General features: G+C 39.6%; 1 protein-coding gene across 1 annotated transcript; it reads right to left on the reverse strand.

Annotated features, from left to right (window-relative positions):
* Nucleotides 1-22177: 22177 nt before the first annotated feature.
* On the reverse strand, nt 22178-57404 carry ZNF217 (zinc finger protein 217). Its single transcript, XM_014066621.2, has 6 exons — nt 57308-57404; nt 36766-38531; nt 32775-32900; nt 29880-31364; nt 29326-29452; nt 22178-25495 (listed from the first exon to the last, which is right to left on the reverse strand). The coding sequence occupies exons 2-5, from the start codon at nt 38198-38200 to the stop codon at nt 29343-29345; spliced, it is 3156 nt and encodes a 1051-aa protein (XP_013922096.2). The 5' UTR covers nt 38201-38531; nt 57308-57404; the 3' UTR covers nt 22178-25495; nt 29326-29342.
* Nucleotides 57405-72089: the final 14685 nt, after the last annotated feature.

Raw genomic sequence — 72089 nt, forward strand, 5'->3', positions numbered from 1 at the left:
GTCTTTTCTTTTAGGATAAATGCCTCTGTTGACAGGTGGCCCTCAACTTATAACCATAATTGGTATTGAAATTTCCATTCCAACTCACTGTGGTCATACGTCAAATTAGATCCAATTTTATTTTTAGCAAAATCTATCTATCTAACAGGAATGGGGTGGCTCAGTGGCTAAGATGCTGAGCTTGTCGATCAGAAAAGTCAGCAGTTCGGCAGTTCGAATCCCTAGCACCGCGTAATGGAGTGAGCTCCCGTTACTTGTCCCAGCTTCTGCCAACCTAGCAATTCAAAAGCATGTAAAAATGCAAGTAGAAAAAATAAGGAACACCTTTTGTGGGAAAGTAACAGTGTTCCATGCGCCTTTGGCATTTAGTCATGCTAGCCACATGACCACTGAGATGTCTTCAGACAGTGCTGGCTCTTCGGCTTTGAAACAGAAATGAACACCCCCCCCCCTAGTGTTGGGAACAACTAGCACATATATGCGAGAGGAACCTTTACCTTTATCTTTTAATCTATCTATCTATCTATCTATCTATCTATCTATCTATCTATCTATCTATCTATCTATCTATCTATCTATCACTCTGGATAGCTAGTTAGCTAGCTTACACAAACAAAACTCTAACATCATATTGCTGTTTGACATTTCTAAAAGATGTCCCGATAGATAACCCAACTATCCCAATCTTCAGTACAAGTGAAATACATCAAAGCTTTCTCCAACCAAAAATACATGATAGCAGTGTTCCAATATGGGAGGTGAAGCACCAAAAGAGATGCCTAGAGTGACGCTGGAGGGCCAGTAAATCCGAATCTACCCGCAGAGATCCGGACCCTTCCCACTCTCTCGGCCTTCCGCAAAGCCATTAAAACCTGGCTGTTCCGGCAGGCCTGGGGCTGTTGACCCCAAATACGGTCCAGCCCCATTCAGAATGGAGTGCATGATGTGTTGTATTTTATATCTATCTTTCTTTCTTGTATCTTACTTTTTTTCTTTTTTGATTATTTTTGTACTGTTAGCCGCCCGGAGTCCTACGGGATTGAGCGGCATATAAATGTTATTAAACTTAAACTTATTTGAGGGGCTGTCACAGAGAGGAGGGGGTCAACTTATTTTCCAAAGTACCTGAAGGCCAGACAAGGAATGATGGATGGAAACTGACCAAGGAGAGATTCAACCTAGGAATAAGGAGAAATTTTCTGACAGTGAGATCAATCAACCTATGGAACAGTTTAACTTCAGAAGTTGTAGGAGCTTCATCACTGGAAGTTTTCAAGAAGAGATTGGACTGCCATCCATCAGAAATGGTGTAGGGTTTCCTGCTTAGGCGGAGGGTGGGTGGGTTTCCGACTAGATGACTTACAAGTTCCCTTCCAACTCTTGTTATTCTGTTAAGGAGAAATTTCCTAACAGTGAGAACAATCAATTCTGTTGAAGGACTTGTCTTCAAACCCTCCATCATTGAGGTTTTTAAGAAGAGATTGGACAACCATTTGTCTGAAATGGTATAGGATTTCCTGCTTGAGCAGGAAATCCTATACCATTTCCTGGTTGAATTCCTGGTTGAATTAGAAGATCTCCAAAGTCCCTTCCAATTCTGTTATTTTGTTATTCAGTCTGATTCCACCACATCAGGAGGGGTGTCAAACTTGTGTTGTCATGGTGGTGTCATGTGATTTTTTTGCAACTTTTCCCCTCTTCGCATAACCAGGCATGGGTGTAGCCAGTGCATGACACATCCAGCTCGTGGATCGCAAGTTTGACAGCCCTGCACTAGATACATATTTCATCTCCCATCATCTCCAGCCTAAAACTCAGAGCCTGATCTACTAGGAGGGCATCAGAAAAGCCTGTTGTAAAATATAAGAAAATATGACAAAAAAGATCAGCCTGTGCTGCACCATTAGGGATCAAATAGGTCTAGTGATAATCTTCTTTTCGATCTTTTCTTCCATCTTCATTAGGTTGCTAATCAGCTGAGCTGGTTTTGTGAAAAAGCATCACTAATAGTCCTAGAGTAAATGAATCCTTTACCTCAAGGCTAACTGCAATGGACAAACAAGTGAAAATATCTTTAAGAGTATTGTTTTTTCACGTAGGATAATCTTCCTTGGGACCTCTCTATCCAATGACAAGAGTGAATAAAGTACAACAAAATGCAAAGTCCTGAGAAGCTACCTTTCTCATCAAAACATGATTTAACTTACACACTACAAACAGGTGATGACATGCTACTGTGGTGGTGATACCTGTGGCTGAATATTCAGGATATTTGACATTTGCTGTAAACAATGACATGTATCGGTCCTGTTTATTGTTTTATTACAACTATGTACCTCACTGTTTGGGGTCTAAACAACTAGCACTACATTAGACTACAAAATCTCTCTTTATATAAAATGGCTCTGTGTGTGTGTGTGTGTGTGTGTGTGTGTGTGTGTGTGTGTGTATGTTCCAGCATAACTCTAGAACACCTCAAGCAATTTCAACCAAACTTGGTACACAGATGACTTATTCTCTGGAAACAAATACTGTGGGGGGTAAGACACCCCTAACACCCCTTGGGATGTGTGTTCTGTTAAGATACAGCCTGTTGTGCCTTTAAATGGCTTCTACTGTACTGCTGTAAAATGGCTTCTACTGTACAGTGCAGTGGAGTTGCCATGGTAACAGCTTCACAGTACTCCAGGGGCTCCCTCTGGTAAGGGGTAAATCCAACATTAGAAATTACATTTGGCCCTGACATTTTCCCCCTATAAATAAATACCTGGAGAATGCCGGGCTATCAGGTAGTCAGTTATAAAACCAAAATCAAGTAATCCAGGCTACAGTAACGCCAATGCAGTCATCGAATTATCCTGTAAACACCTGAAGTTTGTACCATTGTAGCATGAGATAAACTTTATCCTATGGAAAAGAAACATTCTCATGACCTTCTGGAACACTAATGAGAAGTGGGGCATTCTGATTTTATGAAGCAAACTGTGCTTTATGGGGCTCTACTCACCCCCATCATCTCCCTCAGAATCTGCAGGCATGCTTATCTCCCTGTGCCCATTGGGATATCTTTCAAAGTCTGTTAAGTTGAGAGAAAATGGTTCTACTCAGAGACCAAGATCAGTTGGCTGGTGATGAAACCTGAGAATAAACCCAGAAATAAAGAATGGGAAGCCATGGGGAGGCCATTCCAGCATCCATTCTTTATGCCTGTGCAGACCTAAGGCATTATGGAATTGGGTATGTCTAGTTTGATGAACAGAAGGGCTAGGGATGACATGATAGCAGTCTTCCAATATCTCAGGAGCTGCCACAAAGAAGAGGGAGTCAAACTATTCTCCAGGGCACCTGAGGGTAGAACAAGAAGCAATGGGTGGAAACTAATCAAGGAGAGAAGCAACTTAGAACCAAGGAGAAATTTCCTGACAGAACAATTAATCAGTGGAAAAACTTGCCTCCAGAAGTTGTAATTGCTCCAACGCTGGAAGTTTTTAAGAAGAGATTGGATAGCTATTTGTCTGAAGTGGTGTAGGGTTTCCTGCCTAAGCAGGGGGTTGGACTGGAAGACCTCCAAAGTCCCTTCCAACTCTGTTGTTCTGTTCTATTCTATCTATTCTTTCTTTCAATCCTTTGCACTAGACGATTGATATGTTTCTTCAGCATCTTGTCTTCACTTTGTTTAATCTCCATACTGTTCTGTCTGCCTGATTTGTAATTACAGCTAGACACTGGAGTATGGCATGTATTATATTAATTACACACAAATGACAAATGGTTTTCATACATCACTTCCAGGCCCTGGGAGCTAAACCCAGTTTTTTTTTTCTGTGCAGATGAGAGACCAGAGGCTTAATTCATTTACTCATACCTTTCTGGGGTTGGCCTGTACGTTAACAGGAGGCCTGAAAAGTCAATTTTGCTTCTTACTAGAAAAGTTGAGGTCCAGCAAATGGAGCCAGGGGCGAAAAGCAAACTGTGAAGTTAAAGAATGCTAAGAATGCTGGATTTGTTTTAACTGTGAAAATGGTGTGGTTCCCAATTCTTCTTCACAAAAGCTATACTAGTCAAGGTTGGACAAGCATTCTTCTGTTCACAGCAGTTTTCCAGATGGGAAGGCATGATATCTGTGTGGTTGTATTTGAAGTAGGTACTGAACGCCTTACCAGTAGATCAAAATTTGCTTTTGACCTCTGCTGCTGCCAATATATACGATATATACCGTATCAGCAGCTGTGAATTCTCCTACTGTAGGGGTGTCAAACTCAATTTCATTGAGGGCTGTGCATTGGGTTTGTGGTTGACCTTAGAACGATGAGTGGGCATGGCCGGCTGGGTGGGTGTGGCTGAGTGGGAGGGCGTGTCCAGCTTGACGCCACTCCCCAAACTGCTGACATGTTTCCTCTTCGCATTGGGGAGACTGGCCAAAGCAACATGGGCCGGCACCTTTCATTTTCCAGGCTGGCCCCACCCGCCAGAGTTTCACACCCCTGCACGACTGTATCCCTCTAATCACCTACCTTTTTCCTATTGTGATGTGGCTCTTGCAGTGGTGGGATTCTCTTACTACCAGTTCTGTGGGCGTGGCTTTGTGGGCCTGGTGTGGCTTTGTGGGCGCGGCAGGGGAAGGATATTGCAAAATCCCCGTTCCTTCCCCACCCCACTAACCTACTTTCCAGCTCCGTTCTCCTATTCAGGACAACAAAAGAAGCTCAGCTGGGAGACTAGGAGGCAGTGGGGACAGGTACAGCCTATTTGCCGGTTCTCCGAACTACTCAAAATTTACGCTACTGGTTCTCCAGAACCTGTCAGAACTGGCTGAGTACTACTTCTGGGCTCTTGGCCTGTCCTTTGCTGTCAAAGCCATTCAACTCTCACCCTTGCACATAGACAATATCACCAGCAAGAGAGTTTTGCAGCTCTTTAAGAGAGCAGATCTTACAATGTAGGACACAACTCTAGCCTTCTTCAGAAGAACTGATCATGCACGGAATTAACATGGAGAGGGGATGCGGTGATGATCTGTCAGGGTGAATGCAAGCTTGCTCCATCCGCCTCATCCATCTCCAACCCCGAAGCCATTGTCATGTACACAGGCTTCCCTGTTGGAGACGTTTTGGCTGTAAACATGGATGATTGAGGTGGGAGATGTTGGTGTGCACTTCAACCACTCATGTATCGATTCCTGCATTGTCAGAGGTGGCCCCCAGACCCCTGCAATAATTCTTCCTCTGGAATTCAGTGCTCTCATGGGAAATCAAGGGCTTGGCTTGAGTAGATAGGATACTTTATTGCACGTACAAGCAACCTTTGTTATGACGAAGGGCAGCTTCTACTGAGGCTAAGCATCTGCTTGAATGCACAACGACACAAGTTCACATCCTGGTCTTTTCTTCTGCCCATTTCTGCAGACCACTTGCAGTCCAGTTCTCATGCGGGCCAGTCGGTTGTATCAGGCCTGGGTTTTATAAGGTGGTCGCTGGTTCGAGGCTCCTCCTGCCTCACCTTGACTGGAGGTGTTTGTTTTAAATATTCTGAAGTACCATCTACACTAATTAAGCCTCAATATTTCCCTCAAGGCTTGCAGTATATTTCAGCCCTTGGACCTCCTCATCTGGAAAAGTGGTCTATTTTCCCTCCCCTACAAATCCTTGGTCTTGGAAGAGGTGGAGTCTTTAGAATGTCCTTCTAGTGGAGGAAGGAACATGTTGCATGCTTGAAGGCAACCAAGGAAAAAGAATAAAATCCAGATATTAAACAAAAAGAAAAAAAAACACACCCCAATCCCCAGCATTTATTTAGATGATTTTACTAGCTGATCAATGCATCTCCAAGGTATGTACTTTAAAAGGCCATATTTTCTCTACTCTACATCATGCTTCTCTCTCTCTCGCTCTCTCTCTCTCTGTGTGTGTTTCTCTCTCTTTCTGTTTCTCTCTGTTTCTCTCTCTCTCTGTGTTTCTCTCTCTCTCTGTTTCTCTCCCTGTATGTCTGTGTCTCTGTCTCTCTCTCTCTGTCTCTGTTTCCCTCTCTCTCTGTGTATCTCTGACTCTCTGTGTCTCTCTCTGTCTCTCTCTGTATGTCTCTGTCCCTCTCTCTGTGTGTCTGTCTGTCTCTCTATCTCTGTCTGTCTGTCTCTGTTTCTCTCTGTCTCTCTCTCTCTGTCTCTGTATGTCTTTGTCCTTCTCTGTGTCTCTCTCTGCCTCTCTCTGTTTCTTTCTGTGTGTGTGTCTCTGTCTCTTTCTGTGTCTCTCTCTGTCTCTCTGTCTCTCTTTCTCTCTGTCTCTGTCTGTCTCTCTGTCTCTCTCTCTCTCTGTTTTACTAAGACTGCTCTGCTGTTGCCATCAACAATGACTCAGAGAAGCTTACATTTCTCACATAATCCATATTATCAAAACTAACAAAATAATGACACTCTTCATAATCCAGTTAGATGGTGCTATTTCTACTCAAATCTGTTCACAGTTTGCCCATCTACAAAGGCCCTTTAGAAAAGCTGATCTTAATTGATTTTCAAGCTGCTACATGGAATCAGCCAACTTTATCTACAGCAACTCGTGGTGTCACATTGTCATCATGAGACGTATTGAGACTCCCCCTCCCTTCGGTAAAAATGTGGTGGGTGTGGCCACGTGATGCATCCGATCTGCGAGCTGCAAGTTTGACACCCCTGATCTTCAGGGTTACTGTATGCTCTGCCAGCAAAATGATCTACTACAGAGAATGTTCACACTCAAAGTCCTTGATGGTTAAATTCCCTGGGATCAAACCTTTTGCATGGATCTCCACTGAGTCTACCTCAAGAAGGCAGTTTCACCGATATTCAGATGCTGAGCCCTAATATGGTTTAAAGCTGGTAACCAAGAGACTGAAATTGCCTGAAGTCATCTGGAAACCAACTGGCAAAAATTGTAGCCCCAGAGGTAGTGGGGTTACATGGGGAAATGGATAGTCCTCAAATAACCACAATTGGGATTGGAGCTGCTGTCACCAAGTGGGGAGGTTATTATGTGTTATTCACCTGACCTTTTCCAACTTTTTTGCCATGATCATTAAATGGATCATCATGATCATTAGCTCAATTTAAGTCTTTAAATAACTTAAAGGCTAATGCATCAGACTTCTCCCATTGACTGTTGCAGGGAAGCTTGCAAATGGCTGTCACATGGCCCCAGAATATCACAACCATAAAAAAATACACGCCAGTTGCCAAAATGTCCAAATTTTGATCATATGACTGCAGGAATGTTGCAACAGTCATTAAGTGTGAGAACTAGTTGTAAGTGACTTTTTTTCTGCACCACTGTAATTTCAAATGGTAACTAAGCAAATGATTGTAAGTTAATGTTTTGACCTAGGCTTCCCAAGAGCATGAAGCAAACTCCTGGTCCCGACAAAACCCCCTTTTGTTAATTTATTGTGAATTCTGCTCATTCACATCCAGCAATGTCTTTCAAGGGAGGATTTACAGTCACAGACCTTATCTGGCTTGGAGAACTTCAAGGCCAATATCTGCAAAACCGGGCAAGGAGTCTCAGAGAGTCACAAACAATTAAGCAAACTAATTGTCTCCTGCAAACTCCACTCCCCTTTCGCTCCTCTTTGATTTCCCCTGGGAGGGGCCATTCATCGTCCACCTGTGGCCTTACTCCCAAGTCGACCCCTGTTCCTCAGTTGTTTTCTTAATCTGGCAACTCTGCGCATGTGCACACTGGGAACAGGCTGTTTGTCTGCCTCACTGATATCTGCCTCTGAAGGCAGCTGATAACTGGCATACGGCTCTGGCTCCCTCTCTGCCTCTGACACAGAGCCCTCATCAGAGCCTTCCCCAGACTCCAGGACTGGCTCATGTTCCTCCCCAACCTCCTCACTGTTCGAATCTAATGCCAGCTCCACTGCCTGCTGGCCACTGGCAGGCCACAACACTTAAGGACTACCTGTACATCCATCTTTCAAAAGTAAGCTTGTTTTTACTCAGTTCTTCACTTGTAATGCATATCTTCCAAGTTTCTATTATTTATTCAGATTCCATTAAAGTTCTTGTAAAGGATTTTTTCCCCAATACAGGTTTTGTTTATGCAGGACTGGGTTGAGCATAGAATGTGGAGCACTTTTAAGTCATTGGTGCCGTCTCCCATCTGCTACAATCCAACCATTTTTATAACCCGTAAAAAAAAACACTAATGCAACATTTTGTACCATCTCAATACTAGATAATGTTCAAAGATGCCTGAACTAATGGGAATTAAAATCCAATGCATTTGCAGATTGAGGTGGGCTAATTAATATTCCCAATTTATGTTATGGAAAGAGTGCAGAGAAGAGCAACAAGGATAATTAGGGGCCTGGAGGCTAAAACATACGAAGAATGGCTACAGGAATTGAGCATGTCTAGTCTAGGGAAAATAGACAAGAAATAATGGATGGAAACTAATCAAAGAGAGAAGCAAACTAGATCTAAGGAGACATTTCCTTACAACAATCAATTTGCTTTCAGAAATTGTGGGTTCTCCATCACTGGAGGTTTTTAAAAAGAGATTAGATAGCCACTTGACTGGAATGGTATAGGGCAGTGGTTCCCAACCTTTTTTTTGGCCATGTCCCCCCCCCTAAGCATCTCTAAAATCCTGATGCCCATTCCCCCATGACATATAATTCTTACTTTACTCAAAAAGTGAACTCAACTCATGCAGAGGAAGCCTAAAAAGCCATTAACGTGATTTAAACAAGGTTCAAATTGCCCCATTAAAAATCAAATTGCCCCCCTGTGGGGCGTGGGCCCCACGCTGAGGACCACTGGTATAGATTCTCCTGCTCGAGCAGCGGGTTGGACTAAAAGACCTCCAAGGTCCCTTCCAACTCAATTATTCTATGTATGTTCTACATACAAAGCATATGTTCCACCCCTGGAAAACCAACTCTCATCCAAAATCAACACCTACCCCCTTTAAAAAAAAACAACATCAAGATGCTGTCTTCAACATTAACATGAATAAAACAAATCTGGCTAGAAAGATATCTACAATATTCTATTAGGCATTGGTAAATCAGTATCCTGACAGTTGAAAGGTCCTGGTATTTATATGACACTTGAGTTTTGAAGTGATCATTTTTAGAGGACTTTGACAATGTGTATTTCACAAGGTCCCTCCTGGGCAAAATAAAACATTTGGATACGGAGAGATGGCTAAGAACAGCCAATGAATCATGGAAAGCTTGAGAGAAAAGAAATTGAACACACAGTTCAACTCTGGAGCAGGATGGTTCCAAAAAAAAATGTATCCCAAAGCATTGCTAAGTTCACTTGAATTAACTCTAGGAATCAGGATCTGTTGATTGTCCAGAGGAAATCATGAAAGCTGGAGAATGATACGAATAAATGCAAAACCAACTTAGAAAACCAAGTAGGACTCCTCTGGAAGCCTGGAGAAATTGAAAAAAAGTTTAGGCACATTTAATTTCTCTTCATGCATTATTCACAAAAAGGGCATTTCAGCACTAAAGAAAAAGCAGGGTTGCACTTAGAGACTTCTTGAGGACATCTCTCCATCATTCTGAATTTAGTTATAATACACCAGAGACTGTTCAGGGCTGTTTTGGAATAAATTCAAATTGATTTGGACATCACGACCCTCCAGATAAGGGCATGTTCACCTGTTCTGAGCTTGCAGGGAATGCCACATTGAAATATTTTTTTTCCTGGCCAATAAGCTAAATACAGAGAACTCTCAGTAACTGGGACTCACTTGCCAACTAGAAATGGAGAAATTTGTTCCTAAGCACCGAAACAGAATAACAGTATTGGAAGGGACCTGGGAGGTCGTCTATTCCGGGTGTCTGCAACCTGCAGCTCCGGAGCCACATGCGGCTCTTTGGGTCTTCTGTTGTGGCTCCCTGTTGGGTGATCTCACCACTGGCTGGCCCAGCCCCTCTCCCTCTCCTCCCAGTCACACCTTGCCTGACCTGAGAAGGTAAGGGCAACAGCAGGGGATGGAGAAGCAGCCAGGGCTGATTATCTGGCACCTCACTCTTGCTGGAGCTTCTTCCGGCCCTTGTTGGTGCTGGGTATGTGAGAGGGGGGGGGAGAGGGAGGGAGATATGTCAAAAGGGTTATGACAGCTGGGTAGGCGTGGCTAGGGTTGTCATGTGACTGGTGGGAGTAAATGACTTCGAGTTGGCCATGCCCACTCAGGTTTTGTGGCTCCCAGTGTTTTCTTTTCTGTGGCAAATGGGTCCAAATGACTCTTTGTGTGCTTAAGGTTGCACTTGGTCCAGTCCAATCCCCTGCTGCAGCAGAAGACTTTACATCATGTCAACAAATGGCTGTCTAACGTCTTCTTAAAAGCCTCCATTGATGGAGCATTTCTTCCTCCATTTCTTCTTCATAAAAACAAATGAATATGTTTCTGGGTATTAAAATCACAAGTCCTTTAACAATTCTAAAGCTCTTGGCTTAGCAGTTCTGTATTTTGGCTCCTGTACCTAGCCATGCAAATTAGAAGGTAGGAGCAAGGGGAAGCCAAGTATATCTTTCCAGAGTACACAGATCACTTTTTGAAGCAGAAGCCAGAAATACATCGCTTCTTTCACACTTCCTGTGAATAAAAAAGCCTCTGGCACAAGACATATACAGAAATTGCTCACAGTTGCAAGACCCTGATTATGATCAACAGAGAACTGGCTCTGCACTTCCCTTTGGAAGATCCTTAAATTACTAAGTTTTTTTTTTTTAAACCCAACCACCTAACTTCATGCTGCCAGTTGCTGCTTTTAATTGTTTTTTTAAAACATTCCTTTTCCAAATGTGTTTGCCCTCTCCAAGAAACTGGATGAAAATTACATGCTGCAGACCATTCTGAGTGGAATTTAAAAAAGAGAGAGAGGGGGAAAGAGAGCAAACATTGTTTCCAGCCAATAGGCTGGGATTATATATTATGAAACCATGTTGTAATTTTGTTATACAGAAATCGGATCCAGTGCCTTGTTTTGTATACTTTGTATAATATACTACTTGGCTGATTCACAGTAAGTTGTTTATATTCAGGAGGTTTGGACTGATTCACCCGAACCCATAGTGGAAATCGCAGGTGGGCCTGCCCACCCGCCTGACTCTATGCCATTTTATATAGGCATGTTTTTAAGCCGCATGCATGCGTGCAAGTTGCATGTGCAATCAAAACACATGGAGCATTGAGCAAAGAAGAATTGTCTTGAGTCATTTATAGAATATATAACATACCGTATTTTTCAGAGTATAAGATGCACTGGGGTATAAGATGCACGAAGATTTTGAAGAGGCAAATAAAAAAAAAGTTTTTGCACTCTCCCCAAAACAACCTATTTTTTGTGAAAAGGGGCCTGTTTTTTGTCAAAAAAGGGGCATGTATGGCCTTTAGGAGGCCTGTAGACTGCTCCTAGGGGCTAGTGGGGGCAAAAACCAGCAAGAAGTGGCCCATTTTTTTGCTCATTTCTGCCCTCCCCAGCCCCCAGGAGCACTCTGAAAAACTCCTAAAAGCTATGCACGGCCATTTTTCAAAGGGGGCGGGGTTTCTGGAGGCCAAAAATGCTGTATTCAGTGTATAAGATGCACTCAGCTTTTTACCCTCTTTTTTGAGGGAAAAGGGTGCGTCTTATATTCTGAAAAATATGGTAGTTAATGTATATAAATGATATAATAATGAATATCTCAGGAACTGCCACAAAGAAGAGGAGGGTCGATCTATTCTACAAAGTATCTGAACGCATGACAAGAAGCAATGGATGGAAACTAATCAAAGAGAGAAGCAACCTAGAACTAAGGAGAAATTTCCTCAGAGAACAATTAATTGGTGGGACAACTTGCCTCCAGAAGTTGGGATGCTCCAACACGGGAAGTTTGTAAGAAGTGAGTTGAAGCCACTTATCTGGAATGATAAAGGGATTCCTGCTTGAGTAGGGGGTTGGATTAGAGACATCCAAGGTCCCTTCCAACTCTATTTTTTCTGTTATTCTGTTAAATAGCAAACTTCTTTTATTAAGAGCCATGGTGGTGCAGTGGTTAAGTGCAGTACTGCAGGCTATGTCTGCTGACTGCCGGCTTCCTGCAATTTGGCAGTTCTAATCTCACCAGGCTCAAGGTTGACTCAGCCTTCCATCCTTCTGAGGTGGGTAAAAGGAGGACTCAGATTGTTGGGGGCAATATATGTTGACTCTGTAAACCGCTTAGAGAGAAAGCAGTATATAAATCTAAGTGCCATTGTTATTGCTATTTTTAAAATATTGCATTACAATTGTCCAGATTCACGCACGGCTCGCTAATGGTTAAATGATTGCAGAGTTCACTTTGCGGCCATTGTGTTCATTTAATGATTGCACCAAACATCGTAAAATTGGGTTTATTTATTTATATTTATATTTCATATATCTTGACTGCCCATCTCCCTGGGTTGGTCATGAGGGTGCCTTAACTTATGACAATCATGCTTTACGATGACAATTTGGGGTTCATTGCAGTCGTATTACTGTATGTCAGGCCTGCAATTATATTCCTTTTAGAATTTTGGCCTGCCACACTTTCTCTTATATCATTATGCTGTTTCTTTAGTATAGTTGATGGGAGGGGGGAATAGACAGGAGTGAGATTGTGGAATGTATTGTTTTCATTCTTTACTAGAAGCCAAGGTCATCCTTTGTCTCCTCACCAGTACACCTGACCAGAAGAAGCTGGGTGTGGATGCCAGTGTGGAAGAAGAAGATTGGACCATGTGATGGATTGTGGGTGTGGGGACAAGATCATGAACTTTTAACTGGGTGGAATTCTGATGTCATTTCCAGTATTGGGATTCCATAGCACGATGCCAACATGTCTGTCTTATTAAATTGGAACTTTAAGGATCGTTTTGCCTTGGTCTCTGATTTAATTCTGCATGATATTTGGAACGGTGACACTGTAACATATTTCTCCCTATGAACAAACTCATTCCATCCTTAGGGAAGGATTGCTGCTGTGTTTAAAATGGACTAGTTCCCAGTGCTTTTCACAGGAGGGGGGAAAAACAAAAAGTTTCACAAACCAGTTTCTTAGTGCCTTTTGACCCAAAGGTGCTTTTTTTCAAGAGGCAACTTATTGTTGCCTCTTGGACCAAAGCACCTTTGGGACAACCATGACCTGGATGACTGAGAATCTCCATAGACATAGTGCCTTTTGAGTTTGCCATTCTATAATTAAACACATTTGAAAGCAGTTGCCCATAAGCATCTCATCATCAGAAGACACTATTACTGCTGAGATCACTCTCATTCTCCTTTTTTTAAAAAAACACAAATGAGCAACTTTTACCTCCTAGCACCATTATGTTATCGGGCAGATGAAATGCTTTTCGGAAGAGCTGGATAATTAAGAGGAACAAAAGAGGAAATACGCTATAAAGTCACTTTAGAGCACTGGAACTCACTTCACTTACACTAAAATATTCAATTTATGGGCCATTTTGAATCCATTGGTAATTTACTGCCCTAAGTGCAGAGGAGATTTTAATACAAGCCTATTTTCCCTCTTGCTTTTGCTAGCTTTCTCTCACCCACCCACCCCTTTGTTCTTCATTCTGCAAGGAAGGTGAGCAAATATTTCATATATGAAACCAAGCCTACCTTTTTTTAACAGCTGCAACAGTTTTTGGACAGCTGCAATAAAGTGGGAAGCTCCCTGTATTCCTCTTTGGCAGAAACCCCATTTAAGTGAGTTAAGCAAGTTCATAATATTTAAAATTAGAGCTTGTGAACATGGGAACTTCCCATCTAGGAATTCTTGAACCAGGTTTCTTCCATCAAAAAAATCACTACAATATCCCAGCAGTGACAAGCCCTTACTATATGTTCCTGGGTGTTGGTCCAGCAACATCTGGCAGGCCACAAAGTTTGCCAAACTTTGCTCTGGTGCTTGCCCTAAGAGCAACTGTGCCAGTGGTGGGTTCTGGATCCCGTTCCAACCAGTATGGTTGGAACGGGCCCGGCATCATCCACATGGACACGCGCAGTGTGCGCATGCGTTGTCCGTCTAGCAACGCCTCCGCGAGCCTCTGCGATGCTCCAGCTGCTCAGCAGAGCATCGCGCAGGTGCTGTATGCGCCGTGCATGTGTGCGGAAGAGCCAAAGACTTTAAAGCCAGGTAAGGAGCGTGGGTGGGCAGGTAGGCCCTTCGGAGCACCGTACTGGAACAGTGCCAAAGTCCATTTATTTCAGTAATGCAATTTAAAAGGTGAAACTAATATATGAGACTCATTATATGCAAAGCAAGATAGTTCAAGCCATGATTTGTCATAATTGTGATGATTGTGCTTTACAACTCATGAAAACCCCAAATCCACAATCTCAGAAAATTAGAATATTGTGAAAAGGTGCAATATTCTATGCTCAAAGTATCCCACTCTAAGTAGCCAATTAAGCCATAACACCTGCAAAGGGTTCCTGAGCCTTTAAATGGTCTCTCAGTCTGGTTCAGTAGGAATCACAATCATGGGAAAGACTGCTGACCTGACAGTTGTGCAGAAAACCATCATTGACACCCTCCATAAGGAGGGAAAGCCTCAAAAGGTAATTGCCAAAGAAGTTGGATGTTCCCAAAGTGCTGTATCAAAGCACATTAATAGAAAGTTATGTGGAGGGTAAAAATATGGAAGAAAAAGGTGCACAAGAAGCATGGATGACCACAGCCTGGAGAGGATTGTCAGGAAAAGGCCATTCAAAAGTTTGGGGAGAGCCAAGGTGGCGCAGTGGTTAAATGCAGCACTGCAGGCTACTGCTAGATCAGCAGGTCAGCGGTTCAAATCTCACCGGCTCAGGGTTGACTCAGCCTTCCATCCTTCCGAGGTGGGTAAAATGAGGACCCAGATTGTTGGGGGCAATATGCTGACTCTCTGTAAACCGCTTAGAGAGGCCTGAAAGGCCTATGAAGCAGTATATAAGTCTACTGCTATTGCTAAGTCTACTGCTATTGCTATTGGGGACTTTCACAAGGAGTGGACTGAGGCTGGAGTCAGTGCATCAAGAGCCACCACACACAGATGGATCCTGGACATTGGCTTCAAATGTCGTATTCCTCTTGTCAAGCCGCTCCTGAACAACAAACAATGTCAGAAGCATCTTGCCTGGACTAAAAAAAACCAGCCTGGTCTGTTGTTCGGTGGTCCAAAGTCCTCTTTTCTGATGAGAACAACTTTTGCATCTCATTTGGAAACCAAGGACCCAGAGTATGGAGGAAGAATGGAGAGGCACACACTGCAAGATGCTTGAAGTCCAGTGTGAAGTTTCCACAGTCTGTGTTGATTTGGGGAGCCATGTCATCTGCTGGTGTTGGTCCATTGTGCTTCATTAAGACCAGGGTCAATGCAGCCGTCAACCAGGAGATTTTGGAGCACTTCATGCTTCCTTCCGCAGACGAGCTTTATGAGGATGCCGACTTCATTTTCCAGCTGCCCACACTGCCAAAAGCACCAAAACCTGGTTCAATGACCATGGGATTACTGTGTTTGATTGGCCAGCAAACTCGCCTGACCTGGACCCCATTGAAAATCTATGGGGCATTGCCAAGAGAAAGATGAGAGACATGCAACCAAACAATGCAGAAGAGCTAAAGGCTGCTATTGAAGCATCCTGGTCTTCCATAACACCTCAGCAGTGCTGATAGCTTCTATGCCATGCCTCATTGAGTCAGTAATTGCTGCAAAAGGGGCCCAAACCAAGTACTGAGTATATATGCATGCTTATACTTTTCAGAGGTCCGATATTGTTCTATGTACAATCCTTGTTTTATTGATTGCATGTAATATTCTAATTTTCTGAGATTGTGGATTTGGGGTTTTCATGAGCTGTAAGCCATAATCATCACAATTATGACAAATCACAGCTTGGACTATCTTGCTTTGCATGTACTGAGTCTATCTCATGTATTAGTTTCAGCTTTTAAGTTGCATTACTGAAATAAATGGACTTTTGCATGATATTCTAATTTTTTGAGTTTCACCTGTAAGATTTATTCATTTATCATCATAAACTTAGAATGCAGTGTTGCAGGCTAATTCAGTTCACTGCCAGGAGTTCGACCCTCACTTGTTCAAGGTTGACTCAGCCTTCCATCCCAGCCTTCCATCCTTCCATGATCAGCAAAATGAAGACATAGATTGTTAGGGGGCAATATGCTGACTTTGTAAACTGCTTAGAGGGGCTGTAAAGCACTATGGAGTAGTATATGTCTTAAGTGCTATTGCTATCATTATTATGTATAATCTTGAGAGGCAGAAGCTATTATTTGTGCTTGTAGAGACCAACTACAAAGTATCTTGTGTAAACAACTTTAACTTTCCTTTCCAGATTTGTGGCTCATGTAGGAATATTCTAGGTCCCATCTATTAGTTCATACTGTCCCCCTGTGGTCACAAGACTTACAAATTATTCTAAAATAGGATTTCCTAAATGCTGCTGATTTTAGGAATATCTAATCAGCCTAACATGGCAATTAGCTGAAGTGGATGGGTTGGAAATTGCAATTCCATTACAGCTACATGGCATGGGATACAGGAAAACTGAACCAATGCAATTAAAAGCCATTTAATTCCATTTAGCTATTTTGAAGAAGCTGTAGTTTGATAAGGCATGTAAGCCCATTCTCTATTCAGCCAGGAATCCAAATAGAGCATTCTGCTAACTCCTATTGTATTGCATTGGGAAAGACTCTGATGTTGGAATAGATTGAAGGCAAAAGGAGAAAGAACAGCTGATAGTTAGTGCCACTGATGCAATGAACATGAATTTGGTCAGACTCTGGGAGACAGTGGAGGACAGGGGTGGTGGGATGTTGTGGTCCATAGGGTTGCAAAGAATCAGACATAACTTAGCAACCGGATAACAATTGTGTTGCAAGATATCCCATGAAGGCCGTCCCAAGGTGCTTTTTCAGGAGGCAACTGGACTTATTTTTCTTTGAAGACATTTCACTTCTTATGCAAAAAGCTTCTTTAGCTCTGGCTGGATGATGGGGAATCAGAGGATTTATATTTCTTGCAGACAGCTGGTCATTTGCATTCTTTTAGAGTCCTTGAGGCCACTTGGAGGTTTATCTGTCTCCTTGGGGTTATCTGAGGATGATCTTAAACTGAAGGAATATAAATCCTTCCATTCCTCACCATCAAGAGCTGAAGAAGCTTCTTGGATGAGAAGCAAAACATCTTCAAAGAAAAACTAGAAAATATGGTTGACTCTTGAAAAAAAAAGCACCTTTGGGACAACCATGACCTGGATGACTAGAGAATCTCCATAGCATCCCATGAAGAAACATCCAACACCTTCCCAAACTAGTTTTACCATTAGGTAGTTGTGTTTTAACATTTAACCAATGTTTCCCCGTGAGTTAAAACCATTGTTTTTTTGTGATTTCAACCCAGGAACAATAGAGAATAGGTCATGCTATCTTCTGGGACTTCCTTCCAGGTTCCATACATAACAAGAACGATGAGCTCCCACTTTAGTTTCCCTTTATAAGTCTTATGACATAATCTCCAGTTCCCTGACCATCTAAATTTTCCTTCTTGGAATCTATTTCACTTGGTCTTAATCTTTTAAAAAGCAGAATTTAAGACCGGGCCCAGTACTTAAGTGGAGACTGACCAACACAAAAAGGAAGAGAACTTTTACTTCCTACCATTTAGAAAATAATTCAGAAAATATTCCTATTGATGCAGCCTCCATTTATCTCTGTGTTTTTTTAATCATGTCACACTGCTGACCTATATTCAGTTTGGGATCAAGTGCAATTGCAAAGTCACTTCATAAGTATGATTTATAGAAAGAGAATTAAGTATTTGTTGAATGGTATTATTTTCAGTACGTCAAGATGCCTTAAGAGACACTTCCATCCTGTTGTCCTCCAGTTCACAGAAGTGTTCTGTCAACTTGTGGAGCTTCCCTGACCTGCTCCCAGTTGCCATAGGTAGGGGGATGGGAAATTATGCCTCACAGCTGCACCAAGGAATTTACTCCTCAGTCATAACAAGATGCATTCTGGCTGACCCAAGTCAAGGCCATCTCCGTGGATACCAGCAATGCCTGGAAGGGAGTGATTGTAACCAGAGTGACACACTTTGGTGGGAGGGGGAAACAGGGTCAGAGGCAAAGCACGAAGGGTGTGAAGTCAGAGTTGATTTCACCTAGGTAATGCTGACCTGGTGCTCCTAATAAAAGATTGGATTTTTATTGCCGGATAGCTTGAGACTCTTTAATTGTGTTAGGGCACTGGTTGGATCAGAATGCTTGTCTATTAGAAGGGTCGGCAGTTCGGTGGTTCGAATCCCTAGCGCCACGTAACGAGTGAGCTCCCATTACTTGTCCCAGCTTTTGCCAACCTAGCAGTTCGAAAGCACATAAAACGCAAGTAGAAAAATAGGAGCCACCTTTGGTGGGAAGGTAACAGAGTTCCATGCGCCTTCGGCATTTAGTCATACTGGCCACATGACCACGGAGTCGTCTTCAGACAGTTCTGGCTCTTCGGCTTTGAAACGGAGATGAGCACTACCCCCTAGAGTCGGGAACGACTAGCACATATGGTCAAGGGGAACCTTTACTTTTATCTTACTTCTGTTGTTAAGTAAGACATTTACTGGTCAGAAGCCTGACACCCTTTTCTGCTGGCCTAATTATCTAAATTAGAATATTCATTTCATTTCAAACACACACGCACACACCTTTATTACACAGAATCAACACTGATGTAACAGCTCTATTCAGTTGATGGGTTGGTGCAGCAACATGAAATGCTTCTGATAGAAGATAAAGATTATGAAGTAGTGTTGCACAGATTTGAATGGGACACGGGATGGACAACTTTTAAATGTCCAGACATTGTTGGGCCCCAAATTCCAACCACTTGGAAGAATGATTTAAAATGGAATTCAGTTGCAAACATTCCTTGAGCTGGCATTTGTAAGAATAAAATCAAATTGCTTATTTTCAGTGTTCACTAGCAAGCATTTGTACAAAAAGGATTTACAGCTATTGGGAAATTAATGTCAACTAGCCTTGGGGTGCCCCCTTGTGGAATATATGAGACAGAGAGAAATGTCTAACATGAAATGATTCTGAAAAGCGAAATAGAACAACCTCCAAGGAACAAAATCTTTACTCAAAAAGAAATAACTTTTTCCAAAGTTCTTCCTATTATTTAATGGGAAAATAATTTTACAAAAGCCCAGGCCTTGGTGGCCCATTTTTCATCAAAAAAGGGGCATGGATATCCTTATGAAGGTTTATAGAATACTCCTGGGGGCGGGGACCAAAATTGAGCAAACACCAGGCCATTTTTTGCTCATTTCTGCCATCCCCAGCCCCAGAAGCTCTCTAAAAGCCTCCTAAAGGCTATGCATGGCCATTTTGGTGAAGGGGGCGGTTTCAGGAGGCAAAAAATGCTGTATTCAGCATATAAGCATCCAGATTTTCAACCTGTTTTGGGGGGAAAGGTGTGTCTCATACTCTGAAAAATACAGTAACTATTCAGAGAATTGGATATAAATCACAGAAAGAAACTGAAAGTTTCTGCCATGAAATCCACCTGAAGGAATAGAACCTCTTCAATTATTTTTATTTATTTATCTTTATTCTGGCTTATTTTTATAAAAAATATCTAGGTAGTAAACATATCAAATATTCCTTTTTCCTATGTTCCCCACAACCACCCTGAGGCAGTGGTGGGCTCTGGATCCCGTTGCAACCAGTAGGGTGCAACGGGGCCCAGGGTCCACCACATGAATGTGTGCAGTGCGCACGCACATGCATCCTTATCTCTTGCGACATCTCCGCAAGCTTCCGTGATCCTCCAGCTCCTTGGCGGAGTGTCACGCAGGCACCGTGCCCGGAAGAGCTCAAATACAGATAAGGCAGGCGGATGGGCCCTCTGGAGCACCGTACTGGAATAGTATCTGGTGCTCCAGACAGGCACCGGTACCCCCGTACCGGGGCGTATCACCTGCAACCCACAACTACTGAGGTGGGTTGGGCTGAGAGACAGCGACTGGCCCGAAATCACCCAGCTGGCTTTCATGCCTAAGGCAAGGCTAGAATTCACAGTATCCTGGTTTCTAGGCCAGCTACACCAAACTGAGTCTACTGTATCAAATAGTATTTCAAGGTAGCCATCCAATGCTTTCATTTAAATCTGAATCTAGCAAAACTGCAATGGAAATTTATGTTTCAAAAATCTTGAACATCTTTGAAAACAAGATCTTTAGCTAGAAATACAAAAAAGTTCTCCTATAATCAGTGGTGAAATTCAATTTTTTTACTATGGTTCTGTGGGTGTGGCTTGGTGGGCGTGGCAGGGGAAGGATACTGCAAAATCTCCATTCCCACCTCACTCTGGGGCCAGCCAGAGGTGGCATTTGCCGGTTCTCTGAACTACACAAAATCTCCACTACGGGTTCTCTAAAATATTCAAAATTTCCGCTATCGGTTCTCCAGAACCTGTCAGAACCTACTCCCTCCAGGCCAGCATCAAATCTAATTTACAAAAGCACATATAATTTGCACATAAGTTATTTAATGTGTTTTTCAAACTTGCATAGTTTTCAAACTCAGGTAGCATGGTTGAGAATTTGGGGAGTTGAAGTCCACTCAACTTAAAAGTGGACGAGTTTGAAAAACACTGTTATTAAACCACAGAGTACCTGAACATGGGGGAACTAACATGCAAGCCAAAATGCAGCATGCTGTGTTTCTGTTAGTGACCTGGCTGAACTAAGGCAAAATCTACAAGTTCTTTTTATATGATTGCTTCTTGAGAAAACACACATAGTTCCTAGTAGACCAGAGGAAAGACTTCCATTTCCAGTGGTGTCCATAGAATCTTGTTTCTTTTGTTAAATGAATGTAGCATCACAGCATAAACCAAACCTGGGCATTTTATGGCCCTGAGGCCACCTCTGCATTGTCTCGCTCATGTGAGGTCAATTGGAAGTTAGAAAATAAAATGTAAGTGCACCATGGGGGCGGGAGAAGAATGCACTCCTTTAGATCTGTGGTGGCGTAGTGGTTAGAATGCAGTATTGCAGGTTAATTCTGCTGATTGCCAACAGTTCGATTCTCACTGGCTCAAGATTGACTCTATCTTCCGAGATGGGTAAAATGATGACCCAGATTGTTGGGGGCAATAGGCCAACTCTGTAAATCGCTTAGAGAGGGCTGTATATAAGTCTAAGTGCCATTGCTATTTCGTCAGCTAGCAAGGCAACGTTTTGGCATCTATGACAGAAAAGTGGTGGTTGGGCTGAAGTGAGACTGTGCGCTCCCTTTTCCCTCAACATGTGGGTGCTATTCAGTGTATTGCTTCAGCCCTCCACAACAATCCCAATTTATCATGTGGTCCCTTGGAAATATTAATTGCTCACCCTTCGTGTAAAGTCTGCCTCTTCTGGACATAACTGACATCTTGCAATGCTCCAAAGTTGCCTTCATCAATGTGACTCCCCTTGCCTTCCACCACGAGCCACTGTTGATTTTTTTTCCACTCCCAATACATACACACAACCACAAAGTAAATATTCTTTGTAACCATGTGAAATACCGTATCTTTTGGAGTATAAGACATACCTTTTTCCCTCAAAAAGTGTGAAAATCTAGGTGCGTCTTATACACTGAATACAGCATTTTTGGCCTCCCAATACCCTGCCCCGTCACCAAAATGGCCGTGCATAGCCTTTAGGCGGCTTTCAGAATGCTCCTGGGGGCTGGGGAGGGGAAAAATGAGTGAAAAATGGGCTGGGTTTTTTGCTTGTTTTTGTCCCCCTCCCAGCTCCCAGGAGCTCTCTATAAGCCTCCAAAAGGCTATGCATGCCCTATTTTTTTGACAAAAAATGGGCCTGTTTTTGTGAAAAACAGGCCATTTTGGGGAGGTCTGCAGAGTGCAAAACCTTTTTTTAAAAATTTGCCTCTTCAAAATCTTGGTGTGTCTTATACTCCGGTGCGTCTTATACTCCAAAAAATATAACAGGAAACCATCTCTCTCAACTCGTAACTATGAATCAACATTCTCCCTATATGGTGCTTTTCAAATATATTCCGAAGACCAAAACAATAAAGGACCACAAAAGTATTTTCAAAACAAAAACCCAACCCTTCACATTTGTATTTATGAAACAAATTGCACTAAATTGAAAACACAGCATAAATTAAATGATTTTTATGGTGTCTACAGTTCAATAATGTAAGAATTTAACAATTATAAATCATGGTAGAAAGAAATAAATATAACAATTGTACCAGCATTCTCATCACTATTACCAAAAAGAAGAAAAGAAACACATAGTAGTATCCCATAGTTAATACTGATGGGCAAACCTATTTTGGAGACCAATGTTGTAATTTACAAATAACTACAAATAAGCAGCATCTTTTCCTTTTGACCTGGTTGGTACATCTTTGTCCAGAAAGGTTTAGTGGACTATGATTAAGGACTCTTTTGCAATATCCCATCAACAGCTTTCCTCTATCTGGACATCCTCCAGATGTATAGATCAGCTCAAAGAAGAACCAGACCATTGTGAGACCCTGAAGAAGTTGCTGCAAATATAACATCAGAAGTGTGAAGGAAAGGACTATTACTCCCTCCTGCAACCCGATCTAACTCTGATATAGACTAGAACAGTGTTGGCGAAACTTTTCGGCACCCAGAGCCAAAACGAGCAAACAAGCGCATACGCCACAAACCAGATCAGCAACCCGGTGCGCATGTGCATGCTGGGAAGATGATCTTCCGATTTCCGGCGGACCGTCCATTTGGTCTTCCGATTTCTGGCCCACATATGTGCACAAAGAGCAGCTGGCCGGTGCCGGAAACTGGAAGAGCAGCCACTTGAAACGTATGCATGTGCCGGGAAGATGATCTTCTGGTTTCTGGAACGTGAATGTGCAACGGCCACCCGGTCTTCCAGTTGCTGGTGCGCATGCACATGCGAAGACCAGCTGGCTCATGCGCATGTGCATTTCAGAAATCAGATCATCATCTTCCTGTGGCCGCTTTTCCAGTTTCCGGTGCTCCCGCACACGTGAAGACCAGCTGGTCAGTATGCTGGAACCTGGAAGAGCAATAGGCAGTAGTTCACATGCCCAGAGAGATGGCTCTGTGTGCCACTTCCAGCATGTGTGCCAAAGGTTCGCCATCACTGGACTAGAACAAGAGTCAGCCAGGGCCTTTCACAGAGACTTACAGTAGGACAGGAAAAAAAGCTTGTGCTGCACTAATTCCCGTGCTTAAAAGGGAAATGGGACTGGGAACCCTGACTAAGGTCTCTGTTCTTAATTTTATCTCCAATTCCGAAGCTTCCAAATGGCTGCACCAACAAAAAGAAAGATATGCTTTTAAAACCTGTAATTAAATGCAGTCCTGATCTGTTTTTTTTAAATTATTATTTCATTAAGCTCCATTACTTAAAAACAGAAAAAAAAAAAAGAGAGACAAGACTCATTGAAGGTTCAGGCAAAAATAGATCAGCCATCTTCCAAATGTATTCATCTTCAAAAATAGGCTATAAAAGTGCAAAACTAGGAAAAGAAATCTAGATTTTATGTACATATGGCTCAGCTTATGAACAGGAAAAGGGTAAATTTTGTACAATTTCCTGATACACAGCACTTCATTCCATTGCCAGTTTTATAGAGATGCATTTTTTTTTCACGCACAGAAAGTCAGAAAATTAAAACGCTTCCAAAGTTGCTTGCTGGGTGTGAAGAAAATTTCCAAGAATGTCTACCTAGCTTTTGCATATTTACATCTGATAGGAAACACATTCTCAACAGTGCAAAAAAGTATTTTTGAAACCATTTTTGTTCTGGAAACATGGGTATGTCAAACAGAAAATAACATTTAAGCTATTGTTATAAAAGCTTTTACAAAATGCTTGGAACATCCAGCTTCAACATGTACAATTCATTTTTTTCAGCCAGCAAATCATTTCTCCTATTCAATTTTCAGTTGTGTGCAGTTGGAAACAAACCAAAAAAAACCTTCTAGGGTTTTGAAAACAAAACAAAAATAGCAAACCATCTTTCCCCGTTAAATTTATCACTCAACTTTGGGCTGAACTACTTACGAAGTGTGGACAGACAAAAATTACCTCACAAGTCCCCTTTATACACACAATTTTGATTTTGGCAAACCGTGCTGGGCATATGCCTAAATTTTTCAAATGAGACCCAAATTGCACACGTAGCGTATATGGGAGAAGTGTGGCTGCAGAATCTCTTTAAGGAACCACAAGCCTCCAATTCAAGGCAACTCCTGTGTGCATCACAGTGTATCTAAAATTTTATCCTGACCCAAAGCAAACAATCTTTGAGATGGGGGCAAGGAGAGGAGAAAAGCAGAGCAACCTGTGAGAATCTTCATCTATGAAGCCATGTGAGGGAGGCAGATTGAACCTTCAGTTTGTCAAGTATATATATGTGTATGTATGTGTGTAGTGTATGTATGTATGTATGTGTGTATGTATACACATATACATACATACATACATACATACATACATACATACATACATACATGGTATTTGAGAGGAATCTTACCTTCCCTCTTAGGCATATGTACACAAGCTATTTACATCTATACATTTTTGCAAAATGATGCATGTGTAGAGGTGAAAATGGCATTTAATATAAGAAAAAGGGGTAAACTGAAATACCCTGAAGGCATACAGTTAGAAACATTCTGTGTCCATTGTAAGAGAGGAATTATCTTCATGTCAAAGGTCTGAGTAACTTTAATCCCTATACCAGAGGTCTCCAATCTTGTGAACTTCAATTCTCGAGAATTCTGGGAGTTGAAGTCCATAAGTCTTAAAGTTGCAAAGTTGGAGACCCATATCTTACACTGCCCAAGAGTGCAATCAATTAATCCCATTCCCTTATGGAAGTGAAAAATAAAAACAAGGTTCAATTTCAGGGAAAAAAAAAACATGTTTCCAAAGACAGCATGGTCTTTTTTGGTGCAGAATGTTCCTGATACAATCTGACAAGGCAATGATTGTGCTTAAAATGAACCTAAGTTTCATTTTGAAAATTATCTTTTTAAAGAAAAAAAAACAAAACCTGAAAATATTTAGAGAAAAAAAATAAAAACCTCTCTGTATTTCAACGAGGGAAACAGAATGTACAGCTTTACCTGAGATGCAAGGACTGCACATAACATCAGCAGCACTCACTTATGCAAAATATATATTTAAGTCGGATATTTGGTCTACAGTAATTCTAAGAAAAAAAATATTATTCAAGATTGGGAAAAGATACACGCACACACTTAGACAACACTGTCTTGGACAACAACGTTTTACATTGCGCTTCATCCAAACAGGATCAAATCTTCCATTACACAACTGTAGTGTTTTTCCTCTGTGCACAGTAAAATCACAGCTTAGTTTGTTAGCTTCCGTCATTCTATCAATTCTCAAGAGACGAACTGTAAGGGAATTCAAAGTCTGCGTCTTCATACCTGGAACACAGGAAAAAAAAAATATTTTCAAACGACTCACAACAGATGCAAAAACAAGTACTTTTTAGCATCGTTTCTAGACATTGTAAAGGGATTGATCTTCCTAAAGATTTACTACAAAAAGCAGGAAATATGGTATTGAGGTTTAGGTAAAAATATGACTCTTTGGGGTCGGATTTCATTTTACGTTACTGAAGGTTGCAACGGAAACTGGCCTGTGGAAACTATGATGTGTCGGTTGTAAAGTTACAGTATTTTCCAACAGTTACCTGCTGAGGCCCTGAAATCAAATCTAACAAGTTCTAGTTACAAACCTTAACCTCAAAACCATCTTAGGAAGAAATATCATTACTTTATGGTAAAACAAAAGACACAAATCATACATACTCTGGAAACTTAAATACATAACATTTCTGGGAAGCAAACAAAAAACAAAAAACACCAAACCCCACTCCAATTTTCAGATCATATTATCACATCACCATCGCTATAGGGTGTACATGTAGAGAAGTCCCACTAAGAACATTTACCTATCAGAACAGTTAATATGGCACACTTCCGCCTTAAACACTACCATCCAATAGGATCTTCCTGTTGAAGTCCGCCGGCAGCCTATGGAGCTGGCAGCAGAGTTGGACAGTGAGGAGGTTGGGGAGGAACATGGGCCAGTTCTGGAGTTTGGGGAAGGCTCGGGTGAGGACTCTGCGTCGGAGGCAGGGGGTGGGTGGGTGGGCAGGGCCATCTGGTAGGTATATGCTGCCTCCGGAGTCTGACATCAGCAGAGGAACATGGGGAGCCTGTTCCCAGTACGCGCATGCGCAGACTGCCAGAAGGCAAGAACCATTAAGACAATAGGGGCAATTCGGGAGTAAGGCTTGGAGGTGATTGGCCTCTCCCATAAGACATAAAAGAGGAGCAAACAGACGTGAGACTTTGCAGGTAGCAATTTTGTTCGTTCTGGTCGGTTTAAACTCTGAAGCTCCGTTTGACTCTATGCTCTGTTTGGCCTTGCAAAACTAATTGGCAATTAGGTCTCCGGCAGTGTTTCAGGGGAGATAAAGAGGGTCTTCAGTGTTAAGGGAGAAGTCTGCCTGATTTCAAAGGGAAGCGTTCTGACCTAGGCTTCCTGAGACAGTAAAAGAATCCTACGCTTAGTTCCAAAGCCCCTCTTTTTATTTAAACCGCTGTGACTTATGTTCATTCACAGCCCATAATGATTACAACCAGTCTGTGAAGAGTCCGACAGAAGTCTGCCAAAGTCTTTCAGGCAAGGCTGATAAGAACCCACTTTTCTCCAAGTGCTGGGATAGGGCGAGATGGACGAAAAGATTTAACGATGGACTTGGCTTTGGTGCCAGGCTTGTGATGTTTGTGGTTTTAATAGATAGGTATGATGTTGTTTTATTCCTAGTGTGGTTTCAACTGTTGGTTGGGAGCTGACAAGAGTTTGATATCAGATGGGCAAGCCATATAAATGTTTTAAATAAATCAGCATCGTGGTTCTTTCTTTTACTATAGCTGTATCTTGCCTGTAGAAGATTGTACTGCAATCAAACGCTGTTTGATACGTTAAAACAATCTTTGCCAGGATTTATCAAAGTATGGCCTCTAATTTGGGGGGGGGGGGGAGCAAACCAGTAAAGGCAGGGACAAATGACAGGCCTCATCCCTGTAAAATCTAAGCCAGCAGCCTGAAACTAATCAGTCTCAAAAGAGTCCAGCTCTCTAAAGTCCAGAACAGTATATTATGCGTCAAACTCTGTTCTCTGTCAGACCTGGTAGCCATCTTTTACCTTTGGGCCTTTTAGACCTGCCATTTTCTACTGTGGGAAAATGGGAGGTGGGGATTATATAGAGCCGTGATGGCTAACCTTTTTGTCATCGCGTGCCGAAAGCGTACTTATGTGCCCACACCCCTAATGCAATGTGTGTGCACCCATGCGCTCCGCCCCCCTGCACATGCATGTATCCCCCCCCATGCACACAACCCCGCACCCCATTTTGGGCCTAGCAGGACTCCCTGCAGCCTCCTGGGACCAAAAGGGGGTGCAGGGGGCACACCGTGCGGTTGATCTGAGCTAGGGCAACGGCTCACGTGCCCGCAGAGGGCTCCCTTCGCGTGAGACCTGTGGCATGCGTGCCGTAGGTTCGCCATCATGGATATAGAGTGTGGATGATATATATATATAGATATATATATATAGTCAAAATAGCATTCTTTCTCAGAAAGTCAAGGCCACCTTGCCCTGCAGCTGCGATGAGGTGGCTGGGAGGCATCTCCAGTTTTGGATGGTGCATTGATTGGATCATGTGATGGACATATGGGTGCTAGGTAGGGACTTGAACTTTCACTTGGGTGGGGGAAACCTGGAAACTTTTCAGATTCGGGTTTTCCCAGATGTGCCGATATGACATCTCTAATAAAATGGAACTTCGAGGAAACTCAGGCCTCTGAGTCTTCTTTCGTTAGAGGGGTGTTACTTGGAACCTTGACATTCTTTCCTACATGTTTCCTTATTCTTAAAGATAGCAATCGCATTAGCCCAGAATTACACTTTGTCTTCTTGAGCAACTCCTGTTATCCTTTTTGGCTATTTGGCAGCAGAACAACAACCGTGGGAGAAAAGATTTTAGTTGAATGCTCTTAAGACTGCTCTTTAAGTGAAGCAAAGATCTGAATAGAAGCCTAATTTAGATTCCGTCTCTCTCTCCCAGGAAGATATACTGAGAAACAAGCCTCTTAGGAACTATAGCAAGCATTGGGCAGTGATGTGTACTTGGAATTTTGGTTCAGCCAATATTTTCTTACCTAACAGAAAGTGAAAGCACAATAATTTTCTGGACAGGTTATTTTAATGCTATTTTAATCATTTGAGCCCCGCTTAACACATATTCCAGTTATTCCTCTTAACATTTTGCAAACTGGAGGCATAGAAATTGGGTCCTCCAATCTTAAAAATGGCTATTTGGGATATTTCAAAGGTTACTGCCAAAATCTAATTTTTAAAATATCAGTATAGGAAAATGTGTTAAATGTATGATCTTATTAGCTACATTTAATTGATTATTTCATTAACTTTCAAGTAAAGTCAAATATAATTTTGTTTTGGCTCGCCCGTACTTTGGAATACAGTTCTAGGATACTACTTGGGATCTAGGGTAACTTCATGATCTCCCCAAAATTACACACACTTTAAAATGGACAATTTACCTAAACCTTTAATCCCTCACCAGCTCAGTTTTCGCTGGCAGAGGGTTGCAGGAGGTTGTACCGCCCAAAAACAGAGATTGGAAGCCTGTTTTTGCTGGCAAAGCACTCAGGCCACCACAGGTGCCCCTTACATCAGTGATGTCGAGCTGGCCACGCCCCCCCTCTCCGGTTTCCCAGGTCCAACACAACCCTGATGCAGCCCTCAATGAAACAGTTTGACACCCTATAACTCCTGGAGAACCCAGTCAGCACAGCTATAGTAGAAACTGATGGAGCTGCAATTCAGCAAGACACAGTGACCAGAGGTGGTATTCACTTACTTTCCCTACCGGTTCACAAATGTGAGAGCTCGCTACGCATGCACATGCCCCATCGACACATGCGCATGGCTGTCCATGCACGCAGTTTGCTCTCATGTGTGGCTTGCACGCATGCGCATGGCTTAAACATGCCTAAAAAGACCGTCATAAATCTGGCGCGGGTGGGGCCACCTGCGATTTCAACTACTGGTTTGGGCGAACCAGTCCAAACCAGCTGAATACCTGATAGTGGCTCACGGGTCTTTCAGATAGCACTAAAAATGTAAAATATGTCCATTTGTGTATGAAATGTGCCTTACCATCTGTTGCAGCCAAATCATGTTTTCTTATCATTCAGGCGGCTGTGGGTATTGCCAATGAAGGACTCATAACTTCGCTTTTGCAGCAAGGTGTTAGATAGGTGTTGATATGACACCGGTCTTTTTCCTAGTAAGAAACATTACAACACATGAACAAAGGAATACAAATTAAGACAGGACCTATTCAGTGCAAGATACCTATATCCCAGCAACCTTAAACACTCAAAGAGCCACAAAGTTCACAACCGGAAGTTCCCCTGTTCAATTCTGGAGCCGAACCGGAAGTCCAGTTCCCCCACCACAGAATCTCCTCCTAGCATGCCATCCATTTTCCCCTACCTGTCCTAATTGAAAGGCCTATCAATTGTGGAGCCGATGGGAAACAGAGCCGCAGCAGAGGACCACATGCGGCTCCAGAGCTGCATGGGTTGCTGACCCCTGCTATATCCCATGGCTACATGGGATTACAATTCCGTTTGGCAAGTACTCTTTATTTTAAAGAATGTCTTAATTTCTCCATCATTCATTTGCTGAAAAGCTAACAAAGCACATACCTTCTTTTGAAGAGCTGGGGACGTGGCTGGCACTTGATCCACAGGAACTGGCAAACGGTCCTGGGTTGTATGTTTCATATGGTTTTACAACAGTCATTGGATTCACAGCGTCTCTGTCGGAGCTCATGAGCCCTTGTTTGAAAAGGAGAGAGGCATGCTTGGTGTGAGGGAGCAGACCTGAATATTTGCCTGAAAGAGATAATCTAGCAGTTTCACTCTCTGTCCGATGTCGAGCAGAGTCCATCTGTTCCAGAGCGAAGAGATTAGGCCGAAGTCTTTTTGCAGGCAGTCCATCAAATCCCATATATCTATTCCCGGCGGATCTGTTACTCAAAAACTCTACTTCTCGGCTAGCTTTGTTCAAAGGGTTCTCCAAAGAGCTGTTGATGTCGCTATTGCCCGTCCCTGACAGAGAGGCCAAAAGTCTTGATTTCCCTTTATCTTGCACTGAAGAGCAACCAGGGCTCTGGTGCATTTCCTGCCTACAGTTATTAATCGGGATGCCGATCATTTGAGGTTTGCATGATTTCAAGTTGCTCGGGGACCAGCTGCTGGCGTTTTGTCCTGAGAGAATGGGCCCTTTGCTCTGTGGGGTGGGGCACTGCCTCGCCTTCTCCACAGGCAAAGATTTTGACTGAGCGAGCGAGGAAGATTTGGTTTTCCTGGAATTAAGAGGCAGGGGCAACACGTCCTTGCCCAAAAGGCAAGGTGGGCAGCCTGTACGCCTGGCTTTATGAGCAGCCCTGTTTCTAATGCTATTTTTAGTCATTGCATTGAGGTTATTAGCAGACTTATGCATCAACCGTTGGTGCATGATGAGAACTTCTGGATACAAAGTCCTGAAAGTACAAAAGGGACAGGTGCTGGTTGCTAAGGAACACCGAGAATGAAGAATTACTGGAGCATCCTGAGAAGAGGCGGTAGATAAATTTAAGGGGTTTTCTTGAACTGTTAATATGCATTTTGAGTTTTCGGTAATGTCACTTAAATCCGCCTTCGTCCTGCCAGCATAAAACACATTTTTTGTTAACTCAGAGTTCTTTTTTGCACTTCTATTAACAAGGCTGTTTGCCTGATGTTCCACTGTGTTTTTTGCACCACGTTTTAAAAAACCTGAAACAGATGCACCGCCACCCTCTTTCAAGCCATCACAGTCTAAGGCTTTGCTCGTGTCCTGAGTTAGATTATTGGGCGCACCGTGAAAAGGGTAAAACTCTTCTCTCTGTTGTTTTACAGGTGGGACTACTCCTTTGGCATCTTTGGCGTCTTCAAGGAGCCTTTTCAGATTTTTGGTTTCTGGAGCATGACCGGCACTTACTGACAAGAAGCCCGTCTCCTGGGAAGGAAATAACCCTTTACTGTCACTCTTCAGATCTGCTGAAGCTTCTGTGTGTTTGTCCTTGTGATGTCTCTCTAAATGGTAGCGCAGGGAGGTTTTCTGTGCTGCTGCATACTCACAGAATTCACATTTGTATGGCTTTTCGCCTGCAAAAATAATGAGCCAAGTCAGAAAGCTTCCTTTCTTTTGATTCACCAGAAAACAGAAATGAATTCTGTCCGTTTTCTTTACTGCAACTAAACATCTTAGAACAAGTAATATTTTGCCAGAATAATGGTTTCATTAATTGCACTAATTGGTATTTGGCTTTGATTTCATTTTTAGAAATTAAAAGGGATGGTTTGCTTAGCGCAGACAGGGAAAGGGTAAGGACAAAGTAATATTGCGTGTGGTGCCTAAAGCCTTTAATTCTTCTTCTGTCTTTATGCTCATGTAGGACTCATTTGTTAGCCTGCCTGAGGCTTTTTCCAACATTGAACTGCAAATCCTTAATATTTACCTTGCTCAGTCTCCTGGAGATACAAGGCATGTTTCAAGACCTTTAGGCCTCCCAACTGCTAATCACAGCAATTTGCAAAGTAATTCATTTATTTGTCGAATTCATAGCCTCATTTTACTCCAGAAGATAAAGTTGGCCTGAACAGTACTCACTCTTTTCTCCACTCCCACCCTCCCCCATATCATCCAACCAGTAAGACAGGTTTGGTTGAAACAAACAAAAAAATTGACTGGTGTGTGTGTGGGGGGGTTGAGAAATATGCCAACATTCTTGGTATCAGAAGTAATGGAAGTCTTTCCTCCCAACACCAGATTAAAATCCTAACAACTGCAGATCAACTGTGGGCTATAAAGTGAGTTTAGCAAATAGCAGGAACCTTAATATTGCTGTTTTAAAATCTCTCTTAGAAAGCAAACTCTCTTATTTGTTTGTTTGTTTGTTTGTTTGTTTGTTTGTATGTATGTATGTATGTATGTATGTATGTATGTATGTATGTATATGGTAAAGGTTTCCCTTGCACATGCATGCTAGTCATTCATGACTCTAAGGGGCAGTGCTCATCTCCTTTTCAAAGCCGAAGAACCAGGGCTGTGCGAAGACGTCTCCGTGGTCATGTGGCCGGCATGACTAAACGCCGAAGGTGCATGGAGCGCCATTACGTTCCCACCAAAAGGTGGTTCCTATTTTTCTACTTGCATTTTTACATGCTTTCGAGATGCTAGGTTGGCAAAAGCTGGAACAAGTAATGAGAGCTCACTCCATTACGCGGCACTAGGGATTCTAACAGCCAACAACGGCTAGCCATTTTTGTCACATTATCCAGAAATCTACACGAACAGTTGTCTGATCTCCTCAATAACTCTAGCAAAGTTTAGCTTTTTTACCGTCTCCTTAGATTTGGTGGTCTCTACTGTCAAGGGAAACTTACCCTATTTTCTCAGCATGCAGCAAACTATTTTTCCAATGAGTGTCAAATTTGAATCACATTTGTTTTTTACTTATTTAAAATGTTCCCCTTTTGATTCTTCACCAAAGGCGTAATCCAAGTTTCCTTTACCTGTATGAGTTCTGAGATGAATATTGAGGTAATAGTTTGAACGAAAAAACTTTCCACAGTAGCTGCATTCTCTAGTAGCTCCAAGATTTTTTACTTTTGATCTTTCCAACCCGTCTTCATTTTTATCTTTAGATGGGGAAAAAAATAAAGAAAAGTAAGCAACACATTTCTGTACATTGTTACAAAAAAGACATATTGTGCAATAATTGGGCAACCTCTGTAATTATTTGTTCATTCGTAGTTATCTTTTTTGAAAATATTCTTTTGTTTTAAACAAAAGTAAGTGAACAGGTTACTGTTAATGTACTTCGTAAAAGGGGAAAATGAACATGTATCTCTATTTATATCTGTATATCCTTATGCCGCAAAATTGTTAAATAAAAAAATTGAATAGGAAAAATAAGACATGATAACAGGATTTGGTTTGTTTTGCAACGATATCTCCCAAGAATACAGTGCTCCTGACCCTCTGGAGTAAAATTAAATTTTACTCTAATTGAGGCCTACTGAATTGATATTTCTGGGAGGGAGGGAAAGAAGAAGGGAGGAAAGAAGGAAGGAAGGAACAGAGGAAGGGAGGGAGGGAGGAAGGAAGAGTTTTTCTCTCTCTCAACACAGTGTCAGTATTTTATTCACATCACTCACAGTATATCTTGTATATCTAATCCACCATCTTCCTCCAACCCTTTAGAACGTCTCAATTCAATGCTATCACACAAAAAGATTCCACCATGGAACAGATTTTAACCATGACAGTGGGATACAAAGGTGTGCAAAAGTTTAGTCATCTATGGTCAAACTGTTTCAAAGGATTGCAGAAAGACCGTAAGATGCACAGCTTCTACAAGGCACATTATTAAAGGTCTTTGTTGAAACACATATGCCAATTATACACAGTTGTTTACATTTTTTTTTTTTAAGAATTATGAATACGCCAAGTTCAAAAGTTTGGAGACTCCCAGTCAGTTCCAACAATCTCTTGCTAGAAAGAGCAGCTTCCAAATCTTTTCTCTGGCTAACTAAGAATCTTTCTATCCCACTTTTTGGATGTTTTCCCCGGTTTTCCTTGCAAGGTTCAAAAATATTCTTAGGTCTCTTTTGCAGGTCTCTTCATCATACAAAAGTCCACAGTGCAAGTAATCCTCAACTTACAACAATTCATTTAGTGACTGTTCAAAGTTAGAATGGCACTGAAAAGTGACTTATGACCATTTTTCACATTTATGACCATTGCTGCATCCCCATGGTCATGGGATCAAAATTCAGATGCTTGGCTATTGACTCATATTTATGACGGTTGCAGTGTCCTAAGGTCATGTGATCCCTTTTGTGATCTTCTGAGAAGCCAAGTCAATGGAGGAGACACATTCACTTAACAACCATGTCACTAATTTAATAACTGAATTGATTCACTTAACAAATGTGGCAAGAAAGGTTGTAAAATGAGTCAAAATTCACTTAAGAAATGTTTCGCTTAGCAACAGAAATTTTGGGCTCATTTGCAGTCGTAAATCGAGGACTATTACATCCAACTCTGGGTCTTGTGAAGTAGTTTTGAGTTTAAAGACTGCAACAGCAAGCAAAAAAACTATTCCCATGCCTTCAATTAGTTCTTTTTCTTTGATACTTATTAAAGATTTATTAATTTCCCCCAATACATCAATTGCTTTTAAAACTAGAAAGCTAAGATTGCAAAGCAAATTTTAATTTTACTATGGAATGATATTTTTTCGTTTTAAAAAATTTCTTTCCATCTGAAATATTTTTAAAGACCCGGATATCCAGATAGTACAACTAGCATTTTATATTATAAATGCCCTCTAGGAAGCAAAAAAGACATTGGTGGGCTGAGAGATTTTCACTCCTACACAGAACCATTGCATTTAAAACAGTTGGGGCATAAAAACAATTGACATCTGGGCACAAGAGACAGATATATTTTTTTTTGCAAATTCTTTTTCTCACATGGACGCACAGGTACGCAACACCTTAAAAAATATGCAGTGGCATTTGGCAGGCAGACTTCAGAAACAACTCAGGGAAGTACAGCCCTTCAACGCAACTGTTAAGTAGTGATTGGATTACTTTTTCAGGTTGCATAGCCGCCCGTCCAGAGAACACAATTTGTGAGTTTACACTCTGCAGGATTTAATCTGAAATGCAGATATCAGGATAACAACAGATAACATATGTACTAGGAAGAATTCTAAGCAGGATGGGATAGATGGATAGCTGTTTTAATTACAAGTGGGAAAATGAAGTTTTGAAGAGCCATTGTTCAAGATGAAGCAAGCACAATGATAAAGTCATTTTTAAAACCATTCCGCAGCCGTTACAAAACATCATGGCAAAACATCTTGTTTAATTTTTATAACTGGCAACCTCACATCTCGCTGCCTTATGTAAATCCTGCATTATTTAAAAGAGAATTAATTCTACTTAATTTTAGGGAAGAATCCTTCTAAACTAGAATGATTTCCCAAGCTGAACACTGGAGACAAGTATTTGTTTCTTCAATTACCCTTACCACATTTTTATTTATCTTATAGTATTTGTGCTTTGTTCTCTACTCTGTGAGCTGCCCGAATCTCAATATAGAATCACCAAATCATCAAATATTGACGAATTAATTAGCATGCATTGCTCAAGGTTTATCACTAGAGGGCAGCAGGCACCGTATTATGCTCATTTGAACTTGTTTCAAGCTGTAACTGCATTGAAGGTTTGATTAACAGAAGTGATTATAGAGGTGAGGCAAGAAAAATAATGGTTGTTTTATAAAAAAGGACCTATGTGGCTATCTCAAAATTTCTGCCAATCTGTCCAAAGTACAAAGCAGGATATACATAGTTTTCGACTTACATTCATTTAGTGACCATTTGAAATTAAAATGGCACTCAAAAAAGTAACGTATGACCATTTTGCACTTATAACCACACTGCGGCATTCCATAGTCATTTGATCAGAATTTGGATAACTGGCATGGATTTAAAACGGTTGCAGAGTCCTGGAGTCATGTTTTTGCAACCTTCTGACAAGCAAAGTCAATGGGGAAGCCAGATTCACTTAACAACTGTGTTACCAACTTAATAAATGTGGCAAGAAAGGTCATAAAACTGAGCAAAAATTTACTTTAAAAATGTCTCAATTAGCAACAGAAAATTCTGGCTCAATTGTGGTTATAAATTGAGGATTACCTGTATTGCTTAACAACGGGATTTATTGGTATCTTTAGGTGAGTAGTCTCACCTGTGATGGGGAAAATAACCCTAAAAGGTCTAGCATTAAAGGAATGAAAATATCCACCTGTCTAATCCTCCATTACACTATATTTTTATACAATTCTACACACCAGTGTCATACCTATATGAAATGTGCTATGCGTTTCAAGATTAGGCAAGCATCTTTCCATTTGGTGTAGATGCAAATTATGCCATGACTTAAAACTAGCGTAAGATGATGGTGTGATAATATTCCTTGGAAAGCAGTTAACAAAACATGCCTCCCTCCAGATTATCTTTGACACAGATACTCTCTTATGCTGGGGTGAAATCCACTTACCTTCACTACAGGTTCGCAAATGTGAGCGCTCTCTCTCACTCTAGTTGCACGCACCACCTCCACGCATGCACAGGAACTTCTGTGCATGCGCAGAGCATAAAAAAATGGACACGATGACATCCGGGCAGGTGGGTGGAGCCTGCTACTGAGTGCCCCTGGGAAGCTAAGTAGAATAGCTGGGGGGGGGGGGAGGATTTGCGCTGTGCCACACGATTTAGATTAGCTAGAAAGCAGGAAAGCTTGCTTTCTAGCTAATATAAATTGCACACCACAGCTGATCGGCGAAGCATTTTTTTACTACTGGTTCGGACGAACCGGTAGCTTCTTTTACTATCGGTTCGGGCGAACCAGTCCGAATCGGTAGCATTTCACCACTGCGCTAAATGAAAAAAATACATTTTTATTGTGAACAGTTCTTAAATTGTCTTACCTGGAGTCTCTATTATCCCATCCTCGGAGCCGTCTTCAGACCCTCCCTCCAGTCGTTCAGCTCCGTTCTCATCCAGGGTCCCAGGGTCGGAAAGGCAGGTTCTCGGCTGCTTCCCTTCCCCACAACCGCTTTCTAGATCATTCTTCCGCTCTTTCTTATTATGGACTCGCGAGTGAAGGACAAGCTGGTGGTACGTCCGAAAGGCTTTGCCACAGTCTGAACAATGGGTAGGCTTGTCTTTGTTCTGGGACAGTTTAGAATCCATATGCAATGAAGGCACTTCGCGGCAACGATATTTATTAAATTTGTCCTGTGGCATGTTTCCAATCCCTGCGTAACTTCCACCTCTGCTTCCCTTGGTCTTTCCGGTGCTTTCAGTCTGGTTTGCTTTGCTCCCGTTCCAAATCTCCCCAAGTTCTTCTTTGTCCGAAGACGAGTCATCGTTGTCCGTGCTTCCCTCTTGACCTGCCTCTTTTGTTTGCCCGTGGCCAATAGCCACTTTACCTTTAGTAGCCAGCTGCCATGCCTGATAGGTACTGAACGGATCCAACTCGGCAATCCATTTCACGGGCTTTTTCTGTTTGCTGTTATTAGAAGTTGAAAGTGGCTTTAGGTTTAAAAACTGCAGAAATTCGTCTCTGGGTGTCGTCCTTTCTTCACCGTCCCCTTCCGAAGGAGAGCCATTGCCGTTGGCTAGAGAATCTTTGGTATGTACTTTGCTGTGCTCGATTAAACTTTCCTTATTCTGAAATAGAAAGCCACACACCATGCAGATTTTATAAGGGGATGTTATGCTTTCTGCCACTTGGTCCTGAACGACCTCATTTATCGTTATGGGGCTCTCGGATCCTTGCAGCGCCTTGCTGCGAGACCCAGGTTTGCTGTTGTGAGTCCTCATGTGATTTTTCAGGAACCAGGGCTCCTTAAATCTCCTTCCACACACACTGCACCAGTAAGTGAAAGAATCCTTGTGCTTCCTCATGTGGGCCTCAACATCAAAAGCCTCATCAAATGTTTGCCCGCAAACCACACAGCTGAAGTCTTGGCTATCCTTTTCATTTACCTCCAGGGATGGCAAATCAATTCTCCCTTGTCCTTTATCAAGATGGCTAACATACTCCGCTTCCACGCACAAAACCGCCGGTTCACAGAGTGTGGGCCTATGCTGGGTCAATACATGCTTACCGAGATCTTCTGGATGCTTGAAAGTCTGCTCACAAAACATGCAGTCTAAAGACACACATCCTTCGCCTTGCATCAAGAACTTATCTTGCAAGTTCTTATAGGAGATTGTGTTGGCTCCTTTCACTGGCATGGTGGCATCATTATTGTCCATTCGTGAACCAACAGTACTGGCTATACTTTCTGGGCCATCCATGTACACCAAAAGAGGCTGAGTTGGCATGTTTCCTTTGGCAGTTTCAAGAAGAAGCATCAAGTTGTTTTCATGCAAGAAATAGAGCCACTTCGGAAACTTCCCAGTTGTTTGATGGCAGATGTTTGAGTCTTGAGGACTCCTTCACGAGAGGGTTGTTGGGTATTCTGCTCATCAGTAGAAGTAGCTAACCTCTGCCAGGAATAAATAATTTCATAAAAATTGTTGCTAGCTCCTGTATGAAAGAGGTGGAATTGCTTATGTTGTTCTGCAGTTTATGTAACTTGCTTTCAGCAAAACCGGTCTGTTCACATCTCCGAGTTTAATACTTAAGAGCTTTTTAAGCTTGAAGAAAATTGCTGTAGTTCAGAATCACCAAAAATGTCACCATCTATGTGAAGAGAATTTGAAAACAAATTGATGTTAGCTTAGGAATAGAAAAGAATCAATAAAATCATTTGAAACAAAAGGACTAATATATTTTTATGATACAAAGTATTCTTTCTTCCACAATGCTTTTATACAGTGCAATTTAGTCAGAAGGCAATTCCTGTGTTCTTTTGACAGTAATATACAATGTATGATTAACAGTTTCCCAACACACTTTTAACAAGCGCTCCAATGTAATCTAAGTTTAAAGATGTGCAATCCAGCTACACATTCAGATTTTACTAAATATTTATCTTTAAAATGATGCAATTATCAAAGGAAGTTACTAATCTCTGCAAGGAAACTGCCTTAGGGAGTTACTGTAGAACATTATCTCCAGCACTCAGTCATAAAGAAGAAACTGCCTCAGTGAAAAAAAACAGGACAATTATTCAGCCATTACATTTGCAGAATCCTAGAAGTCCACATTATTATCCTACAAAAAAAATGTAGGAAATCCCATTTTTTTTTGGAATAATATTCTCTTATTACAAAACCATTTAAGAAGTTATTTTATGCGAGCCTTTCTGTCCCAGAGCACACTGAACCATTTGTAAGGGCTTAAATGTTTCTTTATAAAATAAAATGTGTTAGTTTTTAACAAGTTTAAAAGAAATCTATCTTAAAAAGAAAAGAAAAAAGTATTTCCTCATGACAGTTATCAGCTGCCATTTTGAAATCATGTGGCCACTTCAAATGCCAGCCATTTGGAAAGCTTGTTTATGCCCCTTTGAATACTTCTAAACTAACCCTTAGCTTTAAAACAATTTGTTTTATACAATTAAATATGAATTTGGATGCCAATTAAAAATAGTAACTTGAATATGAAACTTATGTGGGAGATAAACAAGCACAGGGGAAATACTTGATATTTATTGTCTCTCAATAAATAGATCAACTACTGAAACACACATTTACTGCAGGAAAGATGGATAACAGCTAAACAATATGCAATGTATAAATACTCTAAATTAGTGTAACAGCATTTAGCATAATCCTAAATAATTTAGTATAATAAAAGTCATCAACACATGACTTCAAATTTTCAAAAGTTACTTTTTCTTCTTTTTTACTGTCCAGACGCCTTAAGTAAAAAGAGATTTATTTTGGGAAAAAGAATGTTTTTCTAAAGGCTAATAAATCTGATCCAATTACAAGTATTATATGCATCTTTCCTTTGATTTTAATCTACATATCATTTGGCATAAATCAAAATAGGACTACAAAAACAGATGCAAATATTCACATAAAAATATTCATTAGCACACACATATTTCGAAATACCAACCAAGTGAAAAGTATTACTGAATCTGAACCATATTAAATATTCTACTTTGATGTTACCTATTATTTTGGCACAATCAATACATAGATGTAGATAAGAGATATTGACCTATAGATACCCATTCAATACACATGTCACTTAAATCTATTGGTCTCAGGATACCTTCCTACTTTAACAAATTATGGAGGACCCCTTCCCACATTTAAAAATAGAGAAGTTTTGCTTGTATGGGCTTTGTTTTTACCGTATTAAAATTAAAATGGATGCATTCATAGAATATTTATTGAATCCTGTAAAAAGAACAATATTAAATTCATAATTTTCATGAAAAAACTATTGTCAGATTTTTTTTAAAAAAAGTGTGACACTCTTAAGAAACACTGTCCTAAACAATTTAAAGTGGCTTTCGTAGAATGCCAGAATAACACATGTCTCATCTTATATCCCTGAAGGAAAGAAAGATTATACTATGTATTACTTGCTTCTGATCATAATCCACTTTTGCAACATTGTAAATTAGAAGGTACTATTTATTATAAAAGAAGATGGTTTAATAAGTGAATTGCAATATTTGGGCAATTTTCCAAAAAGGAACTACTATTTAGTTCCCCAAATCCATCTTAAGAAGATAGGTTGGTTTACTGAAGTAAATTACCAGCATCAGCTAATGTGGCAGATGAACAAAAGTATCTGCTATCAACATCTTGACCCAGGTATAGCCTTCTCAGATCTTGCCATCTTCCCAATAGGGGAAGATGGCATATTGGAGTTACTGAGACTTGACTCCAAGTCTCAGTAACTCCAATATTGGCTGGAAATTCTAGGAGCTGAAATCCCAAGATCTGGAAAATTCTCAAATACATTTTCCCCTCCTTTTCTATAGCACAGATACATTCTATATCATTCCCTTCTTACCAAAGGTGCTTTTTCAAGAGGCAACTGGACTTTCTGGTTTTTCTCTGAAGACATTTCAAGTTCCACTTCTCATCCAAGAAGCTTCTTCAGCTCTGGCTAGATGGTGGGGAATGGAAGGATTTATACTCTTGGTAGACAGCTGGTCATTTGCATTCTTTTAGAGAGTCCTCAAGGCTAATCTGTGTTATCAGGATCACCTGAGTAGTGCAAATGGATGTAACTGTTGAAAGGACTGTATTGTACAATGGAGATAGGTGATGCCTTATCCCTCCCCCTCAGTTGAGAGGGGGCTGTTCAATAGATACCTCTTTGATCCCTCTTTCAAACTAGTTGTCCTTTCTGTCCAAAATGTGGACTTTGCTGTCCTCAAAAGATCGCCCTTTATCTTTTAAATGCAGATGGACTCTGAATCTTGTCCTGATGGGTTTGTTCTCATATTCCACTTCCCATTATCCAGCCACAGCTGAAGAAGCTTCTTGGATGAGAAGAGAAATGCCTTCAAAGAAAACCAGAAAGTCCAGTTGCCCTTGACAAAGCATCTTTGGGACAACCATGACCTGAATGACTAAGAATTTCCATAAATAGCAGTAGACTTATATACCGCTTCATAGGCCTTTCAGCCCTAAGCGGTTTACAGAGTCAGCATATTGCCCCCAACAATCTGGGTCCTTTTTTACCCACCTCGGAAGGATGGAAGGCTGAGTCAACCCTGAGCCGGTGAGATTTGAACCGCTGAACTGCTGATCTAGCAGTAGCCTGCAGTGCTGCATTTAACCACTGCGCCACCTTGGCTCCTAAACCCTTCTCATCAGAGATAACCAACATTATTTGACCCTTTATTACTTTCAAACCATGAGACCTTTCTTCCAAGGGCCTCAAAGTAGAATTCATTTAATATTCCCACTCTATGCCATCATTTTACCTTTAATAGTAGTACATAGTACAAATACAAACTGATACAAAATTGTTGAGTCAACCTTAAAGCTGATGTAAGATAGTTTGGTTTCTCTATACCTAATCCTTAGAGATGCACAGTAGTTTGATTCATTTAAATTTATATTCAATTAGAACAGTGTATGAACCCAGCCTTTTATCACTTGTAAACCAGTTTATTATGTACTGCAGTACAAACTATTAACCAACTATGGTTTATTCAATAACATCATGGTAAAAGCAGTTATGTAAATACAGTAAAGAGACCTGATCCTTTGATCACTAGACTAATTCTTCAACAATCTGCATTATCAACAGCATTGTCTGTTAAATATTAGGAATCTATTATATTTTGAGGTCTACAATTTTCTTAGCTCTGTTTGTGTGTGTGTGTGTGTTACACAATTAGAAATTTTTGTGACAGACAGGTTAATGGGTACTGTGACGGTTTAAAGTTATTCTTCTGCAATCCAAAATAATCCTACCAAATGTATAAATCACATCACGAAATTTGAGTGGATTGAAATTTAAAGCTTCTAATTACTACTGAATTAGCAGCCAAAGTACTCAATGTGTATTTTATTCTAATATACAATTTCACTACAGCCCTTTACAAATAAATAGCCCAGATTTTCCAAATGCAGTACAAGTAAACTTCAGGAAGTTTAGGAAGTATGTATTATGTGGGGTTGTTTTTCCCCCCCAAAATCAATGTAACATTAAGCCCCTTAAAAATCACATCAAGGCTTTCATAATAAATATCATCTCAATCTTAAGACTGAAACATTTTAACAAGGACAGATGATAATTATATTAAAAAGGCATATTTGTAAAGTCCAAAAAATAAGTAGCCTTAGTGCCTCTCACACACACTTCTCACAAATCGTTTAGAAGCAGGAGCTAAGCTTTTTATGTAGAGGTAAAAACAGTATATTAAATCAGAATAGAGCTGGAAGGGACCTTGGAGGTCTTCCAATCCAACCCTCTGCTCAAGCAGGAGATCCTATCCCAGTGATGGCGAATCTTTTCGGCACTAAAAGCCCAAACTGGAATGCATGCACATCTGCGTGCTGGGCCACCTGGTCTTCGGGTTTCCGGTGCACATGCCGGTCTTCGTGCGCAGACCAGCTAGCCGGTGTGCATACATGCCCTGGAAACCAGAAGAGCAGCTGGCGATGGCGCACATGCCCACAGAGAGCGCTCTGTGCGCCACCTATGCCACATGTGCCATCATGGCCCTATACCATTTCAGACACATGACTGTCCAGTCTCTTCTTAAAAATCTCAAGTGATGAAGCACCCACAACTTCTGAAAGCAAGCTTTATCACAGACTATATTGACAACTGAGACTATGCTGTAATTCAGTATATTTTTGCACTTTCAGGAGTCAACTTTGTATTTAGAACATTTATATTCTATGATCTGCATGAGTTCAGCAGATTTTTAAAATATGCGTAATATATTTTAGTGCTCAGAGAAATAAAGATAGTGCAGTCTCTCTCAGCCATAGCAGCCATCAATCTCTCTTCCGAAAGGGCAAGCAAATTACACGTCTTTTTAAAAATACAACGGCCATAATAATTTTGGGAGGCTTTCTTTTTAAAAAGAAAAGCTGAGATTTTCAAGAAGCTGAATTATATGTTCAATACTTTTCAGAACGATGGCACATATCCATGTACATCACCCTAAAGTGACAAACATGCTGGGGGGTCAATTTAACTCCAATATGTAATGGACAGTGGAAACAGGGTGGAAGGTAGCAGGGAAAAAGAATGGAGAAAACCCACTTTTTTTCTGAGCTAGACTTTTAGATTATGTGAAACTGTGCAGTTATGTGCTTTTTTTAATGGCATGACTTTAAAACTACCACATTATGTGCTCCCTTTTTTTTTAAGAAAACCGTGTAACTGTTCTGATCAGGGTGGATAAAAATTGATGGGTTTTTTTAAATGATTTTTTTTATTTAATCGGATTTTTTTAAATTACATTTATTTTAATAAAATGCTTTTGGAGTAAAAATCTATCTAAAGAGTTTTCTATTTAAAATACATTAGTAATTTAGTTTATTCAGCATGAAATGGAACTTAGCATGAGGCTATATATTCTGCAATATTAGTACTGTTGGTGAGTCAACAGCAGGCCAGAGTAGGAGCTGCTGCGGGACAGAGATAACAGTTGCTCTTTTAAAATTACAATTTAAATCAAGTTGATTTAAATCAAGCCTTTTTACTAGTGATTTGAATCGTGATTTAAATCGACTTAATTTAAATCAAATCCACTCTGTCTGACAACTAAGAAAATACATTCATTCTACGTTAAATAACATTTAATCGCAGAGATAGGCAATCTGATTCTCTGCAGAAATTTTGGACTTCAACCCCCTATCAGCCTCCATCAACAGAGATAACGACAGGCAATTGTGGAAGTGATACTGGGGGGAAAATATGCAGGGGAATGGATTGCTTAAACCTGATTAATAGTTATTTTCCTATAATAGTTATATAATAATTATATATATATATATATATATATATATATATATATATATATATATATATATATATATATATATATATATATATATATATATATATATATATATATATATATATATATATATATATATATATATTCCTCATTTCTGTATGTAAGTTCCCCTCCCACATATGTGCTAGCCATTCTTGACTCTATGGGGCAGTCTCCGTGGTCATGTGGCCAGCATGACTAAACGCTAAAGGTACATGGAACACTGTTTCCTTCCCACCAAAGGTGCTTCCTATATTTCTACTTGCATTTTTACATGCTTTCGAACTGCTAGGTTGGCAGAAGCTGGGACAAATAATGGGAGCTCACCCTGTTACGCGGCACTACAGATTCGAACCACCAAACTGCCAACCTTTCAATCTACAAACTCAGTGTCTTAGCCACCGAGTCACCGCGTCCTTAGGGATAAACTACTCAAGGTTAAATTTGTGAATGGCCATATATATTCTCTTTTTAAAAATATAAAGTTGATTCTCTGCTGCTGAGTTTTGGAAAGCTGAGGATCACAACCTTAAATGCTTAAATCGTCAAAAAAAATTCATATACTATACAAACCTATCAGTTTAGGTTTTAGATATAAATTGTATTTTTAGGTAAAATGCTTACTAAGCATTGGAGATCTCGGAGTAATTTATCCAAATAAGAAGAAGCCAGGCTGAGAAAGCCAGTGTTTCTGAAACCCAAAATTACACTGATCCTTTTAAATTGTGGGGCTGCATTTCAACAGCCGAGTGAGACATCACATAAATATGGAGCTGGGATGAGAACCTAAGTTTAATTCTTTTGGTTTTACTTTATTAGTGAACAACCCAAAACAGATTTGTGAGCAATAAGTCTATTTTTACATTCTTTACAAATTTATGTATGCTAAAGATTCTCCTTTATAGTTTTCTTTAAATAACTGTTCCCTCTGCTTCCAATTTGGTTTGCCTTTGGATTTTTATATTTATCCTGCATAACTTCAAATAAAACAATCACCAACTATGATAAAAGGCATTTTATAAGATACTACTGAAAAATATCAGTCTAACAAGGAAGGCAATAGTAACTTCTGTTTTTTGCATTTCAGCTGATCAGGTCAATGGCAGGCCAAAGTACAGCAAGATTTTACCATTTCTTTTCAGTTTCCTAATCTACCTAAAGTCATGTTTCTTTCAAGTTAATCTCAATTACTGTTATTTGCAAATAAAACATTGAATCTTTTGAAGTGGAGATTTATTACTCTCACTTTCCTACCTAGAATGATATTTTATGCTACAATATAGTTTCATCCTAGAAACTATTCACATCAGGCACTTAAAATTGTTTTTTCTTGTATTTCTATGACATATTTTCATCTATTTATTTGGTAAAATTTTGAAAAGAGGAAGTGTGTGTGTGTGTGTATATAAACAGAATGCCTTATAAAATTCAGTTTTGTCAAACTGAATCCCGTTGGATATTGAAGATTGAAAATAATTAGATTTATTCTTCACAGTTCTATAAATGAGAACTGTTTTGATACAAAAAGCTACTTTACACATTTTGAAAATATGAAGAGCCTGGCAATTTCAACTATAAAAACACTAGAAGGCCACCTAGTTTACAATTTCATTTAGTATAATCTAATTTCAGAGTTGCAGGATATACAATATTTTAAAAGGAACAGGAATAATTTCTGAACGTTCCATCCTTCTGTACAGAACAAACTATTTCCATTGTTTAATTTTGACCTTACAGCCCTTTCTAAGATTTGACCTGGCACTGCAATATCTCAAACTTCCCAACTGAAACTTGAGACACAGAAATATTTGCTTTAGACTGCAAACAATATGAAAATGGGTGGTGGTGAACCTGTGGCTCTCTAGTTATTGCTGAACTACAATTCCCAGCATTCCTCAGCGATGACCATGCTAGTTGGGACTGATGTGCATATTCAGCAATATCTATGGGGCGACAGGCAACTGACATAATGCAAAGGGCTGCTTTGCTCTTCATGGTATCTTTTTAAGCAATGCTCAAGCATCTCCAGAACGCATTCTGGATGCTAATTCAGAAAGTCATTCTAAGGGGCTTTGACTAGATATTCAACCTTCCTCTAAAGATGAAGAGACACCAACATACTCATAGAAACTAACTTCTTTGTTTAAAGACAAACAAGAAATTTCTTTTCTTTCTTCCTTTTGCCCTAGTATTTATTAGGAGCTTTCCCTTGCTTTTCATCATACCAACAACTAACAACGCAACTAATGAGAAAAAATCCTCAAAAATAACATCCTTGTGTCTTCTAGAAAGAAAGGAGGCTTAGAAGTGGAGTGCGAGTTTACACATGAGTCACACACCAGTTTTGCACTCACAATGGCCTTTTGAAGAGCCAAAAGTGTGAACAGCATTCTATACCTCATTAATGGCTAATCTTCAGTCCACAATTGACGAACTATCTTGTATTTTGATCCCAGAATGTACGGTGGAACATTTGCACATCATTTGTTCATCTTATAAAAATACCTATTTTGCATTTAACTCTATCTTCCCTCAGAAAAACAGCCAGTGATACCACAGTGATGTAAATATTTTAAGCCTCCATTAAAAAAGAAAGAAAACAGAAGTAAATACAACATTGATATTGATGTCGATATATTTAATTTCTATTGTATAGATACTATAGATTAATGTACTTCAGAGTTTAGTTACTAAAACAAAGTTCTAACAGCAACTATGTATTCCTTCCAAAAATCTAACCTAAATGTATTATTATAATGTGGTTCCTTGTTTATGTCCTAGTGTGGTTTGCAAACCCACCCATTATGGTTTACGGTATGTGACTAAGCCACTATGACCTGTTTAGCAAACCATGTTTAAAACACTCAGCTTATCATTTATACATAAAACAGGCCAATCTTTTCTTTTAGTTCATTACAAAAACTGGTACCATGCCACTAAGAAAGCACACCAGATTTTCTGTCCATAGCATTTTATTCAAATTTGAGATTCTATCAAATTAGACACCTCGTCCTAATTCCTTTACTTGGAATTTTAGCCCCATTAGATTTCTGTATGTAAGTAACAATACCTAAAAATATTTGCAAAAAAAAATCTTTAAAGAACACCACTGACATAACTTTCAAGCTGTTTCAGTTGCATTTTGATTTTTTCAAATAATTATTTTTAGTAACATATGTAGAACAAATTGTCCTATGTAGCTATTATTAAAAACAATGCTTTCTTTTTATAATATAAATATAAGTATATTGTTTTCATAATCTAATGTCAGATAGCATGTATGCCTATATAATTAAAATATTAAAGGTAAAAGTTCCCCTCAAACATATGTGCTAGTTGTTCCTGACTCTATAAGGCACTGCTCATCTTCGTTTCAAATGCAAAGAACCAGCACTGTCTGAAGACATCTCCGTGGTCATGTGGCTGGCATGACTAAACACCTAAGGAGCATGGGACAGTGTTATCTTCCCACCAAAAGTGGTCCCTATTTTTCTACTTGCATTTTTTACGTGGTTTCGAACTGCTAGGTTGGCAGAAGTTGGAACAAGTAACGGGAGCGCACTCCATCACGTGGTGCTAGGGATTCGAACTGCCAAACTTTCTGATCGACAAGCTCAGTGTCTTAGTCAGTGAGCCACTATGTAAAATCATAAAATGATTTCCTTTTATAATATATAGTATATTGCTTCCATAATCTAATGTCAGATAGAATTTATGTCCATGTATATATAATTAAAATATTAAGTATATATTAATACAAAATAGTTAAAATAATTGTAATAAGACTATATATTTTCTCCCACTTTATTTGATTTTTGTTCCATCTTTATTACTTTATAAGTCACTGAAGGCAGTGTACATAACAGCTTTCCTCCTCATATTTTCCCCACAACAACCCTGAGAGGTGGGTTGGGCTGAGAGGGTAATAGTTCCAAAACCACCCCAAAACACAGCTGATTTCTAGGCCTATACCAAAGGGGCTCTAGTTGGGTGAATTGCTGTTCACTTTTTAGTTGTAATCTATTCTTTCTGTAGTGCTTATTTTGAAATTGCTCAATTTCCATAAATTCATAATGGTAGTGTCAATATGCCATATATATTTTAAAAGGTTAACATTTAATCAGTCAAAAATATTGGACAGGTAGAATTCCAATGAGGTAATTTTTAAGTCTTATATTTCTTTCTCAAAAGTTGCATAGCTCATTCTAGCTTCAGAACAATTTGCAGAAAAACTAGTCTTATGACTAAGCTACAATATAAATTTACCACTATAAGCACGATATTTAAAATCAATGTGAGCCACATACTACTGAGAAAAATGGGTATACAAGTTTATAATATTTGTACCAAGTTCTCAAAAGGATGTGAAACAACTGTCATTCTTGATTAATTCTGTCCTCGTACTTTTACTAATTTGATACTTCTAATAAGGAACCAGTCCTCTTCGTTTCAATCAAGTTCAAATTACAGTTGATGATACATTTTTTTTCCAAAAACTATTTTTAAACAGGAGCTTTCTTTGAATATTCAGAAAATTTTCCATTCAGACTTCACTATGAATTGGTCACCTTTTGTTCTCAAATTAGATATATTTAAATATTGTAACTATATTGTTATTCTTGAACAACATATACATGTATGTATGTATGTATAGATAGATGATAGATAGATGATAGATAGATAGATAGATAGATAGATAGATAGATAGATAGATAGATAGATAGATAGATAAATATATATAGATATATAGATAGACACACACACACACACATATATTTTGGTCCCATGGTTTACAATATCCTCCCTTTCCTACCCTCAAAGGATATAATCTTATCTCTGCCAACAGATGCATCAGACAATGTGTGCTCAAGTTGAAAGTTTACAACAAATACACTAATTTTGTAGAGGTGTCACAAATGAGTCCCATGCGGAATACTTGACTCATACAAATGAATACAATCACATGCATAATCTCATCCACCAATATCAAATTCTTATAGGACAGCCTACATAGTGAGTATTTTTGCAACTGTTGTAAAAGTAGCCTGATATATTTAGGGACCTGTAACTGGGAAGAAAATTCCCAAATCCTACTAAATCTGAGCTACTGATATCTCTGGATATTATTGCTTTTCCCTTCTACGTGGTTCATATACATCAGTCACTTGCAAATACCTGCCACCAGAGGTGGTATTCAGCCGGTTTAGACCAGTTTGTCCAAACTGGTAGTGGAAATCGAGGGTGGGCCTGTCCACCCGCCCCGGCTCCATGCCGTCCAATTTAAGCACGTTTTCAAGCTGTGCACATGCGTGCAAGCAGCGCGCCCAATCAAAGTGCATGCATGGAAGCCAGAGTGCATGCATGGACGCATGCACACTCACATTTGTGAACTGGTAGGGAAAGTAAGTGAATACCAGCCCTGCCTGCCACAGAATAGTTAGTATATATTTATGGCCCCAACAAACATTCAAAAGAAATCTAAAATTACAATAAAATGTATCCCAAAGTTAGGAGAACATAAACATTGGAAGTTCTTCATGGTGGAAGGTTTACTAGCTCTGATCAAAATACTAAAATGCACTTTAAGTAGCAGAGAATGTTCCAGAATACACCTGGTGATCCTGTCATGAGGCAGAAGCAACTTCCTTTTTGCCATTTTTTAAATATTTGCCTTTGATATATAGATTAGTTTTCCACAATGTCTGTGAAGACATGAAAGACACACTGTTTATCTATTTCAACTCAAAGATAAGAGATTTTAGTAGCCTGATTAGAAGAATACCCATTTAAATTTGTTTCAAATTTATCACTTGGCAATACTGATATACAAAATGGAAGGAGGAAAAGAAGAAATGGAATGAAGACAGATTCAAATTTTGAATGCTGAGTCATATGCCCAACTATATTCTGACTTTTAAAAAAAACTTGGTAATTTTGAGTTCAAATTCTTCTGAAACTTCAATGGTAAATCAACTTAATGTATAATCTAATTTAATGATCATCCATTTGGATTGCAACTAAAAAAAGTTTAAATACATACAAAGGATTTGTATTAAAATACTCAAGTCAATTTTCTTTTTTGTAACTTATACTATGCAGATCTTAGTATCCTAAAGATTTTAGGATATCCAGAAGCTGGCAATTTCAATCATTTTCCAAAGTGTGCATAGTAATGCAACAGGACAGCCTGTATTTATTCTGCAACTATTTAGCTAATAATGAGTTATGTGCTAGGATCTTATCTTAGGTAAAAGAGAGGTAAATGATAGACAGACATGTCCATTAAGTTGGATATATAAATTAAAATAAATGCAGCTAGGAAAAACTAGGATAAGCAATACTGTAGTATTGAATATAATAGCCAATATACATATTCAGATGGATTAAATTAATGATTTTCAAGATGAAACTTGAAATAGCATATCCGAAGTGTGAATGTTAGGCCAAATCTAAGCCTGTGAAATACAAGCTTATCAGCTAAAAGGTTTTGGATTTTTCCTACATTAGAATTTCCCTAAGCAGTGCATTCCTTTGAATGATAAGCCCCCAAATTTAATTATCAATTAATTCATTCAAATATATCATACAGCTCTCTCTGATTTAAACTAGATCTGGCAGACAACAGAATAGTTTTACTAAAAGTCAAAAAGGAAATTTGTTGTTGGAATTAGGATATCAAATTCAGGAAATGCATCACCTGTTTTATATGTTTTTAAAGTTGCCTGAATATATTAGCTGATATTTTTAAACTTGGTAAATCTTTTATTTAAAAAAAAATCTCAAGAGATTTACTTAAAAACTAGTCAAGCCAAAAACCACAGCTAATCATATGGAACAAAGCTCCGCTCAAAAGCTGGTAGGAATTTCTACAATAAGAGAATCCAAAATCCATGCGTAGTGATATGGCTACATAGTCCAACTTTTAAAGTGAAGAAACCTAAAATTGTAGATTCACAAATAAAAAATTCTTCCCAACAGAATTCATCCTCTGAATGAAAATATAGCTTGCATTGATATCTGCAGTTTGAGTTAAGAGTTCCACGAAATTTTCATCCATTATCTAAGTAAATACTAAAGCTATAGCTAAAATTTCATGTAGATTAAATGACATTTCAAGTGACTCCAGTTCACCCAAGCATACAACAGAGCAATAGTACATATTTTTGAGGAAATAATCTACTTTAAGTTTTTTCTCTCTCTACCTTGCAGAATACTTATATGCCCCATTTGAATGCCAAATATTTTCTTTTAAACAGTGTAATTACAGTCATCTGGGTTTAAGTAGTATATAAAATATACTTCATTAAGCAATCAAGAACACAATATTTTCAATTATCCTTGAAAACAAGGTTAAAAGGCAATTTCCCCTGTTTTCCTTCACTTTTATAGCTGCTGTAAATCCAAATATATTTAAACAGTTCTTTCCAAATAGTGTTCTCTAGAGGTATGGACTTCATCTCCCATAATCCTTAAGTGAGATTAAGGCTGCATTTGAGGATCATGTGAAAATATATTGCAATCACTTTGGTTGTGTTCCAAACCTTTTCTAGCTCCCTTCATGACACCTACACAACATACATATTCAACAAAAAAAGCAAAGTCATAAAAGGACTCATTTGCATTTGAAAGTCGATAGTTCAGCATAACATAACAATTCATGAGTCTTACATATCTAGGGTTAGGGAGAAGCAATAAAGCAGTTGTTGGCTGATATCCAACTCCTCTCCTAAATTAGGTTGTATGAGCAATAATCTCTGGAACAAAATTCCATTTTTTTAATAGACGGCAATCCCATGCTGATTTTTTTAGTGCTAATTTTTATGCCTACACCTCATTATTCACTAACTACTAGAACAGTTTATTTAAAATCAAACTATAAAAATAATTCTATAATAGCACTATATAGTGCTTGAGATAAAGTTTCAATGTGGCATAGGAGACCCAAGTTATATTCCAACTTCAACCATAGATCATTGGTTGATTTTGGCTTAGTCACTCTTTTTCAGCTGAGTCCACTTCACAGCATTGTTGTTGTGAGGAATATTATGTACACCATTTTGTGCTTCTGAACAAAAAAGTAGGTTATTCATCTCATGTATAAATAAAAGACAATTATTCCAAACTTACAACATATTCAGTAGTATTAATTGCTATAGAAGAGTGTTGCATTAATAGGCCTTGATTTCAAATTATATTACTTTTAATTTTGGCTTCTTACTTTGAATGTTGACAATTTATAGTCCAGTAGGCTATAAAATTATCTGGGTTAAAGTGAAGGAGGAGATGATTTATCTAATATGCTGTAATTGCTTTTTAAGGAGTGGAACAACACTATGAGCATGTGTATTTAAGTCCATAGTGGAAAATAATTAATTCCACTTACAATTTACCTCAACCCAAACAAGAATATTTTTCTGGCTTCATCTGATGATGCTAACTTAAAACTATTAATATGGTTGATGTGAACCCTTCACCAGCTGAACAACTAAAAGTTTATGTTCTTGGAACTCTAAATTTTTGGACAAAATGAGATCCTCTAACTTTACTGAAAACAAAGCATAAAGCAAGAATTCTGCCAACTGCTTATCAACTGTAATACTAACTTGGAGTACAACCACATGTGGCCTTATATTAGAAAGAAGATAAAAATAGAAGTGTTGCTAGCTCACTAACTTTGAACAAGAAAACCTCAATTTACAATAGTGAAGCTTTTACACACAGTTGTACTGACTGCACATCCCATTTTTAAAATATAAAACTTCTATAAGCACATAATAACAAAAATAAAGCAACAACATGTTTACTTTCCCAATTCAAAGCAGCATTCATAAATCTCTGAAACATCATCACCCTTCCCACCCCCCCAAATATTATTTTATTCCTGATTCTCAATTGCTGGAGGCTTGCACAAGATTCAAGTGTCATTAAAAATGCTAAAAAGTATTCATTATGAATAATTATCTTTGGTGCCAAAGGCATAGCAAATGTAATTATGTGAAGCAGAAGACAGGAAGGACCAACTGTATTGGACTCCTGATGTTCTAATCAGGCAAAAAGAGAATAAAGGAAGGTCTGAATCCCATAATGACAGCCCTGCTGTGGGAAAAACTGTGCTATTTTCTACATTTAAATAAAAGCTCAAACACCAAAGGATGACATGAGATAAATAACTGGTCATCCAACAGCTTCAGTTATTTAATCTTCCTGAATCTTTGTGGAAGCAGCTAAATTCAAAGGTCAACCTTCTTTTTCAAACTTGCCTAAAGATAGGAAAACTAGTCATTTTCAACTATAAATTGAAAAGGGAGGGAGAAGCCATTCTCTCCTGTAAGAATTAGCAATATGGGTTTAGATTTTGTGGCATGCATTATATTCTTCTATAAGTTTACAAAAGCAGGTTCTTTTCTTCTTCCAGATTTTTTTAAAATGAAGTCATGTTACTACTTCCTCAACCTATAAAGTTTACTGACATTGACTCTGTTTTACATAGCTATCATAATATTGAAAGCCAAATAAGGCCTGCAATCCTCTTTTCTATTCTTCCCCCCTCCTCTCCTTGGGCGGGAAATTAATAACTTGAATTTTCACTGTTCCTGAACATACTATTTGAGAGTATGGCACACCAAAAGCCAAAGCACTTACTTTCAAGTAACAATATTAGGATAAAGAAATAAAGTATGCCTCTCACTTTGATCTTATACTTGTCAGAAAGAGATTAATCCTGAAACAATGCCATTCTACAGATGGATGCAGGATCTAACAACAACCTTGAAGTAATGCATAAAATGGTTTGCAAAAGTTTGATAAAGAATCTAACATGAAACAAACCAGTGTAAGAGAAGTAATGAAGTAAATCTCCTTTTTCAAGCCCATATATCCCCACCCCCATGCCTTTCCATTCCTCACCAAAACAAAGGAGATATTTCAACCCATCCATAGCTCTCCATCTGGAATCTAATGCAATTTCCATTAAAGAAGCTAGTAGCCATCTCCTTAAAATCCACATGAATACTAGCCTTTCTTTGAAATTTCACCTTTTAGATCACATCTTTGCAAATAATATTTAATTAAAATAGACCTCCCCCCCAGAGATAACACTATAACATGGATTAACATAAAGAATTAATTGTTTAAAAACGTGCATATATCCACAAAAAATACAATCTCCAGCATTTACAGGTTATTACAAAATTGTTTACATCAAACCTTTGAAGGAAAGAATTCTTATAGTATGCAGACTAGACTGAATTTAGGGGGTGGGGTAGGGATATGTCTTTAATTAGTTTAAAATGACATATGGATTTTTTTTTAAAGGAACTCAAATTAAGAATCTTTTTTTCAAAGAGACTATTCTATATCGCTATTTAGCTCCAAGAGAATTTTCAAAGAAGCATATACCCAAAATAAGATTTGTTTCTAAGCAAGAATCGTCAGCTGCCATTAAAGCCACACCTTAAAAAGTTCCTACCATACAGCAGCCAAGCAAGTACAAACTAGTGGTGGCTCTTTTCAGATAAAATAGCAGTAAACTTAAGACTTAGCAAGATTTGATATTTGAACATGAGGTATACTTTTTTTTAATAAAAGGATGAAATTTATGGCACCAAATTTTTTAAAAGGCTCTAAATACAGGAGTGTTTTGTTTTGCCTTTTTTTAAAAAAAATATAAGTGGAGTCTAACAACCTTTCACGGGAATATAAATATTTAACATTTAAACCTGACAACACAACACTAAAAGATAAAATGCCTTCCTGCTAAGCGCAATAGTGCCTCAGAACTGGAAGGCAGCTGTTGTTCCCTCGGCCTTCTCTTTTGTTGCACCTAATCTCATGTCAAGTCATTCAACCAGTTCCAAAGAGATGAAGACATAATTGAATCAACCTCATACAAAAAAAAAACTGTTCTTAAATAGCAATATGGAGACATTAATTATTCTATACAAGCCAACAACCGTATTTTCCTTCTTCCATCTTCCACCAAAACACACACACACACAAACCCCTTGTATAAATACATGCATGTACAGACAATGAAACTGAAAACAACTCTCGGATTTGGCAAAGACACTAAATAGTCAGCTCAATCAAAAGGCTATAGGAATAGATCCTTAACAGCAGTTTTTGTAATGCATTAACATAACTTGAAATAAAGCTTCAGGAGCCCAATTCAATTTCAAGAAAAACCAGGATAATTCTCACTTCCCATTCACAAGCAGATAAGTATTATTAGTAATTAATAGGAGTCATATTGAATTATCTGGAGAATGAAGACACATTTAAGAAGTTACTGATGATCCATTACAAGCTGGCATTCCAACTGCAGATCTTAAATACTGACTCATCAATTCACATAAAAATAGAAGAGGGAAATCAAACTCCACCCACTTTCCCTCCCCCACCTTCAAAGAAAGCAGTTTAACCTACTTATCTCAGCCATTTCTTCTTGCCCAAGAGAACATCTAATTATGAGCAATCTTCCCTTATTTGAAATGGGTTTTGAAACATTCAAGAGACAAGACGACCCCTGAAGTACGTGTAACAGAATTTGGGCAAATATATTTTCAAACTCTAGTTGTAATCAGGATGCTCACAGTACTTTTGCAGATACAAAAATCAAGCTCTCACCTGCCAACAGAATGTAAACAGTGGTCAGCAAGTTAATGCTTGATATGTAGTTGGCTGGAAGGCCTTTTACTTCGTAGCCTCCCTAATTGTATCAAGTCAGCTTTTCAAGGCCTAATACTGTGAAGAATGATAGGAGTCCTCCCACCCACCCCCTTCACATTTTCGAAAGTGTGTTATTTCCTTCTGCTCCTTCACATTATAGAAACTTCCCTTTTCACATTCTTCTGTAAAAAGAATTACTTTGTCTACAGGCTTAAGTTCCTTTTTTCTTTTTTTTGCTTTTCCCTCTGTACTGTATTCCTCCTGCTCAAATAACACCTTCCCTATTGGAAATGCTGTAAATTTTAAAGGTTCCAAGGTCAATTCAGAAAGGGCATTTAAAAAAAAAAGGATAGAAAACTAATTTCCTCACCACCACCACCCCAAACTCCTTTGGGCAACAGAGCTTCTACAGAAGAAAAACCCAAATTATCTGCAAATTTAGATACAAACAAACTAGACCGGCAATTTTCCTATAGCTCTTACTTCAAAAACTCTTAAACTTCAATACAGATACTATACTCACAAGGGAATTCATTGGGGGGGGGGGTAAGGGAGCAGGGGCTTATGGGATTGCATATCGAAAGGCTGCTTTTGGCGACCAATTTCTGCAAGTCAAATAAACAAAAAAGCAAGCGCACCCCAAGTGAAGACGCAATCAGTTAAGAAATTAATGCAACCCTCCCTGTAGGGAGAGGTATCAACATATGGAAGTGAAATCATTCTGTCAGCCTTTGTGAATTTGTTGTTTTCCTCTTCTCCCAGCGGAGCTATTGTTATTGGAGTCAACTAGTTTTATTTTATTTTTGAAAGTGTAAGCAGGGAAGATTGCCCCCCCCCCCAAATGATCTCTATAATCGTCAATAATTAAAAAAAAACACCTCGAGAGCAGATTCAATTCCGCCCAGGAAGCCCTGAAAACGAAACTGACAAAATGGATCAATAAACTTCTCATTAGCAAATCTGCCCCCCGCACCCCCCCCATCTGTGCCAAACACATTACAAATCTTGCTTCCAGGAACATCCCTGAGTCACAAAGAGGTCCTCCCTTTCCCTTCTTCCCTCCCCTCCCCCATTCGAGATTAAGCATATTGAATATTGAAAACAAAATACCTATATAGAAATGTAATGGAAGTTTCACCAACATCGATTGGGAGAGGGCAGAGAAGGGGGAAGAGAGAATTGAGAGGCAGAAGTAAGCGAGGCAAAATCGTATTATTATTATTATTATTTTTAAATCACCAAACACTAAGAAGTTTAGAGGAAGCAAGAGGAGCTGAATGTTTGTCTTCCCCATCTATCTTTCTACCTCCCTCGCTTTGCAGGAAGGTGGAAAGAAAAAAGAAGAAATGCAGGGTCATACGGAGTTTTTTTTTTTAAAGGATAATTATTTTAGAATATTAAATGCCTTTACCTTTATGATTCTCCGCTGCCAAGTGGCTGTGGTAGTGGCTGGTAGTAGTGGAAGATAAAACTGACACAACAGGAGTTGCTGCGTTTGAATGAGAAAGAAGAGAGGAAGGAGGGATTCGGAAGGAGGGAGGGAAAGAGGGAGGAGGCTATTGGGAGTTTTTGAGGCTGGTTCCTGAGACACGCAAAGACACGCACACACGCACACACACAAACGGGATACACACCTGATCCTTTTGGTTTCATTCTCCAGATGCCAGAGGAAGAGGGGCTTAGCAGGAAAGGAAAAAGGAAGACAATGCAGAGAATCTGAGCTGCTCTACCATACCATGGTTACAATCCAGCTGGGCAACATCCTTGGCAAAATTAGAAAGCAAAATTTGGCTATGTTTGTACAATCCTGCCCCCCCCTTATTTGGGAGGGGGGGTGAAGGTGGAGACTTTTTTTTGCATTTTGTTTTACATAAATGGACGGATCCTGTAGGTATAAACGGTCTGTGAAGCAGTTGTTCAAGGTGGTTAATAAAAGTAATGTGAATACACAGGAACGCATACTCTGTAAACGACTTGGGGCGGGGACCTATTTTTTTAACACACACACACACTATACACACACTATTTGTAGTTATATTAATTATAATAATTTATATAGTTAAATATGAATTATAAACATGTCATGTTTATCTTGGCATGGCATTCACAGTCTTTTTTTAAGCCGCCTTGGAAAGAGCACGGGCGAATAAATAAAAAAATCAAATCCCCCCTCCTCAAGAGGAAGTCCCGCTACAACACACAGGACTTATTTTCCACCAGGGGTTGCATCTTTCGTGGAGCCGTTCCTCTTTGGCAGCTTCACCCACTCCTGCTCAGGGGGATTAACAGTCGCCGCGCCCCCCGTCCTGGAAGGAAGCCCCCCACCCCAATTGCTCAGGCTGCTGCGTCCTTTGTTTTATAAGGGGAAGCGCTGAATCTCGAGTTACCCTGCAACGGGGAAGGAAAAGAAGGTGTCCCCCCACTCCATGATCTTCCCACATAGCTCTCTTTTCAGACTGGGGAAGGGTCTTCCATTTGCCCGCCCACCCACCGCCTTTTGCTTTAGGGCTTCAGACACCCAGGAAGCCCTGCGCCATTGGAGAGGGTAACCTGTCGTTAGGGCGAGGGAAGGCTCTCAGGGAGTCTCCTGGGCGCGGGCTCCCCACCAAGGAGAAGCTGCCCAGTCTGTCCTCCTTTACCCTCACGCCCTCCCTGCCCAGCCGGACTCCTCCCCGGCTGCCTCCCTGCTCCCCAGCCGCGGTCAGAAGGCGGGAAACGGAACGAGCCCCGTGGCGCTAAAAGATCTTGGCCCATCCTTCTTGGGCGCGCGTGGTGGCTACGTCCATCCCCGCGCATCTCGGAGGGCCGGTGTTGAGTGGCGGGAGGGGGGCTGGCACCAAGAGTGCCGAAGTTTGCCATGGGGTTTGCAACTCAAGAGACGCATCTTGCGGGAGGAGGAAGTTTAGAAGGGGGAACCGTTCCTGGGTCAAGGCGCTGCCAGGGCTGTTTCGCCCTCGTTTGCTGCACCACGTGGAGAAAGGAAAGAAGAGGTGGAAAGGGATAAGGAGGGCAGCGTTTCGGGGGGCGGAGGGAGCCCGGGCTTTCAGCTTGAGAAAAGACTCCGGCTGGGGAGATATTGGGTGGGTGGGAGGTGTCTAGTCATACATTGCATACGGATGGGGCTTTTCCCCACGTGCACATCTGGTTTGTCGCCAGCTTTGCTCCCCGTGGTGTCCGTGGGATTGTCCTTTGAAGAGGCTGGGAGAGATAATGATAAACTTAGCTAAGGGCATCCTTAACAATGGATAGGGAATTTGCTAGAGACGGGATTTGGGCATTCTCACGTATAAGCCAATGCTAAATTGGTTCAGATCAGTTGCGTTATGCAGATCAGCCTTGCAACACTCCTGTGAAACTGCAGAATAAATACAGTTCTACTGGCAAAGATTTAGTTTAAGGTATCTGAAAAGACTTGAGGTAGAATTTAAATCCACAAGTGCCGAAAACTGACACTTAGGACCTCTAACTCTGTATAGAGATACTGATCTGTGAACAATTAGAATAATGCAAAACTTTCTGTAGACTTAACTGAAGAGTGGAATAAGATTAATCTGTAATTGGTTAGATTTTTCCTATCTCAGAGTTACATTAATGGCTGTTCTAGTTTATTTCATATGCTGAACACTAAGATTGCTTATGCAAAAAATCTCATGACTTTTACAGATCTCTGAGCTATTAATCTTGTACCCATTTATCAAAGATAAAATCAGTAGGCCCTGCCTTTGAATGAAAATATAGGATTGTTTAATTAACATACTTTTGTTTTGATTATGTACCATCAAACTGTCTTTTACCCCTATCAACCACATAGGCTTTCTTTTTCTTTTACTTTACTATTTTCTTTTACCTTTATTTAATTAAAATGAAAATAGAAAAGAGTGATGAGCAAAATAATTTCAATAAGAGATGACCATGTAACACTGAAATCACTCATACTTAATGTACAAATAGGAGCAATTTGTTCATAAATGCAAATAGCATCAGGTCTTCAACCCATTAGCAATTTTTGCTTTTTTATCCTGCCTTTATTTTATTTTTTATAAATAAGAAAGTGAACATGCTTAATATTCTTTCTCCTGTTTTCCCCACAACAGCCCTGTGAGGTAGGTTGAACTGAGAGAATGATTGGCCCAAAGTCACCCAGCTGGCTTTTATTCCTAAAGTGGAACTAGAACTCACTTTCCTGGCGCTGTAACTACTAGATTAAACTGGTCTTTTCAATTTACTTATTTTTATACCTTAGTGTTTTACAAATAAGACAGTGGACATATACCCAACACAAGTTCATCCTCCTAATTTCCCTTCAACAATAATCCTGTGAAATGGATTGGGCTGAGAGAAACTATGACTGGCCCAATCATGAATATATATAGTTATTGAAGCACTGGCATTTTAAACCAGGGTTTTCAGTTCGAATTCAACAGCCTAACTTCATCATGCTTACAGTTAGTCCTTGACTTATAACCACACCTGGGACCAGAATTTTCATTGCTAAGCGATGCAGGTTTTAAGTGAGTTGTGTCTGGTTTTATGACCCTTTTTTTTTAGCTAAGGTTTTAAGCAAGCCACTAGTTGCTAAGTGAATCATGTGAATCATGCCTTTCCCCATTGACATTGATTGTTAGAAAATCCCAGGAACGGTTGGGAAAAGGCAATCATATGTGACCCAGGACACTGCAACCATTTTAAATACAGGTAGTCCTTAAGTTACAACAGTTCATTTAGTGATGGTTCAAAGTTACAATCGCACTGAAAAAGTGACTTAGGGTCATTTTTCACACTTAAGACTTTTTTAGCATCCACATGGCAAGTGATAAAAATTCAAATGCTTGGCAACTGGTTCATACTTATGACCATTCCTATGTCCCAAGTCATATGATCACCTTTTATAACCCGAATAAGCAAAATTAATGGGGAAACCGGATTTACTTAACAACTGTGTTACTAACTTATCAACTGCAGTGGTTCACTTAACTGTGGCAAGAAAGGTCGTAAAATGGAGCAAAACTCATTTAACTGAAATGTTGGGCTTAATTGTGGTCATAAGTCGAGGACTACCTCTACATGCCAGTTGCCAGGTGCCTGAATTTTTATCATGTGCCTGCAGGGTTATAAATGCAAGGACCGGTTGTAAGTAACTTTTTTCAGCACTGCCAAATGGTTAAATGGTTGTAAATTGAGGCTTGTCTGTATTAATACTAAAATGGGGAGTGTGCTAGATTTTGAGAATGAGCAATACCACCTCTGCATATAGAATACCTGTGTTTACAGAATTTGATCAAGTCAACTGTGTATCGGACACTGAACTATAAATGGCCTGCATCATAATCTAGACTCAAATATGATTTCTACTTTCATATTAAATGTTTTAACACAAACTCAGCTACTCATTTCCTCCCTCTAATAAATAAAGGGCATTCTTCTTTTACATATATAGCAGAGTTTGGTTATAAAGGTAAGAATAACAGACAGAAAATGAAGACTGGGTTGCCAGTCAGATAGACTTGAGCAGAATGACATGCTCCACTTAGATGTATCTCTTGTTGGGTTATAATAGAATGTGAACACAAAAGCCTTTGCTGAATACAGTATTGAGAGGAAGGGGAATGGAGTAACAGAACCTAGTCAGTAAAACCCATCATTTTGTACCCCATAATAGCAATGGACGACAAAAGAGAAAGTATAGGTAAGGGTAGAGATTTCAAATGTATTATGCACCTACTGTAGGTAATGATAAATCAAGATTCAGATAGCAACAAAGATAATTTTTTATGCCATCAAGTAGCCACATTTTTGCAACCAGATCTGCTATCCATAGCCACAATACTTTGTATATGAAAGGTGAGCCAATATCTCTGGGAATCCAAATTATTCCCCCAAGGTTGCTTGAAATAGGGTCAATAAAGCAACACTTGAACCACGAATATGTTCTTGGAGAAATCTTTTAATATGTTCCCATGCATGTATGGTTAAATCTTTTCTTTCAACACAGGTGGCAATAATGAAACCTGTTTGTTGAATTTGATTTTGACATATTTCAAGCAAATATTTGCACAAAATAACACCATGTGGTTTTTTTAAATCTGAAAAAAGGAATTGGTTTGTTTTGAATAGTCATTTTAGCCTAGTAAGAATTAGGCAAAAGATTTCTGAGAAAAAAATTATATGATAGAAGGCTTAGTATATAACTATCATTTCCTGCTTTTTTGTCATGCTTGTAAGAGTATATATAATATATAGAACAGATTAACACTTTCTCGTATGTTGGGGGTGGGTGGGGTTTAAGCCAGAATATTCTTGATAATTGAGTAGTATGGGCACCAAAACTATACAAGTGGTAGTTTTATATAGGTACTTGGGGAATACAATACAGAAATATGTTAGAGAGATAACCTGGTGGGCATTTATTCTAAACTGTCCCCTTTTCCTTCAATAATGCCTCCTTGTGTATATTTTTAAAAATCATTTCTTTTTACTGGAAGCTAACTCAGAAAGAAATACTTATAAATCTTACACAGGTAAGGGCTAACAGTGCACCAGTGGTGGGTTCCTACTGGTTCAGACCAGTTCAGCCGAACCGGTAGTGGTTTGGCGGCCTGGGTTGCTGGCACCAGCAGTGACCCAGGCCTGCCATGCCCTTGAACCGGTTCTCCTATAGGCATCTTATTTTTTGGTTCTATACATGCGTAGAACAATTTTTATTGTACTGTGCATGCGCGAACAGCACGCATCAAGAGGATGGCGTGATCACAGGCAAACCGGCTGTAGTGGCTGCTGGAACCCACCCCTGCAGCGTATCTTTTTTACATACAAGTATTCTATGGTATTATCAGCTATAATTTGACCTTTAAATTTGTAATAAGAGAAGCTAACAATTCATGATTTATAATCTCTGAGGAATGTTAAGAGTTTGTCTTAAATAGGTCTTAAACAATAGTTCAGCAACCTTTGGAGCTCAACTTGGCGAACTCTGCAGATTAATTTATCTATAGTAGATCTCCAAAAACAATATATTTGAATTTCTCAAAATGCAATGCAAATGAAACATTTACTGATACGGTTTCTAGGAATTTTCAGAGAGACAAAATGGAGGGGTGAAATTTTCATCAAACTTCTGTGGAAAAACTGATTCACCAAGGACAGGCTAAATACATCATCTGTAAGTTGGATTCCCTTTCGGTTTTCAGTAGCTGTAGGAAACCTATTTTAATATTGCACATGTTCTGTTCTGGAAAATGAGGGTAACGATAGTGATCTTGCAAGAATTAAAAAAAAAATCCACAAAGATTTAAGATGACAGGTGTCTTCCACTCAAAAGGTATGTTCTGTCATTGGGTATCCTCACTGTTCTTGGTTCATGCATTCTTTAGTTCCTTTGCTTGAATAGTCAAGAGTTGTGCTCTACTTTAGAACTTAATGATTTCCCCATAAAAAAATTAATTCCAGCAATTAATTTCTTTGGGACCAAATAAAAAGTTCTCTATAGGGAGGGTAAACGTTTTACTCATTTAATATGGCCCACAGGATTCCACAAGAAGCACTGAAATGTGAACAAGTCCTAAATTGTAGCTTCACTCTTTCATTTTCTTATTTTTGTTCTGGATTTTGCTTCTCAGCAGGGTTTCTAGTTATATGTCCTTTTTTGTTCATATTAAAAACCTCCTGGATAAGGTAGAAAAAATGTCGTATTTTCATAGGCAAATGAAGAATTTGTCCTTTTAGTAGTACGTTGGCAGAGCAACTCCAATTGTGCCCAGTAAAACTAGAACAGTATGCCCAGAAAAATGGTTGCTATCAGTAAAATAATTAGTTGTGTTTAGATTATTTTCAGCTGATCAAAAAGATGGACAATCTTCTAAACGTAGACAGTTTTCCAAAATTACTACATTAAAAAATAATTTGCTTTAAATCAAATCGCAAGCTTAATATCTTTGGTATGTATTTTTTTAAGTATTCTAAAAATGTCCTTCAAAAACAGAACACATATATTGGTCATTTCTAGAAGAGTGTGCTTGTTGTAATTGTGAAGTTGACTGGGAGCAATACTGAAAGGAATGCAATAGAATAAACATGGAATGGAATGGAGAATTTTAAAAGCTCAACTTTTTTTTCTTTGCAAACTATGTGAAAAACAGCACAATTGTTGCAGAGAGGAAGTTCCTACATTTATAAATCAAGTTTTATGCCAAAAGCATCTTACTATTCTGCATATAAAAGTGAGAAGTTGCAATAAGAAACTAAGGTTAAACAGCATCTTCCCTATACCGTGTTCTAAATTGGGATTTCTGAATCTTGGTGACTTTTAAGATGTGTGGACTTCAACTCACAAAAACCTGTAGTAATGCTGTATAGGGAATTTTGAGTTTTGAAGTCCAAACACCTTAAAAGTTGTTGAGGCTGAGAAAAACTCTTAAATGAAAGAGAAAGCGAGAATATATGGGCTTTGGGATGAAGAACTAATCTGGACATAATTTCCACTCTGCAGTTCATTCAAACTGGTTAGAATATAACTATAGATAGTCCTTAACTTATGACCAAAATTGACCCCACAATTTATGTTGCTAAGTGAGAAATTTGTTAAGTGAGTTTTGGCCCATTTTATGACTTTTCTCGTTTGTTATTTGAATCACTTGTTAAATTAGTAACACAGTTGTTAAGTGAATCTGGCTTCCCGTTCACTGTGCTTGTCACAAAAGAGAATGACATGACTCTGAAACACTGCAACCGTCGTAAGTATGAGCCACTTGTCAAGCATCTGAATACTTTCAATGATCACTAAACAAATTGTTGTAAATCATGGCTTACATGTACTGTGTGTTTTCTTTCCTGTCAGTTTTGGGATGCTGGGATTATGAAGCGTGCACTTCTCTTTCCTGCTGACCAATAAGAGGGAGGAAATATAAGATGTCCTACTAATTGACTTTATTTTTATTTTTATTTTAGAATATGTTATAAGGATATAGAGATATGGCATATTGACTGGAACTGGGGGAAGGGAAAAAAATGCCAGGAGGTGGCTGTGTTTTTGAAATCTTAACTAAAGGAAAATTGTGGTATGGTGATAGTAAAACATATAAATTTTTAACATGTACAATTTAGACTGAATGGAATATATATGATTGTGGACAGAACGCACGAAATGTACTTGTGACCAATGGATACGCTTTTTACAAGATGTAATGACAAATGATGTTTTTTTGTGTGTGTATGTGTTTTTGTTTGTAATAAAACTAATAATTTTTTTTTGTAAAAAAATAATAATCAAACAGGGCCCAATGCAAGTTATTCTTGGTCCAGGAACAACAAAGCAAAATATTCCCCCTCCTCCATTCCAAAGAAAAAGGTAGGAACAAAAATTCTACTGCCATGCCACATTTTAAGAACGTATCAGTTTGGTGATTTGCACACTCAAATCCTGACCATTAATCATTAGTGGAATTGCCTGGTTACTGTCCCATCATTCTTCCTGAAATCTCCATGTCAAGCTGTGAGGGCAGCATGAGAGCAGAGCCTCGATTTTGCAACCAAGTACTTTTTCTCAAACCATCCAATCCTGGTTTATAAGCTCATACTGTACAGCACTTACACCATTAGCTTCTACTCCCTCTGAAGTAGAAGAAAGGGGAAATTATCCTAAGCAAAAATTTCTTAGCATCACTTCCATATCACCAGTTTCTGTTTCACTGGTGTCATAAAAATCACTTTATCCTTCTGCTCTACACAAAGGACAAAACAAGCACTACCACATCCTTATATTTTACATGTTTACTCCTCCTATTTCAGAGAAAAGGGAGAAATAGAACTGTGAAGACTTTTGCCCTAAGTCAAGTCAGCATTCTTCTAAAAAGACCTAGGTGAACTTCAAGGAAAAGCAATAAGACAATAGTTCCTCCAATAGAGATCCAGACTGTTCACAAACTGCAGGGTTTTGTCATTGCAGAAAGAAAGTTCTGAGGGAAAGGTTCCATTTTCATTACTTTAGTGCAGGGCTGTCAAATTCCAGGACCATGGGCCACATTGGCCCGCTCGGTGTTTAGATGTGGTCCGCAGGGCAGCCATGGAAACGATGAATGACTGGCCCACGGTGCCTCTACAAGTGAAAAGGTAGCTTGGGAGGGCTGTGCTCGGGGGGCCTCCATTTTCACTGGCAGAGGGCTAGCAAACAAACTAAAAGCAAAAAAAAGGAGAAATGTTTTGCATTTGAGCATACAAGAAGGCACAAGAAAGGAAAAAGAGAAAGGAAATACAAATTAAAAGAAGGAAAGATGGGAAGAGAGCAAGGGAAAAAAAGAAGGAAAGGGGAAGGAAGAAGAAAGAATGAAGAGGGAAGGAAAAAGAAGAAAAGGGAGGGAAGGAAGTCCTGCTTTAGCACTTGACCACCAGCAGACGGTAAGGCTCCTCTGGAGGACAAGGGTTTGGCACTCCCTGATCTAGCCTTTCTCCCTTAGAGACAATGGATCCCACCCAGCCCTGGTATAGTATGTGGAAAAGACATTGGGAGACAGAGTGAAGGGACACTAGCAGTTAGATAAGAGATGGCGTAGCCTGCAGCTACATAGCAGGTGGGTCAAGAAGCTCTGAAGACGTTCCTTGAGCTGTTAAGCAACTGTTAGCCCACCCAGAGTGGAAACATGAGTGATGTCAGGCTGGCCATGCCCACCCCAGCCGTGCCCCCCCAGGTCAAACACAACCCTGATGCGGCCCTCAACAAAATCGAGTTTGACACCCCTCCTTTAGTGGAACCACAAATGCTTAGGGGTTAATTGTTTAGACCTCAAACTCAGTCAATGTGGAACTCTGATTTTCACCTGTTATAAAATCTTGTAGAATTTCCCTTTCTGTAATATTGACACAGAAGTTTTGTACGATAATCTTTGACTTAAGGCCAAAATTTGGACCAGAATTTCCATTGCTATGAATGAATTGTGCCTGATTTTACAACCTTTTTGGCCATGGTCCTTAAGCGAAACACTGCACTTAAGTGAATCATACGGTCCTTAAGCAAATCCAGCTTCCCCCACTGACTTTGTTTTGTTGGAAACTGATTGGCAAAATTGCTACAACCATTGTAAATACACTACATGCTGATTGCCAAGCACCCAAATTTTGATCACGTAATTGTGGGGATGCTGCAATGATCATGTGCCAAATACTGGTAGTAACTCAATTTTTTCAGTGCCATCGTAACTTCAAATGGTGGTAAGTCAAGGTCTGCCTATTCAAAAGAGAATGGTGGATACCGATAATGATAGATATGTAGAGCAAGCAGTATTTGGGCTGGTTTGCTTCTGAATATTGTACCGTGAAAGCAGAAACAAGTAGCATCTGTGACTTGATACAAAGAGAACTACCATGTTTTCCCCAAAATAAGACAGGGTCTTATTTTCTTTTAACCCCCGAAATAAGCACCTGGCCTTATTTTCAGAGAGGTTTTATTATTTTTAAGGTACAAGAGGTGGTGAGCATGGTCACCTCATGGCAGCTGCTGTGTTGCAAAATTTTCGGGAAGGACTTATTTTCAGGGGAGGGCTTATTTTAGCACATGTGCTCAAAAGCCCGATTGGGCTTATTATCCGAGAGGGCCTTATTTTTAGGGAAAAGGGGTTCTTTATATTCCAAGTTTTGAGATCAGCACAGGAACACTTGTTTTGATCCCTCTGCAGTATTTTTATAGGATCCTTATCCTCTTCCTGCTTTAATAAAGCATCAGCAATATGTAGCTAGTTACAACTAAACACCACACAGCCTTTCTTGCTTTCCTTTAGCGATTCAAGTTTGACAACAAACATGAGTTAAAACAAACTTTAGAAGTTATAAGGTGATTCTTCGTCAGTGTTATGGCTTGGGTACTCTACAAATTGCACCATGGAAACCTTGTTTATACTTATTATTTCTATATAGATTTCAAACTTATAGATGTGCATGATTTTGCTCACTTGAGCAACCTAGTGTAAATGAATGTTGCTTTTACCAGTACTGTGCAGTATTTTGTTCGCTGCAGGTTAAACCTGACCTACCAGTTCTTGGAAAACCATATTTAGCTCTGAAAGTGCACTTGCAAAAGGATCAGTGGCAAATATGGCTTTCAAACAACCCTCAGAGTTTTATTAAAAAATAAATTAGTTATGTACTTTTTAATTCAAAACATTGTTTCCAAAATATCTTAAAATTATATAACAATAGTGATTAAATAACACAATAATAACAGTAGTGATTAAATAACACAATACATTAATAATAAAAAATACACTGTAGACAGTAAAAAACTATCAGATGTTCTGCACAAAGCTTTCATCCAGAAAGAATATTTATGTTAACATTTAGTGTGTTCTTATGGATATTACTAATAAGGTTCTGTTAACATATTTTATTTATTTATACAGTCTCCATTTGAAACTTTTTAAACTCTTTCCTCCCTCAAGAGTTCATGAGATCCTTCACTTTAACAAAAAGCATAGCTTGAAAAGAGAAACTAAACAAAAAATAAATGATAGTGTCAAACTGGATGCCTGGTTGAAATATATAATTTAAGTCTGAATAAAATCTCTTTTTTTCCCTGCATGGCTTTCTGTTTTGTTTTTCAAATTCTGAGCAGAAAATATATTGGTTTGTGGTTTGGTGGTGGTAGTTATTTGGATACAAACTAAAAACTAACTTAGTATTTTACAATACTTAGAAAATAATTTTAAAATCCTTACTCCCAAAAGTTGTTGCAAAATATCCACAAAGGCTGGCTTTCGTGTACAGATCCCAATTGCATCAGGAGTGACGCCAGATAAAAGGATTTGAGAGCAAGTGATAAGGAAGATCCCTTTCTTGAGGCCAAAGTAAATTATATTTTGAGGGAAAGAAATGGTTTCAACTGGCATAAAGCAATTTCTTTGTGCTAGAATTCAATTATATCACTTTGACTTGCATAGGATTGAAAAAAGAACTAAGGATGAAATAGGATGGTAGCAATTTGTGCTACATTAGTCTGACATTGGTTATAGTAAGTCTTTTTATTAGCAGGACTTGGCATGGAGCCTTTATAGAACCTTATAGATTTGATAAGCCAACATTTTTCTGTTATTTAGAATACTGGAAATGGCCTTATATTGAGTCACTTACCCAGGGATGTCAAACTTGATTTCATTGAGGGCCGCATCAAGGTTGTGTTTGACTTTGGAAGGGGGAATGGCTGGGGGGGGGGAGCGTGGCCAGATCGACATCACTCAAGTCGGAGGGGGCCCTGTGGTGGCCCAAGCACTGCCAGCGAAAACAGGCTCCAAAGTTCCATTTTTGGCTGTGATGGCCTCCTGCAACCCTCTGCCAGCAAAATCAGAGCTCGGGAGGGACGTCCCAAGCTCCATTTTAGCTGGCAGAGGGTTACAGGAGCCAAAAACGGAGCTTGGGAGCCTGTTTTCCCAAGCTCTGTTTTCACTGGCAGAGGCACCGTGGCCAGTCCTTTGCTGTTTCCAGGGCAGCCCTGCAGGCCAGATCTAAGCACCCTGCAGGCTGGATTCAGCCCCCTGGCCTTGAGTTTCACATCCCTGCTCTAGCCCATTAGTAGTCCATCTAACCCAGGGGTGTTAAACTGGCAGTCTGTGGACCAGATGTGTCACACACAGGCAACACCCACCCCAGCTCCATAAAGAGAAAAAAAAACCATTGAGACACATCACATGACGGCAACATGACGTGACGAGTTTGACACCCGTGATCTAACCTAATAAGGGCTATAGTTAACTGAGGTGCAAGAATGTGGACAACCATTGGATGGTAGCAACAAGTTTCTAGATGTGTAGCACTAAGTGAAAAGTTGACAACAGTGACCAGCATTAACCAAGGATAGAAATTCGAAGTTTCTATGTCTACAGAATTTGTCCTATCTGTTAGAATCCCTTCCCTTTGTTTTGGGCAAAGAAATTCTCTTTGACTTTCACAAGGTACCATATAGAAAGCAGCTTAATACAGAAGCAAAATTAAACCCTACACAAAACTTCATATATATTGTCAGCTTAAACTCTCTTGCCAAATTAACCCACACTTTCGAAAAGTGGAAACAAATTTAGGATTTTTTTTCTTACGTAGTCCTAAGCTAAGATAGTAACGTCATGTAAAAATGTAAGTAGGCTTTATACTACCTTGGTAAGACCACAATATTGCGTCCATTTTTGGTCATCATGATACAAAAAAGGATGTTGAGACTCTAGAAATGGTACAGAGAAGAGAAACAAAGAAGATTTGGGGGCTGGAGGCTAAAACATGAACAATTGCAGGAACTGGGTATGTCTAAGTCTAGTCTAACAAAGAAGGACTGGAGGTGACATGATAGTTTTCCAATATTTGAGGTGCTGTCACAGAGAAGATGGGCATCATCCTAGACACCTGAAGGGAAGACGTGATAAGAAATAACAGATGGAAGCTTAACAAAGAACTAAGCAGAAATTTCCTGACAATTAATCAATGGAATAGCTTGCCTCAAGAAGTTGTGGTACTTCATCACTGAAGGTTCTTAAGAAGAGATTGGACAGCTATTTGGGTATAGGGTTTCCTGCTTGAGCAGGGGGGTTGACGAGAAAACCTTCAAGATCCCTTCCAACTCTGTTATTCTGTAAAGACACTTCCAACTGAAGGGCTAAGATACAGGTAGTCCTCAATTTATGAACACATTTGAGATCATAATTTCTGTTGCTAAACCAAAGTGGTGGTTAAGTAAATTGTGTCTAATTTTACTTTTTTTGCAATTGGTTTTAAATGAATCACTGCATTTATTCAATGAATTCAGTTTCCCTCAATGACAAAGCCTGCTGGGAAAGTCACAAATGGTGATCATGTGACCCCAGGATGCTGTAATTGTCATAAATACATGCTGGTTGCAAAATACCCAAAGTTTGATCATGTGACCATGGGGTTCCTGTGATGGTTACAGACGCTGCAAAGATCAGTCTCCAGTTACTTTTTTTAATGCCAATGTATCTTCAAAAATTTGCTAAACAAATGATCAAAGTTAAAGACTACCTATAACAGTGATGGCTAGCCTTTTTTTGCACGGGTGCTGAAAGCCAGCGTATGCCAGTGGTGGGTTGCAGGTGGTACGCCCTGATACAGGCATACCGGAGCCTACCTGTAGCACCAGATACCGTTCCGGTATGGTGCTCCGGAGGGCCCACCTGCCCACTTGAGCTCCTTGCACAGCGTATACAACGCCTCCATTCTGGTTGGAACGGGATCTGGAACCCACCACTGGTGTGTGCCCATGATAGCATGCACATGCACCCATGCCCATAATTTAATCCCCCACACGCATGACCCCCACTGCCCTGCCCCCTGCGCATGCACTCGTTACCCCCCTGTCCAGCCCCCTGCGCATGCGCACATGACCTCCTGCCTTCCGGAGGCCCTTCTAAGGTCGGAAATCAGCTGGTAAGTGCACATATGCACGCTGCAGCTGGCCTAGGGCAACGGCTTGCGTGCTCTCAGAGATAGCTCCGTGTGCCGCCTATGGCATGCATGCCATAGGTTCGCCATCACGGATCTATAATCTTCTTTATCCAGCAATGGATAATTAAAATATCAATTTAAAATGCGCTCTGTCTCTCTGTGTTTGTGTGTAAAGCTGAATTAGGCTTTATTGTTTCTAGGAAAAAAATGTTTACAATTTTTAAACTATTTAAAGAGCATTCATGATGTACCCATGTTAAGTGTATTAATTTCTATCCCAAAAGTTCATTTAGATACTGGTACCATACCTGTATATGTATTTATAATTTTTAATGCATAATCCAGCTCTATATTTTAGTTGTTTACTCGTGGAAAATGACCAGAGAATGCCAAAATAAAATAAACGTATATATAATTAAATGAAGTAAGAGTTCCTCTGAGTGCAATGGGACTTGCTTCCAAGAAAAACATAACCTGTCTTATTGAAAATCACAGGATTTAATTTGTTAGTAAAAAAGTTACATGGGATCCTAGTCCTTGAAAGTATGTGCTGTAAAATAGAGGCTTCAACACTTATGTTTTATATGTTTATGTGGAAAATAAACAAATTGGCAATAGTAAATCTGAGCATATGTCTGAATTTTCCAGACCTATTTTAGAAAGCAGAGGGGAATTTGAAGGCTAGTGGTGAACATGCCAATTGTCGTATGGATTTGATTTGAAGATCCATCACTATAATGCATCATTCTTACTCCACTTCTACGTTA

This window comes from Thamnophis sirtalis, unplaced genomic scaffold (assembly GCF_051295495.1).
Source record: "Thamnophis sirtalis isolate CommonGarterSnake01/CBP01778 unplaced genomic scaffold, rThaSir2_p1.2 scaffold_7, whole genome shotgun sequence".
Classification (NCBI taxonomy): Eukaryota; Metazoa; Chordata; class Lepidosauria; order Squamata; family Natricidae; genus Thamnophis; species Thamnophis sirtalis.

Coding starts and splice junctions, on each gene's coding strand:
- ZNF217 (XM_014066621.2), bottom strand. CDS start 38,200: ATGCTTCTTCTTGAAACTGCCAAAGGAAACATGCCAACTCAGCCTCTT. Junction 32,901..36,765: donor TGGGATAATAGAGACTCCAG/GTAAGACAATTT, acceptor CCCCATCTAAAG/ATAAAAATGAAGACGGGTTG. Junction 31,365..32,774: donor TCATCTCAGAACTCATACAG/GTAAAGGAAACT, acceptor TTATTTTTGCAG/GCGAAAAGCCATACAAATGT.